Here is a 70,134-nt window from a genome sequence, read left to right on the forward strand (position 1 = left end):
GGTATGCAGTGGTATCTCACTGTGGCTTTAATTTGCATTTCCCTCATGACTAATGAGGTGGAGCATCTTTTCACATGCGTGTTTGCCAGCATTATGCCTGGCACATAATAATTGCTCCGTGCCAAGATTTCAGGTGGCTTCTACCCTCTTCTTTCCAAATGCATGATTTCAACAGAGGCCACAGAGAGACAAGATCTTACCTCCCCATTGGGGGTTTTAAGTAGCTGTCACGAGCTGTAGGAGGAAGGCATGGGGGCGCTAGGGAGACAAAGGGGTGTCCTTGGGAACTTCTCACACCACACCATGTAAGTGAACACAGACTTCTGGTAGTGAGAATTGTCCTAATTCTAAAAATGCTTTTCTTTTTTTTTTTTTTAAGATTTTATTTATTTACTTGACAGAGAGAGACACAGCAAGAGAGGGAACACAAGCAGGGAGAGTGGGAGAGGGAGAAGCAGGCTTCCCGCCGAGCAGGGAGCCCCATGCGGGGCTTGATCCCAGGACCCTGGGATCATGACCTGAGCCAAAGGTAGACTCTTAACGACTGAGCCACCAAGGCGCCCCTAAAAATGCTTTTCAATACTAAAAATTCTTTTCAATTCTAGCTTCTCGGGATTAAACACACACACACACACACACAGAGAGAGAGGCAGTTTTCTCTTTTTAATTAAACAGTTGTTTCCGTGAATTGTACCCTACAGGTAGACAGCTGGATTGGAAGGTGGCTGTAACCAGCCGCTGAAGAAGCTGCCCATGCCCTGGCTGGCTGCATTATTACAGTTATGATTCATATAAAATGAGATGAGAACATTTACTATCTTTACAGCCTCCCCTTCACACTCTGAAATCAAGTCTCTATAGTTCCTCATTTCTTTTGCTGCTTAACAAGAAAAAAAGCAACTTAATTCTTGAAGCCTGGAACCCGATTGCATTTTGACTCACTCAATATTTATTGAGTAGCTAAAACATGTAAAACTAGGCTAGACAATGGGGGGGGGATTTAATGAAATATGAGACATAATCTCAACCCCGGGAGGGCAATTTGTGGCCGTATACCTTGGGCTTATTTCAGGAAACAGCTGAAAATTCTGCTTGTAGTCCAGACTTGGCCCATGGGGCCTAGGCATGAGAGGCAAGGCTTCCTTAAAAAAAAAAAAAAAAGGTCTTTTTCTTTTTTGATGAACACAAAGTTTCCTTTAGTCCCCCACTCACTTCCTCTTTTTAACAGCATTCTCAGCTTGTGTTCAACTGTTTCCTGTTCACATTTTCCAAATGCCCTTTATTATTATCCGCCTTAGAAGAACTATAGAGAGACAGCATAAAATGTTATCTAAGCCTTAGTATGTATCCTTAGCCCAAGGAACCAACAAAAGTCAAAAGTGTGGGGAGAGGTGGGGCGAGAGATGTACAATAGTACAAATTATCAAATTACAGAGATGTGTATATATACGTAATAGAGAGCTGGATGATAGATAGATAGATGTTCTTGTTTAAGGAAGCTCTTCGCCTAATTGATAATTTAATGGGAGGAGGACAGGATTATATCTGGCAACAAACACTGGAAGGAAGTCCGTCCCTTTCAGCGAATAATTCTGTGCCTGCTTGTTTATTACCGAAGAGAATTTTATGTGAGCCAGGAAGGTTTGAATCACTTAACTACGCAGTCAATTCTTAATTATCCACGTTAAGAGAGAGAGAAGCAATTGCTCTGATAAGCTGAAACAACAGATAATAAAAAATTCTTCCCCTTAATTAGTCACCTGTCCTCCTACAGTCTGTCTCCCCCTCCGCCCACCAAACATTTGTTGTAAATTAGGGAAAATGTTTTCCCGAGGTAATCTCTCCCCCTACAGGCAACTAGCCTACCAAACCGGTGGATCGGTTCCCCAAGGGGAGGCTGCATCACCAGAGTGCCCTGGCACTCGTCTCGGGTGGGGTCTGGGGGTGGGGGGCAGGCGAGGACAGCCTCCTCTCCGCGAGTTGGCAATGTGCGTGTCCGCTAGCCAGAGTGCACACGCGCATCTCCTGCTTCCCGTCCTCGCGCATCCGGGAGGCCGAGCTGGCAGGGAGGAGGGGGTACAGGGTGGTGATCAAGGACTGAGCACGTCAGGGGGAGCTGCTGGGGCTCTGGGTACGCTGCTCTCTGAGCCTCAGCTTAAAATGAGGATCATAACAATTATTACCTCATTGGGCTGTTGTCAGATGTAAATGGGAGACAATGCAAAGCCTCTGACTCACAATGGATGCCCTTGGTGACGTCAGCCATTTTAGTCTTCTTATTATTAAAGATTGTTGATTGTGCAAAGAACTATTAGAGAGTAAGTGGATCCCCTCAACTGGGCACCGTGAGTTTGCTGCAAGTGATTCATTACAATCGCACTAAAAACTTTTGACTGCTTAAAATACATTCTAGCAGAGGCAGGTTAGCCTGCAAGAACCATTGCTTTCGTTCTCACTTCTGAGAACTCTTTCCGGGAGGCAGAGGGGAAAGCTAAGATTACACTTGGGGCCCTGGGGGCCCTGGGCACGCCCCCAAGGGTGGGAAATGTCTCTCCGGAAATTGAGATTCCCGGGCTGGGGGCCTCAGGGAGTCCCGGGGAGCACTTCCTTCAGCACCGAGCACCCCGTTGAGCTTAAAGCTCGGGTAAGCGAGGGCTCCTGGCGGGGGTGGGGGTGGGGCTTTCCGGCCTGACCACCCTCTCTTCACCACCGGAACTACTCAGGCTTTCTTTAAATATGTAAATATCATTGATTACATCTCCAAACCTTCCTCCAGGCCTCGGAGCTATTCTCTTGGGAAGGTGATTTTGCAAATAATTTAATCTCATCCATTTTGGGTGGATTTTATCAGACCACCTTCCGGAATTCTGGGACCAGTCTACTGTCACCGCTGCCTACGTTAACTACCTGTGTGACCTCGGTCAAAACACTCGTCCTCTGTACTATGAAATGGGTTGCCCTAGAAATTCTCTGAGGATGGTTCTTTCCTGCTCAAACCTAGGGTTCTAGGATTACAGGTGGGAGGGGGATATGGGAAACAGTATAGGCACATTTGAAGGAGGCCAGAGATGGGTTACGTGTACTTAATAATACCACCCAGAGAAGCTCTTCTCCTAACCTCATTTTATTTATTTGTTTTTAAAGCTAATCTTTTTTGAGAGATTGAGAAGGAGCAGAGGGAGAGGGAGAGAGAATCTTAAACAGGCTCCATGCCCAGCACGCAGCTGCTAGCGGGGCTCCATCACAGGACCCCAAGATCATGACCTGAGCCGAAATCAAGAGTTCGTGGCTTAACGGACTGAGCCACCCAGGCGCCCCTCTCCTAACCTCATTTTAGATAAAGGGAGAGATGGGCTTGCAGAAACACCGTAAGGTTTAACTGTGAAATCCCATAAGTTATCTGGTCAACTGAATGATTTCTGCTAGTTTTTCCCTAGGCCACCACAGAAGGACCAGACCTTGCCCGGAGGCCATGCTCCTTTTCCTCACTAGGTGGCAGCAACACTTAGCTTTGCCAAAGAGAAAAAGGGTCTATTGTCACTAGTATGAGGATCTCTATCATCTCATGTTTGATTTGGGAGCATTGCCATACTGTTTGTTTCTATTTCTATTTTTATTTTCCTGAACAACTAGTAATTGTAAATAATGATACAGGTTTCAGGGGGGAAAAAAGCCATAAAAGAACCAAAGCCAGAACGGAGTAGGAAGCTTCACCTTGTAGAGGATGAAACGGCTCCGGCCAAGGTCATACCGATGGGTGAAGTGGCAGAGTGGGAAGAGCTCCAGTCTCTTAACTCTGCATCCCAATCTCTTCCACTTTCCTTCTTTGGGGAGGTAAAAATGCCCAAAGGTTTCATTTAGCAACTGTGTGCCTTGAGGCAGATTAGTTAACCTCTCTGGGCCTGGAGTTCCTCATCTGTAATAAGGCCATAATGATAGTATCCACTTCCTAGGATTTTACAAGAATTAGAGACCAGGGGACCAGGGGCACCTGTCTGGCTCAGTCAGGGAAGCATGCGACTCTCGATCTCGGGGTCGTGAGTTTTGAAGCCACACACTGGGGGTAGAGATGACTTCAGGAAATTTAAAAAAAAAAAAAAAAGAGTTAGAGACCATGTGAGTAAGGGACAGAGAGGCACGTGACAGAGTCTGATACAACATACTACGTACACATGCATTTTTTAACAAAAGCAGTAAAGCCATCCTCAGGAAATCGGGAATGAGGAGAGGATATTCAAGGCCTCTTTCAAAGCTTAACAGTCTCCCAGCAGTCTCTGATTCGGTATGAAGGCAAACTGTGTCTAACTCCAGGTCTCTTCCTTAGGAAAACAAGTGAGAGACGGAGACGCCTCCCATTATTATCCCTTAACGTCATCACTCGCCCGCAGCAATAAGACCTGCGGTAGAGAGCCCAGCTTGCTCAGAAAATGAGTCACTGAGTACCACGTCCTGTCTAGTTCATTGAACTCTTTCCGAAACATGCAAAAGGACATCAAGAACAAGGACATCAAGAACAAGGACATCAAGAACAAAAACATCAATCCAGGTGAGTTTCATCTTCCATCTTCGTATAGATGGGTAGGTATTTTGTCAATGTCAGCCATTATTATCACTTGGATTTAAGTTAGCTGAGGTGACTCTGTAGGACTCTACACCAGGCCACATCACTTAGCGGGGCCCTAGGCTTCCTGGAGAGACTTGGTGGTTTCTATCCTAAGAACAATTTCTGTCAAGTGGGTCCCTGATTAGAGGAAGCACGAAGGCCTTCGAGTCAAACAGACCTGAGTTCATATCACAGCTCAGGCAGTTTCTAGCTATGTGACTCTGGGCAAGTTAAATCATCTTTCTAAGCTCGTATTTCCTCATCCATAAAATGGGGATGATAATAGTGTTCACTCCAAGGATGGTTGTGAGGATTAAATGAGATGCTGCATGGAGGCAAAGGGCCTTGACACTCAAAAATGTAACTTATTGTTATTAAATCAGTGACAATTTGTAAGTGACAGAAGTCAGAACAGGCACCCCCCAAGCCCAGTGGGCCGAATGTTTGAATTCAAGCCCACGGATACATAGAGCCACAGTTAGATTTTTCTTTCTGAAATGGCAGGCTTTTCTTCAAAACCCAAATTGCCATTTTGTTTGTGATGGAAATTCACAAGTAAATCTCCAGCATTTGATTTGGTGAAGCCCTTGGGATAGTCACACTCCATGTGAGGCTTTTGTTAGATTTTAGTACACAAACTGTTCATCCTGTTCTGTATTAGCACCGTCACTTCTGCTCCAAGACCCTGAGCAGGAGGAGGAAGTCAGAAAAAGGCCAGGAAAGCATGATCACTGCCAAGGGTACAGGGGTGGGGTGGGGGGGGGGGGGAAAGGAAGTTTCAGGCAAGAATCCCCAAGTTCCTCTTTTCTGTCCCGAGACAGAACAGTTAAACCACTTTTTTTTTTTTTTTGCAATAATATAGCCTCCCGTCACTGGTGACACACAAACACAGTAAACTGGTGGTATTTCTCTGGAGAGCAGTCTGGTTTGAGAGCTTTCTCTGTCTCATTCCATTTTTGAGAACATATTCCAAGGAAACAACCCCAAAAGGGGTACAGGGGTGGGAGGGCGGTAAGCTATGTAAGATTGTTCCAAGTCCCACTATTTATAATGGTGAAAAACTGAAAACAACCCAAATGTTCAATAATGGTAAAGTGTCTAAAAAAAGTGGAATCTACCGACCAGATGGACGTTCTTCAGACATCAAAATCGTAAGTATGCGGGCTGTGTTAAGTGTAAAAAGGAGATCACAATGTGGTAGAGACACAAACATTACAACCATGTAAACCTAAAATATATGTGGACGTGAATATAAAGGAAGGAAAATGTGTAGTGCCTAGAACACGCTCATTCAGTTTTGTGCAGCTACTATGCTCTCCGCTTTACAGACATTATCTCATTTAATATTCATGGCAACTAATCATCTTGTCAATTTCCACACACAAAAAGGCCCCCTGCTGGGATTGGATTGTGTATAACACAATTTTGAAAATGGGGCTTTAAAACATATGACTCTGCCATTTACTAGCCGTGTGACCTTGGACAAGTCGCTCCCTCTAAATTGTTTCCTTTGTAAAAAAGAGGAAGCTGACTAAGGTTTAAATCTCAAGCTCTCAAAATCGAGTGCCTTTGAGCTATAAAATAAGCCATCATTTAAGTTTTTCTCTCTCTGGTGCTTCTGAGGAATCTCAGCTCAGAATGCTCTCCCCAAAGTGTTCCTTAACTTGTTGTTTTGAAAAGTATGGCACAAAATGCCACCGGAGAAAAATATAACTGACTTTCCTATTTTAAAACAATACACAATTCCAAATATCGTATTACTGTCATTCATATTTCCACGACTTTCGGAGACCAGACTGAAAGCGCTTCCTTTCTCCCACACCCAGAGAATTGGCAGAGATTTGGGGGGGGGGGAGGGGGAAATGTACTCAGAAAAAATTTAGAACTATGCACCGATAGTGTAAGTGAAAAATGTTGAAATTCTGTGCTGTGACATCCCCAAGGCCAAAGGGAAATTTGAACCTGCTTTGGTTTCAGTTAGTATTAAAATAATCTTGTCATGAAAGAGACACCATGTGTCCCGCAAGTGCAAGCTGTCCTTCTGGGATGGGAGGAGGGGTGTGTTTAGTCATGTGACCTGGCTTAACCCCAACAGACCTGAGGTTCTTCAAGGCCCATGTGCTTCCCTCTTTGCCTTTCTCTTAAGAGAACTGCTCTTGCAAGATCTAATAAGACCGTGTCCATTGGGAAGACATGAGGGGAGTGCCAGCATCCTACTGGCTGCAAACTACATGTTTGGGCTCTATCTGCTCTTTCCTTGTGCCTTCCCCACGAGGAGATGTACCTGCAGGTGGGGGACAGGGTCTGTGACTGCAAGCCACCTCAAGGGAATAGACCCGACCCTGTTCCCTTCTGAAAAAGGCCTCCCCTCCCCTACAGCAGAGGAAAGCAGAGAAGGAAGGAGGGTGAGGAGCAGTGACAAAAAGGGTAGTGACTCTTCTGGTTTATTATAAGATTTCAAGTGTGTGAATGATTCCCATGTTTGTTTCCCCCCAAACAAGCCTCTTTGTTAGTTGCACACAGTTATTATTCTTTTTGTGAAAACCTGACCACCTCTTGTCTCTGACTGCAAACCCCTCTTCCAGAATTTGAGCTCCAAAATGCTTGTTCTCTTGGTCTCCTGTCTTTACTATCCTATTGCCTTGTGAAACATCTCCAGCCCTCTAGCCGCAAGTGAAAACTCGGTAGCGGAAGGTGTGGGGGCGAATAGGCAGGATTAGAGAGTGTGGAATTATCTATTCCAATCTGAGTTGTGTGCTGTTTTGTCGTTATTAATGGTATTAGGCATTTTAGGGGGTAATTCTATTGGTCTCGTAACCTAATTGTCAAGAATAAGTGAGACAACATGAAAAAAGCACGTAACTCAGGCCTGGCACGTGATACGTGCCTCCAAAATGTTAGCTGTTGTTACTACTACTATATTGAGCTCAAGTGGGGGGCGACGGTCAGAGGGAGAGGGAGAAACAGACTCCCCGCTGAGCAGGGAGCCCATCGCAGGCTCAATCCTAGGACCCCAGGATCATGACCTGAGCCGAAGGCAGACATTTACCCAACTGAGCCACCCAGGCGCCCTGTCAACAAAACCTTTTAAGCAACTGTTATTATCCTCATTTTACAGATGCAGAAACTTAGACTCAGGGTCAAATAGTCTTTAAGTGGCAGGACTGGGACCCAGGCCACCACACCGTAATGGGTAAAGGGCATGTTTGGGTACTTCACAAATTAGCCAATCTGTTACTCTCCTAGCCAGTCAGTTACTAAATTTTGAAAGCTTATATAATGACAGCATTTCTCCCAGAACCAATTTTCTTCAAATGTCATTTCCTCCTTCTATAAACAGACTGAACACATCCCTGACTCACATTTGAACAAATTCATTTCACATTTCGAATATTCTTTCCCCTGCAGTCAGCCCTATGGCAATTCCACAGGCCCAGGGCCAAATTCCAGCTCATAGTGGAGGATGTGTGAATACCATAGGCTAGGAAAATAGCATGAGACCAACTGACAGTGGTCCCCGAAGTGCTATCTTACCCAGCTATTGCCCAGCAGGCTGTGGATTAAGATATAAATGAAACATATGGAGATGGGAAAAAGCATATGTCAGGCCTGCTGTGGCCCGTGTTCCTGTCAAGCTCATGCACTGGGTCATTTTTAATCATGAAAACACCACCAAGCAGGCTTCCCAAATATTTCTACAAAACTAAAATTGAAATCAGTGCTGTATTTCTCACACCTTCCTTCTGAAGTCAGGCTCAGCTGCAGTGTCCCAGTGTACACACATCCAGAAGGAACCAGGATTTGGCACATACCCTCCTCCTCCCAGAGAAAGAACTAGTTAGTTCCTCCTGGGTGTGTTTCCGTTGAATTAATCCCCCCCAGGCATGATAATAAATATCATCAATAACAGCACAAACCCTCTACGGAACACCGTGCAGAGTTCTGAGGGTACCACATGTAAGAATTTACCATCCAATAAATAGCAACTATTTATACAGCCTTGGTTGTAAGAGCGACTTCTTCCGGGAAGCCTCTCAGGCTTCGCGGGTGCTTGGCCATCTCCCGCATTCCTGTGCCCACTCCCAGACTCAAAGAGTGATCCGATGTTGCTACTCTCTTTGCCCTTGGCATAGGCTGCCAGGCACTGTTTTTAGGGGCTCTCTCTTGCTCTGGCTCCTCCTACCTCTGGAAAGCTCGAGAACTCTGGCATCGGATTATCCTGAATCTGAATCGTACCTCTGCGAGGTGGGGGAAGAGTGAAGAGGCGCCCAAGAATCAAGGTGTTTGCCTGGTTCTGCTGTTGCAGAGAAGAGTTCCCGGGAGGAAGTAGTGAGAATTGAGTCCAGCACAGCAGACAGGGGCCAGCCCATTGGACCCCTCACAAAAATCATGGTGGCTCAACGTCCTTTTAAGCACGCCTTTGCCAACGTAGCCGTATCTCAATCTGTTTCCCTCCCATGTCCCTTTTCTGTTTCATTGGGAGGATATGGGGCAAATTCCAGCTGGATTACATAATGGTTCCCAGCACCAGATCAGCAATTCTCACTTTTTTTTCTTCCAAAAGATTATCTAGACAGCCTTTCACGTGTGCACAGGGAACAGCGCCTTCGCTAGGGTTCCAGCTATGGGGGCTGGAGTCGAAGTGAAGGACTAAACTTCATGGCCTTGCCGGTCGTCCCTAGCTCTCACCTTTTGTGGCTGTCTCGACAGTAATATCTAGAAACTACAGAAAAGCAAAATCAAGGGTGTGTGTCTTTCATGAGAGCAGAAAACGATGGTCTGTGTACCCATTGGCCTCAGAGATAACCTGCACTTTCTTTTTTTTTTTTTTAAAGATTTTATTTATTTATTTGACAGAGAGAGACACAGCGAGAGAGGGAACACAAGCAGGGGGAGTGGGAGAGGGAGAAGCAGGCTTCCCGCAGAGCAGGGAGCCCGATGTGGGGCTCGATCCCAGGACCCTGGGATCATGACCTGAGCCAAAGGTAGACGCTTAACGACTGAGCCACTCAGGTGCCCCTAACCTGCACTTTCTCTTCTCCACCTCATCCACCCCGAGAGTCTTCTCTGAAAACACTCCTTGGGCCTCGAGGGGCTGGCTGTTGGGCGACTCTGACCCTGAGTTTTGCTCTGTGTTGCTGAGTCCTTCACCCCAGCCGCACACATGGATGAGAACCCATTGGTGAAACTTGCCTGGGCTCTTGGCTGGCCAAGTGTGCATTCTGCTAGACCCACGTGGCCTGAGGAGTGTGCACACAAGGTTCCCTTGTACTCTCAGGCCCGTTTTTTTTTTTTTTTTCCTGAAAGTACACATTCTCTAAATAGATCTGCAAGTTGGCCCTCAAGAAACAATGGGCTTTACAGTGTAGGCTTTCCACTACCACTGTATCAGCCCGTTGACAAACAATTGAGTTTCGCAAAGGGGAAATTTTTTAAAGATTATTTTTATTTTTAAGTAATTTCTACACCCAATGTTGGGCTCGAACCCATATCCCCAAGATCAAGAGTTGCATGCTCGAGACTGGGAGAGCCAGCCCCCCCCGCCCCCCCGACTGCCACAAAGGGACATTCTTAAGAAGAGCCAGAATAAGGATGGAATTTTTTTTTAGAGGGAGAGAGAGGAGGGGGAGAGGGAGAGAGAGAATCTTAAACAGGTTCCACACCCAGTGAGGAGCCCAACACGGGGCTTGATCTCACGACCCTGAGATCATGACCTGAGCCAAAATCAAGAGTCGGACACTTAACCGACTGACAAAAACTGACAATGGTTTTATTAATTCTTTTTTAAGTAAACTCTACCCCCAAAGTGAGGCTTGAACTCACAACTCTGAGATTGAGAGTCACATGGTCTACAGACTGGGCCAGTCAGGTGCCCTGAGTCTCAAAGTCTTAAAGACCTAAGGAGTTTTTATTTTTTAAAGATTTTATTTATTTGACAGAGAGAGAGAGACAGCGAGAGAGGGAACACAAGCAGGGGGAGTGGGAGAGGAAGAAGCAGGCTTTCCGGCGAGCAGGGAGCCCAATGCAGGGCTCTATCCCAGGACCCCAGGATCATGACCTGAGCCAAAGGCAGACGCCCCAGCCTAAGGAGTTTTTAGAACAGTCTGCAGTCCCAGATAAAACTTGATGATTAATGAAGTGCAGTATATAAATATGGATGAGATTCCTTCTATCCACATAACTTTCAAACTTCTAGATCAAACCCAAAGCAACAAACCATTCCCTCTGCTGCAGAGGCATGAGTTTACTGCATGATAAACTAGGGGCTGAGTGTAGTGGGTAAAGGGACAGAATCTACCCTAAATCTGACCAGAGTTCCCTGGGAAATGTCTCTCTGTTTCTCTGTCAGTCTCTCTCTCCAGGAGAGGAGTTTCTTTTGCATTTCACTTCCTCTGTGTGATCTGGGTGTTTCTCCCCTCGGTCATCCAGCCAGCTCCTTTTAAAATGTAGGTGCATATGTGCGTACACTGTGCTGTGGGGTGGAGGGAAAGAGAAGGAAAACCGAGTGTGTTGTGTTGTATCAGAGACTGGCATAGGGAACTGTGGTACAAAATGTCCTCCGACATCCCGGCCACGCCTCCCTGTGTGTGGTGCCCCTCCCTCCACTGTGATGCTCTTCCCTGTGTGACGCTTCCAGGCGTTGCCATGACAATACCTTGGCTTTCAGTGCACTCTAGGGCAAAGCATCTGCCTGCCCTCAGTCTAAAAAAAAAAGGTTAAGTATTAGGAACTAGGAGACACTAGGTCTGTATTAGAATTTTTCAGATTTATCATCATCAAAGCGAAATACCATTAAGTACTCAGGTGTACTTGACATCACACTAGACATTATTTGATGTATTTCCTTAGAGGTATATGTTATACAACTAATAACACTTAAAGAATCAGAAACTCGGGGAAGGAGGCTCAGCAATCTGCGTTTTAACAAACTATCCCAACTCCTCTTTTCTTATTTTCTCCCATCTGGATTTCACCGATTTTTAGCTCTGTTAGAAATTCCGAGGTGCCTGTAAAGGGCATTCCTTGATATTTTATGCTTTTTGGCATCCTCTGAAGCTTCCTTTATATTACAGGCCCATATTTAGAATGAGAAGGCCCAGCCCGTGTTTGCTCTACTTTATTTCAAGTTAAGGGGGGAAAAAATGAGGACATTTTCTTGCCCTTTAATAATTTTAAGTCTAGACCTTTTCAACCCCCTGGTGGCCATCCAAAATATTTTCATTTCTTCCTCCAGTACTGTAGAGGCTTTTAGTACTCGCTCTCATTCATTCAACCAACATTCATTGCAGGATAGACTACAATAGATGGGGCACCTTTCCCTTTACACGTGCATTTTTTTTAACACGTGCATTTTGAATCCAGTCCTGAGTACTCAGCATTCATTTATTGACTCTGTTGAGCCTTTCTAGAAGAAAGCTGTTTAAGATTCCTATTGATTTCCACTACAAGACCTATATTAAACACCCATTTACAATGGTTTCTTATTCAAGAGCTTGAGTCAAAATTTTTTAATGATTTATTTATTTTAGAGAGAGAGCACGTGGCAGGGAGGGGCAGAGGGAGAGGGAGAGAGAAACTCAAGCAGGCTCTGCGTGCTGGGCACGGAGGCTGGCACCCGACAGGGGCGGGGCTTGATCACAGGACCCCAAGATCACAACCTGAGCTGAAACCAAGAGTCAGAGGCCTAACCAACTCTGCTGTCCAGGCACCCCGCGTCAATTCCATTAAAGGCTTAAGAGACAGCTACAGACACTTGGGTTCAAAGATGTAGTTGTAGGAAGACTGCCAACTATAGAAAGTGCAGCTTTGAAAAGGCTCAGGTGCCTGAGTGGGGGGACTGGATCAATGGCAAAGCAGAAGACATGGGTTAGGAGTTAAGAGTGGACTGGTGATCATCACCTAGTAAACTGGGAGACACAGCAGAAGGCTTACTAGACGTACGTGGGCTTGAGTCCTGGCTCTGCGCCTTGCTGGCTATACTAACCATGGATAGGCGGGGTAGTCAACGTCCCCGTGCCTTTCTTCATCTGTAAAATGAGGATGAGAATAGAAGCTATCTCATAAAATTACGGTGAGGATTATGTGAAGGGATCCATGCAAAGCCTTCAGCACTACGCCTGCCATTGGGTAGGCACTGGATAAATGACAGCTCTTACTATCTACCCTAAGTGTCCAAGACTCACCTACTGCTCCAAGCAGAGGGCCACCACTGCCACCACACGCTTTCCCCTCTGAGGTTTGTCTGAATTGCCAGTTTGGAGGGAAATACCCTCCAAACTGGCGGTGGTGGCCTCTTCTTCCTCGGAAGCTCACTGCCCCCACCCTGGTGAGCTCAGGCCATGATGATCAATCAGCCCCCCAGACCACCCCAGGAAGGGCCAGGGACTCCCTAAGAAGGAGAGGGTATGGAGAGCAAGGCCACCCTCGTTCTCCAGGCAAAGAGAAAGGGGGATGGGGGGGGATGGCTGTGAAGGGTCATGGCATGGGTGGGGGGAGGGTGCTGCTGAGGTGGGAATTCCAGAGCTGGGAAAGCTTTGAGAAATGACCAGAGCCTGAGGTAAGCCTGTAACTTAGGAGGGAAGAAAAGTGCAGATTTGAGGAAAGAAAGGAAAATGTGAGTAGATTTGGCAAGAGATGAGCCCAGAATGAAACCTCACTCTCCCCCCCCCCCCATCCCCTCAGTGTCATGGCCAAGCTGTAACAGATGGGAGGTAAGAGTCAGAAATGAGAGGCCAAGGAACTCAAAACCAGATCCCTGCCTCCACTGTGTGCCTTATGGATGAATCTGACAGGTAGTTCAGGGATGGAGAGGAGAGCCATCTCATGGCTGTGGAGCTTTAAAATCACGGTACAGTGCTGTGGTGGTGGTAGTTTCTATGCAAATTTGTTAGACTCGGTCACTCCACCGAGTGTTTATAACACGTGAATTCCACTTTTAAAAACGTCACCATTTGATAGAAAAAAAGTGATAAATCCTAGACCTATTGTGCCTGTGGTTTCTGAATGTTCTTCCTGCTGGTGTCAGGTTTAAGGGAAAAAAATAACCAAGTGGGGAAAAAAGTGAGCAGGATTCCAGTTCTTTTTTGCTTACTGGGGAACATATGCTTTCCAAACACAGGAGGAGAGGAGCCGCCTGGGTTCCTTCCCAGCTGAGTCTGGCTTGGCTCCAGAACAGACTCACTCTACCCAAGCTGACAGCCTTCAGTTCCAATATTTTTCTGAGAAATATACAGTGTCATGGGTGCTCCTTAGGGAGCTGCCCTAGTCCCAAGGAAATCTCTAAGGCGGGGCCCTGACGTCTAATAATCAGCATAGAATCAATGGAGGGCGGGGCTCCCTCCCTGTCTCTCAGGTACCTACCAGTTTGAGTGACTCCACCTATGGAATGAACAAATGAATGCTAAACTTCAGGTTATCTGTAGATTAAAAGAGACTTAAAAGGCATATCGATGCCGGGTATGGACCTTGTTCGGGTTTTTAGTCAAACATAGAAAAGGAGACAGGAAAGTTGACCACTGATGAGATATCCGACCATTTTATTTGCCTTGCGACGTGTTTTCCAAAACTTTTAACGTTGTCATCATTTTTACAATAAGAGATTTCACATTAAAATCCAGATTTCCAGCTTATTTTGGAAAAATGGGAAGATCTGGCCACAGATAGGCCCATCTCCTCACTCAGCTCCCACGGGCTGGGATGAAGAAGTGATTGTTCTCTTTTGGTCTTCAGGTCCAGAAATAAGTGCCAATTCTTCATGAAGGCTTCTCTGAACACCCCAACCAGAAGTGATTTTTCATCCCTCTGAGCTCTTGGAACACATTTTAATTACTCACCCAGCTCCCAGCAAACACTGCCCATACTTGTTTTTTTGTAAACCTCTTACTACCCCTCCTCCCCACTCCCCTTACACCTGGGCGGGATTAAGGCCTTTATTTATTTATTTTTTAAGATTTTATTTATTTATTTGACAGAGACACAGTGAGAGGGGGAACACAAGCAGGGGGAGTGGGAGAGGGAGAAGCAGGCTTCCCGCGGAGCAGGGAGCCCGATGCGGGGCTTGATCCCAGGACCCTGGGACCATGACCTGAGCCGAAGGCAGATGCTTAACGACTGAGCCATCCAGGCGCCCGGGATTAAGGCCTTTAAAGGCTCTAAATGCTGAAAAGATCATGGAGGGCGCTTCCCCGTATGTACTTTCAAATCAATTTTATTTTATTCAAAGTGGTGGTGTTTACAGGTCAGCTGAAGCCACACTTTCTAGATTAATAAAAATTCTCCAACTTCTGATTTTGAAAAATTTCAAACCCACAGAAGAGTTGAAAGAATAGTAAAACAAACATCTAGATAATTCACCGATTTTTAACATTTTGTCATACTTGCTGTTTTTTCCCTCTGAACTGCTTGACAGTTTCAGACATTAAAATACTTTGCCCCTAAACTCTTCAGCATTGATTTCTTAAGAGAAAGGACATTTTCCACAGTATCATTCTCATGCCCAAGAAATTTGACCTTGATACAATATTATTTAATACATGGTTCATATTCACATTTTCCCCGTAGCCCCAAAAATCAATGCTCTTTAAAGCTGTTTCTTAAATCTAGTTTCTTTTTTTTTTTTAAGATTTTATTTATTTGAGAGAGAGAGAGCACAAGCAGGGGGAGTAGCAGGCAGAGGGAGAAGCAGGCCCTTTAATCTAGTTTCTAATCAAGGACCATGCTTCACACTTGGTCTCTTTAGTCTCCTCTGATCCAGAACACTCTGATGTTTTTAATCTTTCATGACATTAACATTTTGAAGCATCCAGGCCAGTTGTTTCATAGAATATGCCACAGTCTGGATTTGTCTGAATTTTCCTCATTATTAGATGGGCTCAACATCTCACAATGGGTTCAACATTTTGAACATTTTTGCAAGAAACCATAAAGGTGGGGCACCTGGGTAGCTCAGTGAGTTAAGCATCTGCCTTTGGCTCAGGTCATGATCTCTGGGTCCTGCGATCAAGCCCAGAGTTGGGCTCCCTGCTCAGTGGGGAGCCTGCCGCTCCCTCTCCCTCTGCTGCTCCCCCTGCTTGTACGCTCTCCCTCTCTCTCTCAGGTAAATAAATAAAATCTAAAAAAAAAAAAAGAAAGAAACCATAAAGGTGATGTTGCATTTTTCTAGATTGTCCGTTTGTGAAGTTCCAGATAAATTCATCAAAGCTGAATTTATGTAGATCTGCTTTGCTGGCGCCTTAATCACATGTGTGTCATATTAATAATCATGGCTACCATCATGTGCATCATGCAAAACATTGGTCTCTGCATACACATAGGAGCAGGGCTTTGGGTACTTTATAATGCCAAACTTCCTTCTCCCCACTCCCACCTCACTCCCACTCTACACTCCCCCTCCCGAGTCCCACCGAACCCCCCCACTCCCCCACCTCCACCCCCAGTATTTTTTTTCCTCCATCCCCAGTATTAATCTACAACCTCACCAACACTTACTGTCCACTCATCAAATTTGCTAAATCTGTAGGTGTAACATGGTATCTTGTGGGTTTCGTTTGTATTCTCTCAACCGCTAAAGAGTTTGAGCATTTTTTCTTATGTTTATTGGTCATTCGTGATTTTTCTCCCGTGGGAGACCTGTTTATGCCTTTTGCTCACTTCTTGGAGGTTGTCTTTTCCTTATGTATTTTTAGATCTTTATGCATTCTGGATGCTAATCATTTATGAACTATATATATATGAATCTCCAACTTTCATGAAACAGTATCGCTTGAGGCTAAGCACATGGAGACTACTGGTCAGATATTTTGGGTTCAAATTCCAGTTCTGATAGTAACTGTGTGACTGAATAATTTAACTTCTCTCGGCTTTAATTTCCTTATCTATGAGATGGGAGTGATAATTGTGCCTACTTTGGCAGGTAGTAGGGGGATTAAAAGAATGAATATAGGTAATGCAGTTCGAACAGTGCCTGGCACATAGTAAGAGTCAATAAATGTTTGCTGTTATTAGCTTCTTCCATTTTACAGCTCCCATGTAATTTTGAGATACAGAGGGCTCATCAAAGTGCGTGTCCCACAAGTGGCCTCCTGCCCCATACCTACAGCCCCACCATAAACTGCTTCCCTGTGCCACACCACACTAATAACAGGGGTGACTTGACCTTTTACAGGCGAGCACCCAGGAAGTGATGTCTGCCCCTCAAACGTGCATCAGGCAAATTAAGTTTTTCCTTGTGAATGGGAAAAACATTCTGCAATCTTGAAGGGCCTCCTCCAAAACCTAGAGAGATTAATGTCAGTAAGCCCTCTCCTTAAAAAAAATCTTTAAAAAAAAGTAAGCCCTCTCCTTCACTGTAAAGACCCACAAACACCCTAGAGATAATTCATGCAACTTTGAGATCCAGCAGTGTCATGATTTATTTTGCAACACTTTATTTTTTTAAAAAGATTTTATTAATTTATCTGACAGAGAAACACAGTGAGAGAAGGAACACAAGCAGGGGGAGTGGGAGAGGGAGGAGCAGGCTTCCCGCCGAGCAGGGAGCCCGATGCGGGGCTGGATCCCAGGACCCTGGGATCGTGACCTGAGCCGAAGGCAGACACTCAACGACTGAGCCACCCAGGCGCCCCTATTTTGCAACACTTTAAAGAAAGGCTCTACTCTTGATTGAGCCCCTAGCACCTCACAGGAACCTCTCCCCGCCCCCAGCCTGTCTTTGGGCCTCTTCCCCCTAACTTGGGCCATTCTGTACTGTCTCAAAGACTAGCAAACTCCGGATACAAGCGCACCCAGCAGGCACTCAGTATAATGCTCCCTAAGGGAACGAAGGAACAAATGAAGAAAGGAAGGAATGTTAACTGCGTTGCTATGCAGACGGGATGAAAGGAAAAAAGGAATGTTGGAGGGCCAAGCCGGCTGATGATTGGCTGGCTCCCCGCACAGGGTTGCGAGGAGAGCATGGAACGTACGAGAGGGTTTCTTTAGACCAGGAGGTCCCTACCCAGCAGGTCAGGACGTGGTGCGCAGGGAGCAGCACGGCAGAGTTTGCTGGTCCCAGGCGGGCGCGGCGGCTCTGCGGGCCCCGCCCCGCCCCGCCCCGCCCCTCGGCGCCGCGGCCAAAGCCGGCCAGACGGCCGCGCCGGAGCCTGCGCACTGGGCCTCCAGCGCCACCAGCGGTTGCAGACGCGGCTGCTCGGAAGATGGCGGAGCGTGCCGGCGCCGGCGGCAGCACATCCCTAAGGGGGATGCGCGAACGGATGGGTGAGCGGCCTGGCGGCTCCCGGGGGAACTCGGGCCCGCGCGGGAGGCGGGCTTCTCGAGGCCCCGGGGACCGTTGGAGCGGCGCGGAGGGCGCCAGAAAACTTTACTCCGGGGTGGCCTCGCGCCGTCCGGTCCTCTCCTCACCCGCCCCGGAGTTCCCCTGGACGGGAGAGAGAACCGTTGTGGGACGGGGGTGGGGGGAACGGCCGGCCGGCACCACCGACGGCCGAAGTCCGCCGCCACCGGCGGAACCCCGCGGGCGGGGCGCGAGGGAACTAACGGGCGCTGTGGGCGCGGGGGGGGGTGGGGGGGTGGTGGAAGGGCCTGGGACCCCGGACCCCGCGGACGGTCCCGAGCTCCGCCTGCCGTTGGGGGGCGGTGGACGCCCGCGCAGCCGCCGAACGGACGCGCCACAGCCCGGGATGTGCGGGCGCCCGCCCAGAGCCCGCGCGCCGGGGCAGCCCTTGCAGGCTCCGAGAGCCGGGAGTTTTCCCTCTGCGCGGGGCGCGCGCGCTCGCATCCTCTCCCACGGTCGCAGTCCTTGCCTCTCCCAAGGGCTTAATCTGCCGCACCCTCCCGGTCAGCGTCGGGTGAGGACGGAGCCCTGGGGGGCTGTTGCTTTGAAAGTTGGAGGAAACTTGCCTCTCCGCTGCTCCTGATTTGCCTGCCTGTAGCACATGACTTCGCCAAGATGTCACCTTCCGTGGGACATCTTGCAGACCCTAGGCTTCAGTGAACGGGAAGCAGCACTTCAGTGTGCTTTCTTCTAAACTGGTCCCAACGCCAAAATGTTTTCCCCCCTAAAATCGTTAATTTTATAAAATTTGGCAGCGCATTGCTTAGCCCAGGAGACTGCTCCGCTAGCTGAGGGAAATGGTATTTCTCGCTTTTGGGAGATTACTTGCTGTTCTCAGGCTAGTTTCCTATTACTATGAACTTGAGAATAAGACGATCTTAAGTGATTTTATTGAAATCCTTAGGGATTTTTTCATTTGCAGTTGAAAAATTGGCTGCGAACGGGGAGGCTTTGTGTCACTTCAGATTACTTCGAATCAACTTCCCAACGTATCAGAAGCAGATACACTTTCCTCTTTACCTTGAGAATCAGAGTTTGCAGTAAATTCGGATTGTTTTATTGTTGACACCTAAGGCTCTCTGCCGTTGGTTTATTTCAGTGATTTAAAGTAACCAACATTCTGGATAACCCGCCTCCCAAGCATTTTTGGGTATTGAATGTTGTGAAGTATTTTAAAATCTTGTATGAGACCGTTGATTGGATTCACAGTATTTCAAGCCAAAAACTTAGTCATGCAAAAAGGGCTTAACCCAGAACCCTAATTGACTCCTTACTGCCCATTTCCTATTAGGAATTGAAAACATCACATGCTATATGTTAGACTTTTCACAGAGTACCAGCTTTAACTAGATTTGCCCTCATGGTCTCAGCATTTTCCTGAAGGGGACAAGGAGTCATTGAAATGTTTTGCCACTTTGTGGCAAATGAAATGCCTCTGTGACAGTTGCTTTTTATTCTGTTATCCAAATAACCGTGAGTAGCCCTGGCTCTGTTAATCTGGTCAATTTTATTTCCTGCTGGGAGCCTGGCTCCAAGAGTTAAAACATTGTCCCTGAACAAATAACTTCTCAGGTGCAAGAATTATGTACATTCATTGAATTATGTTTTCTGTGCATAGCACTGTGCTAAGATTGTAGCATACTGAAGAAATACACTTTTTAGAAATTTTTATTTACTTGAAAGGGGGAGGGTGGGAGCATGAGGGGGGGGAGGGGGGTGGGTGCTGAGCAGAGGGAGTGGGAGAAGTGACTCCCCGCTGAGCAGGGAGCCTGATGTGGGGCTCGTTCCCAGGACCCTGAGATCATGACCTGAGCGGAAGGCAGACACTTAACTGACTGAGCCACCCAGGTGTCCCAAAATACACTTCTTTTAACAAAACATGTGTTTTATATTTTTATATATGATTAAGATAATTTATGTGAATGTTTCAACCTGATGAGCGTAAGAAACTTTGCCACTGACTTGTTACCTTTTTTGTTTTTCTAAATTCACAAGTAATTTCTAAGTTTAGGGTAAGTTACTCAGAATACTTTAAACAAATACAGAAAAAGCTACTAAGATTGAGTCAGATCATTATAGAATTTTAGAGCTGGAGAAACCTTAAGGTTCTCAAGTCCAGCACCCAGAGTCCTAGCTATAAAATCCTGGGCAGCTTCTACAACTTGAATGTGTATTCGAATAGCTTAACAGTTTTCCAAGTAGCCATTCCACTGTAGATAGCTCTGAATGGTAGGAAACTGTCTGTAATTTACTTTAAGACATGCTGTCTTTGAGGAGTTTTTTGTTTTGTCTTAAATTTATTTTTTAGTGATCTCTCTACCCACTATGGGGCTCAAACACAGGACCCGGAGATTAAGAGTCTCATGCTCTTCTGACTGAGCCAGCCAGGTGCCCCAAGACATGCTATCTTTGGATTGGATCTAGGGATCTTTAGGAAATCTCAGCCCTATGACTTTGTTGCTGTTTTAGACAAAACTACTTGAATCTGCCTTATTTTTGTGTGCCCCTAATTGCAGATATCTTTGATTTCCTTTTTTTTTTTTTTTTTTTTAAATATTTTCCCACCCTCTTCCTTGCCTAATGACTGTCCTAATGCCATGAGGAGAGATCCTTGGTATGGGTGGAATGGATCTGCCGGGACTATGCCACTCTCAACTGCTCAGCTTTGAATGAGAGTGGATCTAGGACAGAGGCAGCAGCTGTGGGAAGAGGGGTCAGGTATTGAGCTGCTGGAACAGTCTACTGCTAGACCCCCCCAGTGCACTATATCCAGCAGGAGCCCATGATAGGAGTTTGTGGCTATTGCAGCTGCTTATTCTGTTTTCCGAATAACAGTGAGTAGCACTAAATCTGTTAATCTGTAACAATTAGTTTCATAGTGTAGTGGTTCTCTGCCACAATCATAGCCATTCTATTAAAAAAAACAAACCTTTCAGTCATTTTTTGCGATCTACGCCCTTTGCTACCTAATAAAAATACTAGTTTATGTGATCTAATATTTCTAATGAGTACAGAAGAAAGGATCTTGGGGAAGAAAGGTCATGGTGAAGTGGGGCTACAGATGTTATGTTGAATTCTGAGTGATATCAAGAGCAACAGCTGTGGCAGACAACAGAATTGCTGAATAAATATTGGGATGAGTATTTATCATTGGCATCTCATGGGATTAAGCATTTTGAAGTGATTGTGCAGCTTTAGGAAGATTATTACCGTACTTGAACTAGTTGCCACGGAAAAGTGTTCTTCCTTTGTTGTGTTTAACTTGCCCTGGTGACACAGATCCAGTGTGTATTGGGGGGGGGTTGTGTGTGGCAGAGAGAAGCAGAAATTTCCAGTATATTGAAGTTGCTAATGAGCTAAGATGCTTTATCTCCAAAAGAAGCCTCAAAATTTCAATGACCTCTTTTTAAAAAATCTATTAAATGTAAAGCATTCTTTAACTTTGGCATCTTTAATGGTGCCTATTTTTGGTTCATTTCATTCTGAGGCTTTTATTGGGCTAGATATCCAGGATGATTGAGTTTTTAATTAATTTTCCCCTCCTAGGAGGAGAATGGTTTACTTGCATTGTCTTTCACATGTTTTTTTCTAAATTTAGGCCTTTCTTAGTCACAGCATATAGTGCTTTATTTTAAAATATTTGCATTGCTGTATTTTCAAAGTCTGTTTTAAACCAAAACACCTATATTTCATTTACTTATTGTTGAGTCAACATTTAGATCTTAATTCCTTCTTTGTGATGTTTTAAACAGAAGTAACTTTAGAAGTAGCAGAGGTGGGAATAAAGAACTAAGTCGTATAAAGGTTAATGTGGGTTTTGTACAGTCTGGTCCTTGATAAGAAGTAAAGTTTTTTCTTAATCTACAATTGAATCAAGGTCTGGCTTCACCAGTTACTACCTGTGTGATCTGGGAAAGTAATGTTTAGCTTCAGTTTTTCTTATCTATAAAAAATATAGGATTGTTAGAATTTAATGAAGTCATACAAATGAAAAGAATTTCGTAAATGGTGAGGTGATATACATTATTTGTTATAGCAATTTTTAGGAAAGTACCATAAATATAGATTAAGGTTCATATTTCCGTTTTAGTAATAAACTCTATGCATTTTCTTAACTTCCAGGCAAAAGGTAACTTTTTTCTTTAAGATTTTATTTATTAGAGAGAGAGAGAACATGACTGGGGGGGTACAGAGGCAGAGGGAGGGGGAGAAGCAGACTCCCCGCTGAGCAGGGAGCGGGATGGAGAATGGATGCAGGGCTCCATCCCAGGACCCTGAGATCATGACCTGAGCCACCCAGGCGCCCTGCAAAAGGTAACTTTTAACTTTAATTTGGGATTCAGAATTAGTATAGGAACTACAGAAATAACTGTAGTATACTTAAACTGTACCTTACTGTAGCTTTAAAATGAATGGTAAGTGAATTCCTTCATTCAACGGAGTTGAATAAAATACTCTGTTCAAAGTTCAGACATAAAGCCTTTCTCTCATTGCCTGGACATTTTAAATAACTTCTAGAGCCTGTCCTTTTGGTGAATATATTTCTTGCCAGTGGGAATTTGGATATGAAGTTCTATGAAGTTCTAAAAATCAGACTTGAGGGTGCCTGGGTGGCTCAGTTGGTTAAGCGACTGCCTTTGGCTCAGGTCATGATCCTGGAGTCCCTGGATCGAGTCCCGCATCGGGCTCCCTGCTCGGCGGGGAGTCTGCTTCTCCCTCTGACCCTCCCCCTTCTCATGTACTCGCTCTCTCTCAAATAAATAAATAAAATCTTTAAAAAAATAAATAAATAAATAAATAAATAAAAATCAGACTTGATATTATTACCACATTAACCTTTAAATTATTTAGTTCATTATTCCTACCACAGCTAATTCTGAGGTTACTGCTGTTTAATAAGATCTTTAAATATGGTAAAATTGTACCTTTCGAGAGAAATTGTCCTTATGGTCAGGTAATTTGTGCCAAAATAGGAACTTTCTTTGGGATTTCTAAGCAGGAAAACGGAATGTGCAAAACCAACTGTTGTTTTTTCTGTGCTCACATAGAGATGTCACAAGTGGGAGAGAGTGTAGGAGGGTTTAATTAATTTATAGACTATGTTTAAGAATTGTTCCTAACATACTAGTATGCAAATTCAGAGGATAATCTGTGGTCCACAAAATTGCTGGTAGTTGAAGTAAGCTGAGAAGAGTCTAATCTTCAAATTTAGCTAAATCATGGATTATCTGAGTTGTTAGGTCTCTGGGGTAAAAAAAAAAATTCCTTTTTCCCTTTGGAAATAGTGGTCCCTATGGCAGCAATTATGATGTCACTTTCAAGGTAAAATGACTGTAAAATGACTCCCAGATATCTTTCCTCAGTGGCAAGGAACATCTCAGAGTCCTTTCATTCTTTAAGGACAATGACAGCTACTCTGTTCCTTTAATTATTTTAACTGCCCATCTTCAACTGTTATATTTTTTCCTGATATATAGAAAACAGAATTGTGTGCAGTATCACAGGGGCATATTTCCTGTGCTTTCACAAAGGTAGAGGAGAGTTTTCAGTGTTAATCTCCAGATCTTCCTGAAGATGCCCAGCATTGTGGGGCATTTTGGATACAGCCATAAATGGAATTAAAGGGCTCAGGAATCCCCTATAATAATTGGTGTGTGTATCATCCTGGCATTTGTTTTTCTTACTCTCCCTCAAATTGTGCTCCCCTCATCTTGTATTTCACCTTTATTGAAGTTATTTACCACTTTTGGGCCTGTTTTACAAGGCATGTGTAAATTTATCTTTGTTTGCCTGACATTTTTCTACCTAGAATAATACTCTCTCAATGGAAATTCCTTGAGTGCTTCTCCACTTTCCCTGCATTAGAATAGAGCTTTTAGCAACTGGAAATGCCTGGGCCTCCATCCCAGAGACTGGGGGTGGGGAAAGGCAGGCATTGCTCATATCTTTAAAGCAACGTAGGTGAAGAAAACCCCACATCTAGGTAATTTATAAATGTACTTTTTAATATTGGGCCCAATCTCTGAGGATCTCACTGTTGACACTTCTGCTTCCAAATTCAGATCCGTAAGCACCAAGTCTTTTCTAAATTCTCAGTTTATGGTAAAACAGTTTTTCCAATTCTGTCCCGGTTCAGTTTTTCTAGTACTTGGTGTAATGTCTTGTCTGAGGCATTTTTGAAAGCTATTAATCATTAGCTCCTACTCATCCACAAGCTTGTGCTGCCACTCCCACTAACAGCTCTCTTTAAGTCCACAGATAGGCTGGCACATCCACAAGAAACAGCTTTGATTTTTTCTTCAACTGTTGTTGAACATCACAGGAACTCAATATGGCTTTGTTGTTGACCTGGATTAATCTGTCATGATTTTGTCTTCTAGATGAGAGATGCTATCCTCTATCATCAAGGATGATTGCTGGAGCTTTGTCTCCCCTTGTATTAGCTGTTTGTATTCATAGTATCTAGTCCCTTCCCTTTATCTCCCTGTATTCTAGTTGCTGCTGCGCACGCCATTGCTGAAGAAAGACGGAGTCAGAGTGGTTTCTGCCCCCTTCCATCTCAGTCTGCAAATATAAGATCAGCTTTTAAACCAGGTGTAATTTCTAGAATGTTTTTTGATAGATGTCAGAGTGTCATGTCATTAAAATCGGATCTATTAATGCCTTACTATATTTCCTTTTTTGTTTTTAGTAATCGATGGATCCGTGCTTAAGAGTGTTGTGAAGCAGAAGCTGGCAAAAGAACGTAGAGAAGAGAGGACCAGACAGCAAGAAGGTATATTTTAGACTTTTTTAAAAAATCGGAATGAATAAGTTTTCTGTCAAGGTTACGTATTTTCAAAGTGATTTTATCTACTTTTCCTGATCCGTTTATATCATAGATTACATTTTTTCTAGGATGTATTATATTGGATTCAATAATTATACTAAGGCAGATAAAGAAGGCCTATGAAAAATATTTGATTAATTTTTGAAGTAGTAGTTTCTGTTATCTCTAATTTTCTGAACACTAAGGTCTGAACATTTCAACATTTGTAGAAACAAGCAGAATGGGGTTTCAATAAAAATGATTCTCAAAAGGAAAATGAAGTTGCTAATAATCCTAACATAGGCTTCTCAAGTGTAAATTAGGATCTAAAAGAATAATCTTTTTACACCTCAAGAGAATGCTTTTCTCAACTACTACCCATTTTTCTCTAGCCTTTGAAATCCCTTGACAAAACTTGTGCTCAGCTTTATTCAAATGGATATCATTTGTCTTTGTTTTGGTGAGGAGTTATTTCTTCCTGGAGCTCTTAAGGAGAGTATTTTAGAACTGCATAGATGCTCTCCAGGCTTTAGTGAGGGGAAATCTGACACAGGAAAACATCATGCTGTTCCAAGTGTGGTGTCGAACTCCGTGAATGTAAAACTGGCATGCTTAAATACGGTCTGCATAGCTGAGGCCTTTGAAAGAAGTTTCCTAGTAGAAGGAGAAAAAGAACATTCTGGCCATGTGTTTTCTTTTTAATTCTCATTTTAATGTATTTAGCATGTTAATCTGGTGGGGTTTAACTTCAGCTCAAATCAGCAGAAATATCACATGAAAAAATATTTGTTTTTAATTTGGAATTTTCGTTTGGACAGGATATGAGGGTCATCTAAGCCATCTCTGTTCTCTGGAGTTAAATGAACACCCAGTGCAAATGCTTCTTTAGTGGCCATTCTCGTTCACTTATATAATGTAATAGTTTGTTATTAGCGTAGGTCATGTTATTTTTAAGAAAGAGAAGGCGATATATTAACTTTGTGGATTGTGGAAAACTTAAATATTTTCTTGGCTCTTACACCTCGAAAATGTATTTGGAATATTTCAGCTAATAAGGAAACACAACTGCTTGAAAAAGAAAGAAAGTCCAGGATCCAGTATGAAAAACAGTTGGAAGAGAAGCAACGAAAACTGAAAGAACAAAAAGAAAAGGATGAGCAGCGGAGAATATCTGCAGAAGAAAAAAGGAAACAAAAATTACAGGAAGAAAGGGTACAGTACATGTTTCCTAGCCTGTTAGTCAGATGCCACACGGTGTAGCCTGGCACTGGAATACTTTTTTCTTAGCCTTTCACTGCCTTTCCTGCCCCCCCGCCTTCCCGCCAAAGGACCCAGCCCCAGTTCTCTCTTCTTCCCTTCAGCAGTAGAGCCTCTTGTCCCTGTCCTCTCAGATCCCTGAGTGTCGACCTGCTAGCTGAGGTAAAGAGGAGCCTCACAGGCCCAGGAAGAGAGCCCTTCCACCCTCCGGGATGTGGCCCACTGGTGTCGAGGCCCAGGGTTTGCTCTGAGCTCTGTACCAGCGCTCTCGTGTTCACAGACCCGTCGATAGGCCCCCATCTTACTTCTCACAGGGTCTCCTCGGACTTGAGCGCGGGCCAGTCAGATGACGGTGCTTGCTCTCCCATCTGGCTTCCCCTGCCTTTCTGCCCCGCGCGCTCTTCCTCCCTGCCGTGCTGGGGCCCTGCGTCTCTCTTTACCTTCCTGGACTCTTGGTGTCTGGCACTCTGTTGGTATGAGTCACTGCCTTCATGATGCCCTCTCTTTCCCCTTCTGTTCCTCTTCAGTCAGTTTGTCTTTTAGTGTCCGTACTTGGGCATTTAAAGGCTGTCTTGTTCTGACGCTCTCTGACACCAGAGTTTTCTCCTGTAGGTCATTCCACTACTTTACTCTGAGGATCCTTGGCTCCTTGTGAATCTGCCATGGTCTCTGGGACACCATTCTCTTTCTTCCTGGCATTCTCTCTTTTGCTTTATTCCAGTGATTCTCAAGGGTCCCTAAGTCTTTGTCTTCTGGTACTCCGGCTGACTGTGACCTTTTTCAGCCTGAGGCGCCTTATTTTTCCTTCCTCTTTGTCTTAGGTTTTTTCTCTCTCTCTCTCTCCACCCCCCCCATCTTTGGGCTTTCTGCCTATTCTCTCAGTATGTGTGTTTTTATCTCTCCCTCTTTTCTTCTGTTGCTCTTATTTTTTTTTTTTTTAAGATTCACTTATTTGAGAGAGAGCGTGCGCAAGAGAGCAAGCAGCACGAGTTGGGGGAGGGGCAGAGGGAGAGACTCTCCAAGCAGATTCCCTGCCAAGCGTGGAGCCCAGTACAGGGCTGGATCTCAGGATCCATGAGGTCATGACCTAAGCTGAAACCAAGAGTCAGACACTTAAAACTGGCTGAGCCACCCAGGTGCCCCTGTTGCTCTAATTTTAAATTTTCTTTTTCTGTCCTTTCTTTTTGGTTTCATTTGTCCCCATGAGGCTTCTTCTCTGCGGGGCTCACTCTTTCTCCTTGTGCACACAGTTGCTCTCAACACACCTCACCCCCAGCCCCTGCCCCATCTGTGGCTCTTCCTTATTCTAGGACTGTTCCCATGCCATTTCTTCCCCACCCATGGTCCACTATCCCTTCTCTCTCTTTCTGTACCTTTTTCTATGGTGGTTTATGCTGTTTTTTTCATATTCCAGTATTTTCGTTCAGAATTTCTATCACTTGCCATCTTCCTCTGTGAAAGAGCTCCTTAATTTACTTCCGTGGTGAAGAGAATGAAGGCCACAGATAGAGAGATTTGAACTAAGAGACTGAAAGAATGTAAAACAGAACACTGCACAGTGTCCCTGGAGGAGAGAGACTCCCAGGGACCGAGAGAAAAAAGACAATCTTAGCGAAAGAGGAACCTGAGAGAGATCCCAGAGAAAATGTGATAAAACGGCACTGCAGAGGAGGAGGGAGCCAGAGGTGTGGTGGGAGAAAAGAGGCAGAGGGACAAGGAGAAAAGGGGCAAAAGAGAATCAGCCTCACAAAACTAGTGTGGTGGAGGGAGGGTGGTCCCCGACAGAGCAGGAAGGGTCCATGGGACACTGTGACCAGCTTGCACATAGAGAGAGAATGATTCCTTAGAGCAGGGGTGGTGCCGAGGAGGGGGGAGTGTGGACAGGAGACCTGTAGGAACCACAGATGCTAGAGGAACCTGAGAGCACAGAGGGCCAGTGCATTTGGAAGCAGGGGCATAGGGTTCTTAGGAATCAGAAATGTTTCAATAACACAAGACGAATCACTGTTTTCAGTCTTTATTATACTTTCTGGGTTTTCAGTAATTTGAGCAACTTACTTTCTGTTAAAAAATATAATTGTAAAATATTGCCATTAGATACATTTTACTTTAAGAATTGCAGTTGCTTTTCTCCTCAGAGAATATGGATGACTCTCCATTTTCCTAGTATGTTTATCTTTTCCCTCAGAGAAATGGTGGGGGCATTGTAAGGATGATGTTGCTATGAAACGGTCCTTGTCAGGGAAGAATAGAAAGCCTCCTGGCCCTGCAGTTGATTTGCTTACCTGAGTATAGTCCACGGTCTGTTACAGCACAAGGACTTGAAATATCAGAAAGGAAAACCAGGCATGCCTCTTTCTGGCAGTGGGGTTGTTTTGCCACAGTGTGGTGTTTACAGTTGAATAGCTATTATCCTGAGCCCTTGCAATTAAAGTTGAGGTCAAGGGGCACCTGGCTGGCTCAGTCAGAAGAGCCAGCTTGACACTCTTGATCTTCTGAGTTGGAGTCCCACGTTGGGTGCAGACATGACTTAAATAAAGAAAACTTAAAAAAAATGAAGTTGAGGTCAAGACAGACACATCGATTATCTTTCTTTTAAACTTTATTATCACTAGAATTTAAGATGTTACAAACATGGGTATTATAGATGATTCTGGCATAGATTTCACTTATGTGTGTGTTAGTTGATTTTTTTCCCTGCCTGATTCTACAAAGAATTTGAGGTGTATTTTATTTTATTTTATAAGGATTTTATTTATTTAGAGAGTGAGCAGGGGGAGGGGCAGAGAGAGAGGGAGACAGAATCCCAAACAGACTCCATGTAGAGCGCAGAGCCCAGTGTGGGGCTCCATCCCATGATCCTGAGATCATGACCTGAGGCAAGATCAAGAGTTGGACGCTTAAGTGACTGCACCACCCAGGCGCCCCTTAAGGTGTATTTTAAAAAACATACCACAGGGGCACCTGGGTGGCTCTGTTGGTTAAGCATCTGCTTGGCTCTGGTCGTGATCCCAGGGTCCTGGGATTGAGGCTCGCATCGGGCTCCCTGCTTCTCCTTCTCCCTCTGCCTGCCACTCCCCTTGCTTGTGTGCATTCTCTCTCTCTGTCAGATAAATTAATGAATGAATGAATTAATTAATTTCCTAATGATATAAGCAGAGGGAAGCACAGTCTGTTCCTCAATTCATATCCACAGGATTAAAACCTGTTATTTAAGAGAAGCATTGACATTGATTGATACCAGAAATATGGTCTTCAATTATTTATTTTTTTTGGTCTTCATTTTTAACTATTACCTGATGCCCCCCCCCCAAATTTTGCTTGATACAAAAATTTGGTAATGGGTTGGTTTTCTAATCCACAGATCTAAATTATACTAACCACTATAATGAATGTGTAAAAATTTGTTGGCATTTATTTTAAATAGGAGAAATTTAAAGCTATTCTCTATCGGACATCAGAACGGAGCAATCGTGTTGATCATCGTCAAAAAAGATGGTCATGGGAAGGCTCTACATCCATGAACCCAGAAACCAAAACTGGTAATTAATAACCACTGTTTAAGTTCATTCATGTTCATATTTAGATATTGGCTATTGCTGCAAGGTTGCATTTACAACAAGGTTTTGAGCTTTGTATCTTAAGTGAAAATGCTGCCATGTGTGTGGTGTGCACAGTAAATTTATGTTTAAATTTATGTCATGTGAAACTGCAGAAGAAATTTTATTATCATTTTATCCAGTATATCCAAAATCTTACCATTTAAATTTGTAATCTCTGTAAAAATGATTAAGCTTTATGCAGCTTTATCCAGTGCATATTTTAAAAATAAGTCTGCCCCATTTACTATTGAGGGTACTCTAAATTTTCCTATAAATGGACAGAATTCTACAGTATCATAAAACCCAAATTTATATTATTTGTAAGGAATGACAGTGAACATTGTGCACCTAATTAATGCACATACTCCATAGAATTACATCATGAACATACTTTGTTTCAGCTAAGGATGCTTTAAGTATGAGTACAGTAAATATTACATCTTTTCTCAGCTAATACACGTTCTGTATCAACTGAAAAACTTGAACAAGAGACTTCTGGTTTACACAAACAAACGTCTGTGTCATCTGCAGGTCTTCAAAATTCTGTTGCAAAGAGTAAGTAGTTATTTCATGTATTCTGAATTTTAAGCCAATGAAATAAATTCTTTATATCTTTTCACAGTACCACTTATCCTTTAGATTGTGGAACATTTAGATGTATTTCAGAAGAGCACCACCTTGTTTTATAGTAGATAGAGATGATCATTACTATTTTGTATTTTCATCAGTATTAATCCTTGTTTCATAATTTGCATATGAATCATCAGAGGGGTTTGTTGAGTTCAGGTAGCCCAAACTGAAACATATTTTGACCAAAAGACATTGCCATTACCTGGCACAATAACTTCTTAAAAAAGTGATTCATAGTGTACCTAACCAGTAAATGAAATCCTTTTTCCTAGAGAGTAGCTAGACTGGTCATTCAGTTTCCATTAAGTTTCACGAATATCACCTCATTTAAGGGAAACGTTAGCATATGTACAGCAGTGGACAGGTTGATCTGCTTCACATGTGTCATACTTGTTTATTCATGACAACCTTGTAGAGGTGACAGGCAAGTGTAATTACCTTCCTGGCTTTAGAGTTAAGACCTCAAGAAATTCAGTGCTCTTTACTCTGTCATGCTTATGGTTTATATTTTGGTCATTTGATAGATGGATCATGATGTTGAAATTGCACATTTCAATAATAAGCCTGTGTTTTCCTCCAAAGCAAATAAAGTGGTACCCATGTTTAATGAGCAAAGCATTGCTAACCTCTACTTTACAACTCTTCGTAGTGCTAATGTGGTGGTGTTTTTTTGTTTTTTTTTTTAAGATTTTATTTATTTGACAGAGACACACACACAGAAGGAACACAAGCAGGGGGAGTGGGAGAGGGAGAAGCAGGCCCCCCGCCGAGCAGGGAGCCCGATGTGGGGCTCGATCCCAGGACCCTGGGATCATGACCTGAGCCGAAGGCAGGCGCTTAACGACTGAGCCAACCAGGCGCCCCGCTAATGTGGTGTTCTTGAAAAGACAAAGAGATTATCTACTATGACTACCTCAGATAACCTTTTGCTTCTGGTGTTTGCCCTTTTAATTAGTGTTCTTTTTTAAAAAAAAATCCTTCACCTGACTGTCAGTGACCATTTCTGGCTTGTTGTGCATGGTGCTTCCCACTGATAATTGAAATGGATTAGGCAACCATACCCATCAATGAATTAAAAAAAAATCCTTTCCAGAGGCAAAAACAGAAGTGATCTTGGCAGGAGGAAGACACGGCAAACATATTCCACATCATTCCCACTTTAGTGCCTTATGAATTGAAAACAAAAGGACATAATTACGATTTGAATTTAAAAATATTTCTTTAAAGATTTTATTTATTTGAGAGCAAGCGAGAGGGTGATAGGGCACAAGTGGGGGGAGGGGCAAAGGGAGAGGGAGAAGCAGACTCCCCACTGAGCAGGGAGCCCCCCATCTGGGGTTATCACATTTTTCTTTTAATGGTCTAGCAAAAGTTGATCCACTTATCACCCTAACCCTCGATAGGCTTTCCCAGAGCACTTATGTGTAGCCTGGGTTCATTTGTAGGTTAATGTGGGAAGGTTTTCTCTAGCACCTTCCTTGTCATATAATGAAATTAATTTATTATTCACCAGTTCAATCCTTTAGAAAAATTAGATAGCATTCATTGTAATGTTGTATTTATATACTTTCATTTTATATATGTATATACATTCATTTTGATATATATTATTTGTTTCACAAGCATTCACTCTGTTTCACTATCTAATTGCTTTGAGGAGTTAGCAAATATTTCTTCCACAGACGTGTATGACGTTTTTAATATAATGAGCAAATGCTAGTATGCTTTTATTAATAGGTCTCATGCTGTATTAATGAGACTTGTAAAGAGGAGGAACAGGTGATTACTTTTAGGATAATTAGTTAAGTTACACTGAAAGAGCAATTCCAAGTAACTTTTTAAATGATTTTTTTACTAGTTTTTAATACGAGAAGGTATGTGTGGAAGATACTTTGTGAAATAACTTACAGGTACAGTATATTGGACACTCTGAAACCGTGAATGTTGTAATTAATGATGTCAGGGAAAAGAAAATCCGTATTGGTGGTGGCTTACCTTTGTAAAATCTCTGCAAATTGAAATGAAACCTGTTTGATCCAGAGAGATGAACATTTCACACTCAAAGGAAGTTCATAATCTAATAACCTGTAATATTTTAAGTAGCCCTGTTTTAAAGCTTGGCTCATTCAAATTGTCTATTTTTCTTCTGCTCGTTGCTGACTCATAATAACTGTTCACACTATCTTGACATTACTTGCAGTATGAAAATAAAGGATGTGTGATTTAATCACATGATTGAATTGATTATACCTCTGGTTCATGCTGTTTAATCACATTATCAATTCAGGAATTTTCAAATGATGCTATGTTGTCAATATGTATAGGTCCCCAATTTAATTTATAGGTTCCCAAAAGAGAAGTTACTCTTTAAGTAGACACTCCTCAGTATCCTGAGCCAGAATATTTCAAGTGAAGTGGCAAAGTGTCTACACAAACTGGGTTTTTCATTAGTTTGCTAACATTATGCCACCTGTGCCAAAAGTTAAGGATCATTTTTGTTTAAAATAATCACCGTTATAACTAAAGTACACATTACTTTAGTAATAGATGTCATGGATTGTGTCCAAAATTAAAAGTTGTATATTCCCAATTTGGGAATGTTGATCTTGTCAGGTAGTATTAGACATTGTCCTCTTAATTTTTAACTGTTTTTTTCCTAATTAATTTTATTTTCCAGATAAAGAGTAAACTAGTTTTAAGTTTGGGGATGCAGAATCTCTACATAAGATTTGAAATTTAAATTTTTACAATCAAGAGTAGAGAAGATAAAAAATGTTTGAAAAGAGGAGTGACTCACTCCTGAAGTAATATATTTAAATAATTTGTAAAAAAATAATATTCCTCTGCCTTTGATCTCCAGGAAAAATAGAGAAGAAGAGAAGCTCATCCTTGAATAGAAGATCTAACAAACTGCAGACACCTGGAGAACCTGTACAAGTAGAAGAAAAACCAACTGGTTAGTTATTTCTAAGTACCAGTCTTAAATAGTGGTTTAAAAGAGATCTATTGGGGTGCCTGTGTAGCTCAGTCAGTTGAGTTCCGACTCCGATTTCGGCTCAGGTCATGATCTCAGGGTTGGGAGAGAGAGTCCCGAGTTGGGCTCCATGCTGAGCTTGGAGCTTGCTTAAGATTTTCTCTCCCTGCACCTCCCTACCCCCCGCGTTTTCTGTCTTTCTCTCTCTCAAAAAAAGGCAACATTTGGTTGCTTGAGAAGTCGTTCCTAAAATTCGAAGCCAGAATATCCCTTCTTTAGCTAAAAAATGTCCTTTGATGCCATACTTATTTGGCTGAAGCCAAGAGTCTGTCCTTAAATGAATTTATAATTCTGCTGTCATCTGAGCAAGAAGTCTGTAATGAAGCAGAGGGACTAGATCACAGAGTGTTGGTATATAGATAAAGATTTGTGCTGGAGGACTTGATTCTCTTCAAACATTTCATCAGTTAGTGTTTAGAAGGTCTTAAGTTATTGACCATAATTTGAACTTCAAAGCTTTGCTGTGTTGCTTCATAGCATTACCCACATCTAACCTTTGTGCATGTTTTCACTGCTGATTATTATACACAAAATTTCATACTTATTACTGAAGTACTTTTTTTTTTTTTTTTAAAGATTTTGTTTGTTTATTTGAGAGAGCGCACATGAGCAGGGGTGGAGGGGCAGAGGGAGAGGGAGAAGCAGACGCCCTGCTGATCAGGTAGCCCGACACGGGGCTCGATCCCAGGACTCAGATCATGACCTGAGCCGAAGGCAGATGCTTAACTGACTGAGCCACCCAGGCGCCCCTGAAGTACTTCTTTATTTAAAGTAGTTTCTTTCTAACACCATCCCCCCCACAACTTTTCTCTGCCAAACAGGACTGTTGCTTTTTGTTTTATACCAAACCATTCACTTACAGAATACTCTCCAGTTTGTTGATTCAGGTCAGATCCTATTATAACAAATGCCATTGTCACAGGGATCGTTAGGAACATAAAAACTTTTGGAGCAAGGTATTTACAAGATGCACTTTTTTTTTTTTTTTTTAAAGATTTTATTTATTTATTTGAGACAGAGAGAATGAGAGAGAGAGAGCACATGAGACGGGGGAGGGTCAGAGGGAGAAGCAGGCTCCCCGCCGAGCAGGGAGCCCGATGCGGGACTCGATCCAGGGACTCCAGGATCATGACCTGAGCCGAAGGCAGTCGCTTAACCAACTGAGCCACCCAGGCGCCCTACAAGATGCACTTTTAACAAAAGAATTCAGTCAGTCCCTTGGAGCTTTTGGTAATGAACTTGACCACTTTGACTGTGAGTGGCATATCTGTAGGAATCCACGCCAAAGTTGTTTTGTCACATACCACTTCTCTCTCCATACGTGAATTCCTCCGTAGAGACTATACATTGGATAGGGCTTCGTTAGATATGTTACCTAGATTTCTTCACTGGGGTTATTGTGTATGCCAGGGCCTTTGACCCTTACTTCAGGTGCTCTCTGCCCTAGCAAGGCAGTCTGATCCAGTGGCAGTGTCCAGTCCCATTATATATATGTTGCTTTCGTAGCTTCTACTTTTAGGCTGGGAAAGTTCTCATTTGCAGCAGTTCACATTGCTCTTTCTTGCTTTGCATTTATTTGTGAGACCTCAACTTGAATCTTTTTTGTTTGTTCTCCTCATTTAGCTCGTCACCCGTATACCAGTCTTCGGGAGAATGATTTAATCACTCGCCTGCTTGTCCCTACAAAAGCATCAATAGCCAGGAGCAAAAGTGCTGTTTCTTTGTCATTCCCCGGGAAAGATACTCCAGGTAACAGGCATAGGGCAGAAAGCCTGAAAGTGTTAGTATTTGCACTGAAAAAGCAGGTATGTCATTTGATTTGTTGCAGTAAGGCATAAAAATAATTTGAATCAGTAGTTTCCAGATGACTGATTTTACCCAACATTTTATGTTGCATATTTATTTTATGCCTTCTGGCATGGTAGATTAGTTATCTGGGTGATAGTTAATTGATAGGATGAGATAAGATAGTTGTGGTGTGGTGGTGGTTAAATTTTTAAATGAGTTTTTGAAAGACTTTTTTTAAGATTTTATTTATTTATTTGAGAGAGAGCACAAGGGAGTGGCAGAGGGAGAGGGAGAAGCAGGCTCCCCGTGGAGCAGGGAGCCCCACGCGGGACTCAATCCCAGGACCCTGAGATAATCACCTGAGCTGAAACCAAGAGTTGGATGCTCAACCGACTGAGCCACCCATGTGCCTCAGCCCTAAATGTTTAAAGATCGATGGGTTTCTTGACCTGTGCTTCAGTGTGCCATCCAGTAAAAGGTACTGGATGTTAAGAGTATCAAAAATTTTTATAATATCAAGGGAGAAAGTTTCCTACTCTACCCTCCTTTTTTCCCTAAAATGTGGAAGAATGACATTGAGCTGCTCTTCAGCTTTTTATTAATAGCTAGTAAAATAAAACCCATCTTCAGGCTTATGTGGATTTTCTCACTTATAGGTCACATAGAGTGTTAGACATGCCTGTGGGTAGTAAGAAGTCCTCGGTAGTGGAGAGCTCAAATGCACTATTCCCATCATTCTTTTATTTATTTATTTATTTATTTGAGAGAGAGAGAGAGAGCACATGAGAGGGGGGAGGGTCAGAGGGAGAAGCAGACTCCCCGCTGAGCAGGGAGCCCGATGCGGGACTGGATCCCAGGACTCCAGGATCATGACCTGAGCCGAAGGCAGCCGCCCAACCAACTGAGCCACCCAGGCACCCTATTCCCATCATTCTTTGTCTTTTTTCCTCCACTTTTTTCTTTCCAGAATTTATCCCACCACCTTTATTCTTTTATTTTTTCTTCTGTTCATATTCATATGATTAGTAAAATAAATTACAGTGCTATCACAGACTTTCTGGTAGTGCAGCTTTACTTGTTTTGGTTCAGATTCCTGACTTTGTTTTTGCCCTGTTATATGTATGTCAGATTATTTTCTGCCAGTCTTCCCCCAGTCTTCTGTAAGGTATTTCTTGTATTAACTTTCATTCTTGTTTAATAATCTGTTACTTCCATCAAAAATGTAATATTTTATCTTAAATTTCTATACCTATACTTAATATGTTTTTTGTAGCACAGATTGTCAGTGTTAAATAATGTGACTGTTTAGGTACGTATAGATATGTCAATAAAATACATTTTCCACCAAAAGTGGGGGACTAAAAAATAACATTTAAGTCAGTCAAATTGTTTATTCATGAGTAGTCAGTCTTTGGTAATTTGTTCTATTTTGATTATTTGATGAGATCATGTAAAAGTTTACCACTCAGATTTAAAGAGGAGGTGACAAATTTACCAAGTCTTACAAAAGCTACCACCAAATACTTCCTAAAAAATACTTACTTTTCTTTGTTATACAAGCAATAAATATTTAGTGTAGAAAAAATTTTAAATGTAACTTATTATCCCAGTAACTCACTGGTAACTGAATATTTTGTTTATATGTTTTCTTCACAAAATAGGATTGTAACCTGTTTTTGTTTTTTTGATCTGCTTTTGTCTAAATATATACCGTTTTTCTGGGGGCGCCTGGGTGGCTCAGTTGGTTAAGCATCTGACTTCGGCTCAGGTCATAATCTCTGGGTCCTGGGATCCAGCCCTGCGTTGGGTTCCCCACTCAGTGGGGATTCTCCTTGTCCCTCTCCCTCCGCCCCTCCCCTGTGTGTGCAGGCACTCTCTCAAATAAGTTCTTTTAAAAGTGTGTATATATATATATATATATATACCATTTTCTATGTCTAGTGGTATATATATATACCATTTTCTATGTCTAGAAATTGTATATTATTACTGTGAATGACTGCCTTAGTATTTTCTCAATTTCCTGTTGAATATTTGGATTATAGTTTTGTTTCAATATTATCAATAATGCTATAAGTAACCTTATTACATGTTTTCATGTCTGGTTTTTTCCTAAGAATAGATCTAGAAGTAAAATTGTGGGAACAAAAAATAGGTCCTTTTAATGGCTTTTGATGCCTTATTGCCCCAATCCCTCCTACCAGGAGCATACACAGATCCACACCCCACCAGCAGTGTGGGGCTGCCTGGTTCTCAACATTGGTACTATCACTTTCTTTCCTCCTCTGCTGGTACTAAGTGTTACCATTTTTATCCATTTATTAGGCAAAAAATATTTAGATTGTTAAAGATGGAAGAGACCTTGAAAATCTAGCCCATTCTGATTAATGTCTTATTATAGTTTTTAGTATGGGGGAGAAAGTGCTCTTTTTTTTTTTTTTTTATATTAAAATAGCCATATGTGGAGTTTCTTACATAATCACTTGAAATGGTAAGATCTCTGGCCCTGGTGAAGTTGTTCTAGATCACTTTTTAAAAGTATTGAATATCTTGTGTTATGAAAATCATTCAAAACCATAGTATGATTAAAAGAGAACTGGCTTATTGCAAACATCAACTTTGGAGAAGCATCCTCTTTTCATCTGTAGTGGATTGTTGCTTTCACAACACCTCTTAATGGTGGTGCTTCTGAAGTAACCAAGTTCGAGATGCTTCTGTCCCTTGTCTGGGTTCCTTTTCACTAAACACTTATGTGTTGTGGGTAATTCCTGCAACTTACTAATGAACATAGTCTCTCTTTTTTGTCTTCCTGTTCTTATACTGTTACGTGGTGCATTTCCGTCTTGTCCGGTTTCTGAGTGTATGCAATTTCATTCTGTCCTCATTCACCCACAGGCACCCACAGTACTTTAATCCAGTATATAAACATGCCCTTGCGTAGCCGTAGCAGTGACGAATTGAAGAATACCACAGTGCTTCGCAAGGCAGCCGTGGCAGGGCCTCCCCAGGAGAAGGTGGACACGGCCCCCCATGTGAGTGTGGAAGCAGCCCCTGAGGCAAGGGTGGAAGCGGCCCCCGAGGCGAGCGTGGAAGCGGCCCCCGAGGCGAGCGTGGAAGCGGCCCCGGAGGCGAGCGTGGAAGCGGCCCCCGAGGTGAGCGTGGAAGCGGCCCCCGAGGCGAGCGTGGAAGCGGCCCCCGAGGCGAGCGTGGAAGGGTTTTCTGAAGGGAACACGGAGGCATCACGTGAAGCAGGTATGGAAGCACTCCCTGAGAGAATGGAAACGTCACCTGAAGTGAGCGTGGACGTGTCGTCCCCCGAGGCGAGCGTGGACCCGTCCCCCAGGGTGAGCGCGGACCAGTCCCCTGAGGTGAGCCTGGACTCATCTCCTGAGGTGAGCATGGATGCATCCCCCGATGTGAGCATGGAAGCGTCATCTGAGGCCAGTGTGGAAGCCAGTGTGGAAGCGGCTCCCAAGGCTAGTGTGGGCCTGTCACCCGAGGCCACGGTGGAAGCATCGCCTGAGGCCAGTGTGAAGGCAATCCCCAAAGAGAGTGTGGGAGCGTCCTCCGAGGCATCCCCCAAGGTGGGCACGGAAACATCTTCCCAGGTGAAAGTGAGTGACTCTCCACAGGTTTGTCAAGTGCCCTTTATTGACAAATTTTCTATTAAAATCTGTATATTTAGTTGTATAGGTCATGATAGGTCAGGTTTCACAACATAAGCAACTTGTTAATATTTATAGCATTCTGTAATAAAATTAGTAAAATAGGATAACTTTATTTAAAATTCTCTGATATTTGTTGTATAGTTTCCCCTCAAAGCTGGAATATTAGTTCATTTTTAGTAGCAATTTGAACTGTTTCTAAACTGTGAAGAAAAGTTTTTTTGAGAAATATTGCAAACCTCTTAATCAGGATTTAGAAATAGAATTAGGTTTTGAAGTGAAAGATGTTTTACGGTAATTATTTCTGTGACCTTGAATTTTGTAATCTGAATGGTTAGTCGAGAAGAATATATTTGTACCTAATTCTCATGCTTGAAAAGAAAATGGGGAGTTTAAGGAGCTCTAATTGTATTATATTCAGGGTATTTTTGTCTAAAAAAAAAAAAGCCAGCTGCAGTAAGTAAATGCTCATTTCTTAATCTGATGATCTTGCTCTGCTCAGAAATCAGAGCCGGACAAACAGGCCTCAAAGCCTGCTACCAAGAAGCGCCCGGTGTCGCACATACCGTGTTATAAATGGCCGTCGTCTTCTGTGAGTGGGCGGCGCCCGCCTTCCCCCGTCACTGTTAAGTAAGTGGCTTATTTGCACCTGTTCCTCATAGGTATTTTACCAGGATAAATTTCACATCAGTGTTTCACAAATGAAATAATGTAGTATACATCACAATGTAAATATAAAGAGGAAAAAAACTTTAAAAATGGATTTACCCCATCCTAAAATAGTATTTCATAATATCAAGACGTGATATTTTATGAAATGGCACATTATAAACTTAATTAGCACATATCTATTACAAAACCATATCAGATTTCCCCCATTAACGGTTACTTTTTCCGGCAGGCAAATGCAAAAGAATCGTCCCCCATCTCCATCGCCCGTCATGTCAAAACAGTCACAGTCTCCTCTTTCCTATAAAGTAATCCCTGTTCACCGTAGCCTGGTGGCACCAAATGCATCAGGTACTGTTGGAAAGAAAAGAGAAGGAGTGCCTAAAACCGCGAACAGCTCCGAGGCCGTGAGCCGAAAGCAGATGGTCTGTGAAGGTAAGCTCCTTCACTAAGAAGTTTATTTTGGCAACATGGAAAATCTTAAGGTAGTTTGGGAATGGTCGCCTTTGTTTTACTCCCCAATTCTGAGGACTTCAGGGAGCGAGCCTTCTTTTGATAAAGAGAATTTAACCAATCATTGATACACTGTTTACTTCTTACTCACCCCCACCCCCTTGTTGTTTTGGGAAATCCATTTTTGGAACTGATGTTAAAAGTACTGGTTGGGGGGCACCTGGGTGGCACAGTCAGTTAAGCATCTGACTCTTGGTTTGGGCTCTGGTCGTGATCTCAGGGTCGTGAGATTGAGCCCCGCGTCAGGCTCTGCGCTCGGCATGGAGTTTGCTTGGGATTCTCTCTTTTCCCCTGCCCCCTCCCCTCAAATAAATAAACCTTAAAAAAAACAAAAAAGTACTGGTTGGATGAGCTCATTGCTCTAGGTGATCCCTGGGGTCCCTTCCAGCTCTGATAGTGGATAGTTCCATGAATGGCCCTAAGGTGTCGTCCATCCTTGGAGAGAGCACATCTGGCCATTTGTGGCTGAGCAGGTGTCCATTGAGAGCTGATGGTCATTTCCATACAAAGGCCATAACATTTTATTTATTTATTTATTTTTTAAAAAAGATTTTATTTATTTATTTGAGAGAGAGTGAGAACTAGAGAAAGAGAGAGCACACACACAGAGGGAGAAGGGGAGAGAGAAGCAGACTCCCCGTGGAGCAGGGAGCCCGATGCGGGGCTCGATCCTAGGACCCCGGGATCATGACCTGAGCCGAAGGCAGACGCCCAACCGACTGAGCCACCCAGGCGCCCCAAGGCCATAACATTTTAAATACACTAATAAATCTTTCTTTTTGAAGGATTTTCACAGTGATTTTTCTAATCACAGGAATAATCTTTTTCTTATAAATTATTCATTCCTGATGTCTTAAGATCCCTGTCATGTGATTTATTTAAAATAGTCATCATGTGGACTGAAATAATTACAGTCTGCCTCCATGTGGTCACCTTATTTTACTGAATGTCTTAGTTTCTTTGGTCATGTAGTTAGCCACTGTATGATCAATCAGATATAATATATCATTACCAGTGTTCATCTAAGTAGTAATTATTTAGTAAAAATTGTGCACAAATTTCAAAATGCATGCTGGATATATTTTTGTTTAGTCAGGTATTTGTATACTTCATATAGACTTTGTATACTTTCATATAGACTTTATGTATTTTATATACTTCTTATAGACTTTCTATACTTCATAAGTTTGTCTTCCTCTGTATTCAGTGTATCTTAATCCTTTTCCCCATAAGATCAGTTTAGTCAAATATCTCTCAAAACGGCTAAGCCAGAGTGGGAGTACATTATTTCATTTTGGAGCAAGTAGTTGTTAAAAAGAGACAAACTACTAATTCTGTTATTGGGAGTGGGGTTGGGGTTTTGAACCAAACCTGTTTTGTAATCACTTACTTCTAGATTGCTAGTTATTTGTAAATTATAGACCGTGTGCATATTGTTTGGGTTTTTAACGTTGTTGGTTGTCTTGCATCTCTTTATTGGACTTAAGGGTGTTAAGTTCCCTAAGCTAACTGTTTTCCGTGTTAATTTCAACTAGAGTCTAGTAATAAAAGCACACCAGGGACTATGAATGCCAAGGAGGCAACAAAAATTTTGGCAGAAAAACGACGGCTTGCTCGTGAACAAAGAGAAACTGAAGAAAGAATACAAAAGGAAAGGGGGCAAAGGTCAGCACAAACCCACTCTTCCTATACACTCAGTCTTGGCCGGGGCCCAGATTTTGAAAGTCAAAATGTACCTTCAGGTTAGATGTACCATAGATAATCGAAGAGTAACTGACTTTTTCTTCAGTGTGAATCAGAAATGACTCGTTGCCTTCGAAACAAATGGGGAAAGCATCTCCAGCAGAGAGGATGCTGGTCTGTAGAGAGAGGGTGTAGTCGTCTGCGGTAGCCATGCCTCGTGTGAAAAGATGCATAAGGAGGCCAGCACTTGGGTCAAGGTCCCATATCTCAGCAGGAACATCCGAGTGATCGCGCCAGGCCGTTTCTGTTGGCATTCACTGGGGTCAGCCCCTTTCTTTGTTTCAGAAGTCTTTTGTAACTTTAGAATTTGTAAACCTGGAAAGTGTACTTCCTCATGTTTTGCTAGGGGTGCTTTCCAGTGACTTTTGTGACACCTCAATCTCATCAGTCCTTCCCGGAAGGCTTTCCTGTGGGCAGCAAACCTCATGTACACTTGGGTTCATTCTAACTCTATCTCAAGGTTTCCTGACCCTCAGTCTTGAAGCTCACTTGATTTAGGGCCCTGGAATATAAACCTCTGTCCACTGCCTGCACCGAATAACTACAGTCCTGAGTTTGTTTTAAAGTATTAAGTGTTTGAAATGCAGTCACATGCTTTCAGTACACTTTATATGGGTTTGGAAGAAAGAAGGGATGTTGTGAATAGCAAAAACAACATGTTAACTTGAAGAACATCATTCATTGCTTCGTGTAAACAGCTCATTTAACATTTTATTTTATTTTATTTATTTGTTTATTTAAAGATTTTATTTATTTATTTGACAGAGACACAGCAAGAGAGGGAACACAAGCAGGGGGAGTGGGAGAGGGAGAAGCAGGCTTCCCGCCGAGCAGGGAGCCCGATGCGGGGCTCGATCCCAGGGTCCTGGGATCATGACCTGAGCTGAAGGCAGACGCTTAAGGACTGAGCCACCCAGGCGCCCCTCATTTAACATTTTAAAAGCCCTGCATACTGGTCATTGTGGATGGGCTTCCCTCTGGGCACTACTGGATCCTCCTTTAAATTATCATGTGTGAGATTGGGTGTGAACATGTGTATAATGAGGCCTTTTGGAGGGCCCCATGTGTTTAACAGTTAAGGAGTGCCATTTTTTCCTCTCTCCTTTTAAAATGCAGAGTAGTCCACTAATTGATAAAAATCTTTTTCTACTACCAAGAGCTAGTTTCCCCCATTTACAAAGGGTAACATTGGGGTACCTGGGTGGCTCAGTCGGTTGAGCGTCTGACTCCTGGTTTCAACTCGGGTCATGATCTCGGGGTCGTGGGATCAGGCCCTGCATCAAGCCCCGAGTTGAGCCCTGCTTCAGGCTCAGCGGGGAGTCTGCTTCTTTCCTTCTCCCTCTGCCTCCCACTGGCACAGGTGCGTGTGCACTCTAAAATCTTTATTTGAGAGGGAGAGTTAGCACGAGAGGGGAGAGGGTCAGAGGGAGAAGCAGACTCTGCTGAGCAGGGAGCCCGATGTGGGGCTCGACCCCAGGACTCCCTGATCATGACCTGGGCGCCCCTAAATAAATAAAATCTTAAAACAATAAATAAAAAGGTGAAATTGTGTAAATTCTGTACAGTAACATAGAAAATATAGTGAGTCTGGTGTAAGTATAAGTTGTGTTCCTATATATAAGCGGTTTCACTATAAAAATGCATGTACAGGGGCACCTGGGTGGCTCAGTTGGTTGAGCATCTGACTCTTGGTTTCAGCTCAGGTCAGATCTCAGCCTCGCGTTGGGCTTCGTGCTGAGCGTGGAGCCTGCTTGGGATTCTCTCTCTCTCCTTCTCCCTCTGTCCCTCCCCCCACTCATGTGCGCACGTGTGCGGTGCACTGTCTCTTTCTCTCTAAAATAAGTAAGTGAATCTCGCTCTCTCGCTCTGTCAAATAAATAAAAAGTCTTTTTAAAAAAATGCATGTACGGGGGCACCTGGCTGCCTCAGTTGGTGGAGCATGCAACTCTTGATCTTGGGGTTAGGAATTCGAGCCCCATGTTGGACGTAGAGATGACTTAAAAAAATGCACGTACTACTGCAAGCTGTATATGGTAGAGACTGAGACAAATACTAAGAGCTGTTTAAATGTGCTGTGTCGTTAGCAAAACGAAGGACGCAGCAGGGAAAGCTGTGGAAGGCCAACAAGAAGAATTCTTGAAACTGGAAGATGGGCAACAACAGAAGGAAATAAAGAAAGGATGTCCAGATCCAGAAGACCAGAAAGTGCTACTGCAGGTTTGCTGGCTCTCTACTTTATCAGGGGTTGAGAACCAGATTCTAAAATTCATTTGAAACCCAAGGCAAAAATCTGTTTCTCCAAGAAAGATGGTGAGCAGATGCAGCCTTCTCTGGCTGCAGTTTTCCATTATAGTCTAGCTGCTACCCAGTGCTGCTACAGGTCATGGCCAGCCACCCTCGGCAAAGTCCTAGAATATTTTCCAAGTGGAACAGAAGCAGAAAGCTGAGAATTATAAATTAGTAGTTTTTTATTTTGTCTATATAAACATTGCAGCTTGGTTTCAGGAAGTCCCATTGCTCGCACAGATTAAATGTCCTGTGTGAGTTTTCCCAATCCTGCGCTCTTTGGTGGCGCTCACAGCTGCAGTCCACATACCCCCCTGAACAGAGACGATAAAAATTACGATTGCCTTTAAAAGTTTAAAGTCCTCCAGTTCCTCAGTAAGAATGTCTCACCCATGCAAATTCAAATCATCTGGTAAATAAATCCACAAACTGAGCTCAGACTCCACTCAGCTTGAATTACTAACACAGCCTACTTAATATTCCAGTTTTAGTGTATCACTTAATAAAATCAGTTGTATGTCGCGTAAGTGGTTGTGTGCATTTGCATTCCTCGGGAAGCTACCTTTAAGGATCCTCCCAGTGCTTTTGAAAGGTGTAAGACTTTTGGCCCCTGTTGCTGTGTTAATGGATAGCTACATAATCACTGACTTTGGAACTGTAGTGGCCTGCTGACCCCTGTGCTGGAATGGTGACCCTGAGGTCCTGGAGGGGACTGACATGGCTTCTAAATCCTCAAGACGATGGTTAGCCTGGTTTTGTGCATTTTTAGCTAATGTTTTGAAAACTGAGAATTTACGAATGTCATGCGTATAGGTACCGTCAATCAGAAGGTTACATTCTTTTATGCTGGATAACCTTTATTTAACTTTTTCAGCTGCTGTTCTCAGTTATCACTCATATATTGAGAGTAAGTGGTATTTTTATGCAAATTTTCTAGAAAGGGGCCGCCAAAATAAAAGCTCAGGAGGAGGCTGAAAAACGCAAGAAGGAACAGGAGAGAATTATGTTACAGAATTTGCAGGAGAGATTAGAGAGAAAAAAGGTACTCTTTCTGTTTTGGGAGTTTGGTTCGTTTCGAATATAATGTTGGGCACATGATTTTAAAACGTGTTCTTCAAAGTCACAAGTAAGCGGTGTGCTAGCCTCTGGTAGTTTTCCCACTGCAACTCTCTTCTTCCTTATCCAAGGATCTCACCCTTCCTACGTAGAAGGGTCTCTCTTATTGACCTCACCTGTCCATCACGGACCACTGGTGACCGGTACAGTGACACCTCAATATCACAAACCCCTGGGAACAAAGCCCCTTTGAACAGAATCACTCCGGTCATGGGAGTGGTTGGTAGAAGTTAGTTTCTTCTGGACTGGGCTGGACATTGCAGCAACTGAGTGGGAGGGAGCAGCAGGTGCAGGCTTCTCTCAAAGGCCGAGGTGCAGGCCGTTTGTAAGGTGGGACCTCAGTTTGTGCAACTCATTTGGCTTGTCTGGGGTCAGAGGAGGCCCCAGTCCAGGCTGCAAGGCCTCTCTGTTGGGAGATAAGTCACCCTGAGGAGGCCAGGTGTGCACCAGGGAGAAAATTCTTTCCCTCCTGTGTGTGTACTCTTCGCAGCCACAGACTTCTGACAAGGTCACATCATTGGGGTGCATTCTTTCCATTAATATCTGCTTCAGTCATGGTCTGTTCAGACTAAAACGTTAAAAAGTCTTAACTGGTTTGCAATAGTATGTGCTTTTAAGTCATGAATTTCTAAGTCTACAAAATTAGGAGTGAAAGGTAATTGGCTTTCGGGGTTAAGATGGCTAGTATAGCTGCTGCCCCTCCAGATGTTTCCTGGATGGCTGACACTGGGGTTGGGAGGACCGCGGCAGCCGCCTCAAGGTCTCAAGGTGGTGAAATCCGTGGCTTGGGAGCAGTTCTGATGCATCTGCTTGTGGAAAATGGAAGTAATCAACTTCTTCAGGACCGTTGGGTTTTTTTTTAAATCTGTATTCATGTTTGAATTTTTATTTCCCTTTAAATAGAGAATTGAGGAAATTATGAAGCGGACGAGAAAGACAGATTCAAATGCCTCAAAGGTAGTCTATGTGTCCCCACCAGCAGTGCGTAAGAAATCCTGTCGCTTCACCTTCTTGCCGACTTTGCCATTTTTGCCAGTCTGGTGGTAACTCAAGCATCTCGCTCGCATGTCCCTGATTATGAAAGAGGTGGAGCACATTCTATCCTTAATTAGCTGTCCTGTTTTTTCTTGTGTGAGATGCTTGTTCGGGTCTGTGCCCAAAGCCTTTGGGTTGATACTTGTCTTTTTCTCACTCACTTGTGGTTCTTCAGCTGTTCTGGATGCTGCTACTTCCTTGCTTGTTTGTGCTGCATCTGTCTTCTGCCAGTTCGCAGCCTGTCTTCACGCGCGGTCCGCTGTTGCATAGAAGTTCTTACTTCGCACACTACCGAGTTGATCAGTGGTTTTTGATGATTGATGAACTCGAGTGCCTTGTCATCTGCTTTTTGGCCATTTGGAGATCTGCTTTGGTGAAGTGCCTTGTCAAGTCCTTCGTCCATGTTTCTGTTTGGTGGCTGGCCTCCTTTTTATTGATGTGTAGTTTTTCCCCCCTCTGCTTATGGGCCCTGTACATGTGTAATGGTATTGCTGTGGTTTGCCTCATACTCTCATATAATGCCTTTTGATGGACAGAAGTTCATTTTCATGAAATCAAATTGAGCAGTTTTTTCCTTTATGGTAAGTGCTTTTTGGGGTCGATCTCACAAGTATTTGCTTACCCCAGCATCCTGTCTTTTGAGGCATCGCATGCCTCTAAGGCCTTTTCCCTCCAAATTCTATGCCCTTTACCCTTTGTGCTACCAGACTGGTATTTTAGCTCTTTCCAGTTCCCCAGTGTGGTCATTCATATCATGACAATTTAGAATACAAATGTCATTTCTGGAAAATGCAGCGAGTCACCACCTGAAAGCTCATTTAGCCTGCTGGCCTGAGAAGTTTCCCTCAAGAGGCAGCCAAGAATTTTTTTTTTTTTTAAGCTGTTCCATCAGTTGGCCCTCCGTTGGCTTAGTTCGGACTCTGAGCAGGCAGAGGCCCCATGCCAACCATGGCTCCCACTCGGGGAAGTTTTTCATTCTTGGAGTGTCTTTCCCTAACTGAAAGACACAACTAGGGCCACTTGTTCTGTCCCCTGTAGTCTTGGGGCCCAAGAGGTTAGATTTTTTTACCTTTTAATTGAAATGATGAAAAATAGCCATCAATCAGTCCAGCATGAAGCCTGTTTTCTTTGAAATAGCCAAGTCAGGCTGACGGAATATTAGATGTAATCATGACTTCTTTTCTCATCCTAGGCTGCAGAACCATTTGTTGATAACACGTACGAGGAGGACGACGAGGCGGACGACGATAAAACGTATGAGGAGGACGACGAGTCGGACGACGATAAAACGTTCGATAAGGACGACGAGGCGGACGACGAGGACGAGTCGGAAAGTGACGACGATTCCTTTGATGACCTGCATCCATCAGGTTTGCTTGCCTTTTGAGTTCTGTTAGTCACCATGTAGGAGTTGGACTGTCTGGGTTCATCTAGGGGCTCCTCTGCTTCTGAGCTGTGTGGCTTTGGGCACCTTACTGAACCTCTCTGTACTCAGTTTCCCTACCTGAAAAAGGGGAAGCGAATGTGGTCCTCCTAGGGTAGCACGAGATTGCAATGGGGTGATGCACGTCGTGCTAAGAACAGTACCTGACGCATAGGCAACTCTCGGGAAAGCCCACTACGGTGGCGACCGTTATTCTTGTACAGCTTGTGCTGTTAGGCTGTAGGTAGTAGCTCTCACCCGGATGCGAGGCTTACGAGCACGTCCTGGCTCCCGGCCTTGTACGGCACCCGTGACCGACCACAGGCGGGCTGCCGCTTTCCAGCTCCCGGAGAGAACCGTCCCAGCTGTCTGAGATGCCTGGCCGAGTCCCTCCTGGGTAGGAACCGCTCTGTGCAGCAGTACGAGGCACTCTTTACCCCACAAACGGAAACGAACATGCAAGTCAGGCCCTCTACTGGGGCAGCAAGGACACAGAGGGGAGGGGACCTCGCCTCAAGGGAGCCCGTGGCGAAACGGAGGAGCACACGGTGACACGGCTGCCGGCTGGTTGGCCCAGATGCGGCGAGAACAGAGCAGGCGGAGCAGGGCCAGGTGCAGGCAGGAGGCAGCAACTAGAATCGAGGCTAGAAGAAGAGTCGGGAGGAGGGGTAAGCAGCCCGCTGCCCGCTGCCGTCTGGCCTGCCACTCTTGCCTGGCAGAGGAAGGAGGGCAGGTTCCTCAGAGGTGGCCCCTTCGTGCTTTGAGGCCGGAGCAGGCCCGTGCGCTGGGCGGCACCCTGCACCCCACCATCCCGCTGCATGGCCCTCCCTGCCTGTAGGCGGCCGCCGTGCCCTGGCCCACCACCATCACAGCCTTCGCCTTCTGTTGCCTTCGTTGTCAAAACTCCAGTTTTAATCTTCTTCCTTTTGTTTTCCAAGCCTTTATAAATGGCATGGATTCATCCACAAAACTCAAAACACATTTTAAAAACATGAAGAAGAACACTCCCAAGCTGGTGTTTTTAGACGCCACTTCTGGCCAAGTCCATAGAGAGACAAAAACATTTTTTAATGGCGACATGAAAAACTTCAGACAAAAAAGTGCGAAAGACCCTTTGGCTCAGGCGAAGGGTACCAGGTGAGTCACTCAGCGAGTTTATCAGAATAAACTTGGTGGGAGTCATACACCACATTATTGACTGAGCTCTTAGTTTGTACCAAGCACTGTGTCAAGTACTCCCAGAAATAAACTGATCCCCACAGCAGCCTTACTAGGTAAGGGCTATCATCTTCACTTTTACAGACGAGGAAACTGAGGCACGGAGAGATGACGGGCCTTATTTGCCCAGCATGCCATTGTGATAGGGCAGAGCCCACATTCAAACCAGATACATCCGGCTCTAAGCTGTGCTTTTGTGCCCACTGGTTAGCATTTGCTCATAAAACCTGGCGGGGGGGGAGGGCATTGAGTGACTGCTTCATACCCGGTGTTTGATGTTGCCTATTTTGATGCTCATTGCAGCCCTGACTTCAGTATGGATGTCATTTTACATACGGGGAAACTGAGGGTCAGAAGTTAGGTCGGAAGAGTGGGAATAGGTTCTTAGGAAGGCTCCCTGGGGGTTGCTTAAAAAGACATGAACCTCCAAGGCCCACGGGAACATGAGGGGCCGAGAGGCGCAGTGACGGGCTGGACCGAGCCCTGGAGCGGGGAGAGCCGTGTCCGTCCTCCCTCCACGGTTCTGCCCGAGTCCCGGATCTGTGTGAAGTGGGGACGGGGCTTCTGGAGCCCTGTGTGCTCAGCTGCTCCTGGCCTTGCTTAGTGTTTGCTGAACCCTGGAACTTGGCAGGACACAATTTGGAAACCAGTGTGGTCTGTGATCTCCAGGCTCCCTTCCCGCCTTCCCATGCTAGGATTCTGAAGGAGAAGTTCCTTATCCTTCGTTTAAGGATAAAGCTTCTTTCAGGACAAAACCTTGGTTTTGGGATAGTTGGGATTCTAACCCGGGCATCTCTTACCAGATCGTCCAGCAAAAGAATGACCAGCCGAGCAGCAAAAACCAGAAAGGCAAGTGAAACCTGTAACACCGTGGGACCCTCCAAGAGTTTATATCCAGAGGCACAGGAGTGGATCTGTGACAAAATTATTGACATCAGAAATGAGGCAGAGTCCCTTTTGTCCAGTATCCCTCCTGATAGCCGAAAATACCATCTGAAAGGTTCCATGACATTCCACCAGAGTCCCCCGTTGCCTTTACACAACAAGAAAAGCAAATCTGTTCCTGCTCCATCGGGTAAGGCCTCCTCCTGTTTTTACCTTGCTTGAAAGGCAGTTGGCCATGAACCCTCCTGCTTATGGCTCTTCCAGGGCCTTCTTGGCACCCTGTAACTTTGAGGCAAGTAGGGAGACGGTGGTGGGTCTGAAGGCTAGTTTGGTATCAAAGGGTCTTCCATTAAGTTGGTTTTGAGAGAGTAAATGACTTGATTCTAGTTTTGATGCCCTGCGTTTCCTACCAGATACACAAAGTAGGTTCTCGTCAGCCCCCCTGATCCACCAACTGCTTTCTAGCATGCAGATAATCATTTAGGGCACAGGGTTACTCAGCCCTTTGGACTTAGTCTCTCAGCCTGACTTTCCAAAACCAAAAGGCCTTTGCTTTTCTTTCTTTTAAGAAGCTTTCTTTGAAATTGAGAGGCAGCTTGGGCCTGTTTGGGGGTTGGGGTCCTGGGGGCACCAGTGTGTCAGCAACGTTGGGTCAGGGAGGGGGGGTGTTGCCGAAGGTCCCGGACCCACCACGAAGAGAGGCTGGGGCCCAGTGGCAGTAAGACCAGCATCTTCTCTACTGTTCTTTTTCTTTTTCCCTCCGGTCAGATATGTAAACTTCGCGCAGCCCAGAAGAGAATTCGTCATCTACTCTGGATCTCAACTTCCAGACCCCCTAAATTTTGTGCCTCTGACTACCAAAATGACCATCAAAAACAGGGAAAACATCAGACAGACACCTTAATGTCACCTTAATGCTCAGAAGCAGGTTATCATCTTGACTCTTGCCAACAGCAAGGGCTCTGAGTAAAGAGTCATTTTTGTTTTCCTGTAAAAACCTCCACTGTCTCGTTCTTGTTTTCCGGCCGGGGTGTGTGAGTGCAGCCAGAAGTGGTCACTCTTGAGTTTCTAAGCTGAGGGGGAATTTTCTCTCTTAAAATACTGCTTATTCCGTTTAACAGTTACATTACTTTAGCAATTCAGAACAGACGTTCGATCTCGTAGAGGCCGTAGGCGGTGTGCGAGGGACTCGGGATTGCTCCCAAGAGCTCTGCTGGCTTGTTGCTGATAAACAGGAGGTTGCAAAATGTAGTACGTCACATGTTACCATTACGTCTGTATGTTTTTAACTCTGCCGTCACCCGAGTGCACAGGCCCGGGCACCCCAAATGCTCCAGGTCCTAGAAAGTGTGCTCTCGGGACAGCGCTAGCACCTGCCGTGCTCATCAGTGTTACTTTTTTGAAGTGCACCTTGGGGGTTTATCTCCAAAACTGCGCAGTGTTTTTATTGTACCTAAAGCAGTATCTGGCTGCTGTCCGGCGGGGCACATGCCGTTCCCCTGGGTGTTGGCAGCAGGTCGTCTTTGGGGCCTTGTGCCCGCCGGGCCCAGAGCTGCTTGCCTTTCCCTGGCCGCTGGCTGCGAGTGAGCACAGAAGCAGTGCCATTCTTTGGTCCCTGTGATAGATCGGCGTGCACACACACGTGTACGCATGTATGCCCGTACATACACACCTGCGCGCACACAGGATAGGTTGCCTGAAATCCGTCAAATTCTGCTTAGACACACCATCGACTAAGATTTGAGTGCACAAACCCCTACCCCTAACGGGTTTTCTGGTGAATCACAACGAGTTCCAAGCAGGCCTATGTTCCTTCCTAGCCACCAGCCTGGGATTAGTGAAAGGAAGGAATTCTTTCTGATCCCTTGGTTCTTGCCCATTCAGAGGACTGTACCGCTGTTGTGGATTAGAGCTGGGTGCCTTAGAGTTGAAAACTGTTTTTATACACTAGCTCTTTCGTATAGAAGGCAGAGACAGTCATCCTGACAAATGAGTTTCTGGTATTTTTCTGCACAAATGTCACATGTTGGAACACTGTTACACCCGCATTTGTATGTGTGCTCTGTAAAATAAACTTTGCAGATAAAGCAAGTTTTCTTTTTCATTCTAATCACAAAACACGTACTGCTTACTGCTGGTGGTGTAAAGGGGACCCTAATAGGTAACCAGGCTTTGAACGGGGGCAAGTGGCAAGTTCCGTGGAAGGCGAGCAGATCCTCCGCTGCCCCCCTGCAGCTCCCGGTGACGTGGCAGAGCTGCACTCGCGGGGCGCCGAGGTGCGAGCCTTGGCATTCTGGGCCCGTCTCGGGGCTTGTTAGCCTTGCCGCCCGTGGCTCTTCACTTCTCCCTGAGGCCGGTGACTGTAAAGTCTTGTTCTGTTGGGCCGCCTGCGCGGCGCCGTCAGTGAAGCGTCTGCCTTTGGCTCAGGTCACGATTCTGGGGTCCTGGGATCGAGCCCCGTGTCCCCTCTGTCCCTCACCCCTGCTCATGTGTTCTAAGTAAATAAAAAAAAATCTTTGAGAAAACTTTTTTTAAAAGTATCTGTTAACTGTGGTGAAATTCATATTCACCACCTGTATCTGGTTCCAGAACATTTTCATCACCCTCAAAACACCCGTCCCCTTTAAGCAGTCACTCCCCACACCTCTCCCCAGCCCTTTTAGGGGCCTCACTCTTGGTGCCTGGCACGGAGGAGAAGTGTGCGCGTGCGCTCGGGCCGCGACGGGGCTGTGACCGTGCACATCTCTTCCGGACCTCCCCTGTCCCGTGCGTGGCTAACCCCATGTTCTGACCTACTGCAGGCGTTTAGTGTCCCACCCGGAGACCTGGGACACATGTTCTGTTCTGCTCGGTTTTGTTTTCGTCGGGCGAGGTCCCCGTTTATCCCGTCTTTGGCGTCTGGTGCCGAGGAGAGCAGCGGCACCCAGCCCCACTTGGCCTTCCACGTTGTGGGTCCAGCTGCCGCGGCTGCCCCCCGCAGGATGCCCCGGGGCGCGCACACCACCCGCAACGCGCCCACAGCTCCCAGGTGGTGCACGCTGGCCGAGCCCCCCTCCTCTCTCTGGGCCGGTGCCCTTGAACCTGGTGGGGGGGGGTACAGGACACCTTGGTTGCCTCACGTGTTCCTTCCTCTCTGGGCAGTTTCTCGGGGTCTCTGCCCCTGAGGGACAGGCCCCTAGCTTCTGCCAGTGGGTTCTGCGTGGGAGCCCGTTTCCCGCGCCTGCGTCATCTCGCGCAGGTACGAAGCCTTGGGACAGCCCTGCCCCCTGGCCGCCGCCGCCGGGCGCTATGCCAGACAGGGACTGCAAGTCCTGAGTCTTCGCTGAGGTGGCAGTGAGCTTGCTCTGGGACTTGGCTTGCGTTTTCTTTTTCTTTTTCTTTTTTTTAAGATTGATTTATTTGAGAGCAAGAGAGCACAAGCAGGGGGGACAGGCAGAGGCAGAGGGAGAAGCAGGCTTCCCCACGGAGCAGGGGGCCCGACGCGGGGCTCGATCCCAGGACCCCGAGATCATGACCTGAGCCGAAGGCAGACGCTTCACCGACTGGGCCACCCAGGCGCCCCTTGGCTTGCGTTCCCATGCAACTGTGCTATCATCTCGGAGTCCCCTTTTAGTCCCGAGGAATCCCTCCTTGTGGCGAGAGCCAGATCAGGAGGTGAGGCAGAAATCGGCCGCAGGAGCTTGTGCCCAGGGGCAAAAGCCTGGAGGCAGGCTGGCTGCCACATCCCATCAGGGGCCCATTCCCGGTGGCCCTTTGGGGCCCCCGCCCCCGCCCCCAGGGCCATGCAGGCCTGGTTTGTGGAAGCAGGCCCTGGAAGAGGCCGCCTTGCTGTTGCAGTGTTCCCGGATGGGTGTGTCCAGGGGCTCCCCAAGTCTCGCAATAACTATAGTTACATTTACACGTGCCATGTGCCAGGGACTATATTATTAGTCATCTTTTTAAGCCCTGTGAGGGTGGGTATTCATTTTTACCTAGGAGGACACAGATTGGTGCAGATTGGCGCTCGTTCAACCTCGTACAACTAGGAAGAGGCAGAGCTGATGCTCAAATTCAAGTCTGATCGTAAAGCCAACACCCCCTCTTGCTTCGCGAGTGGCAAGGGTCCTGTGGCTTGCATGGCAGCTAACAGACTGCCTTTGGTGCTGGAGGTACAAGTGAATTTGCCAACATTTATCGAGTGCTTTTCCTGGGTGACAGTCGCCCTGCTAAGCGCTCGTCGTACTATGTGATCTGCATGTGATTCTGGGAGGTCGGAATTCTGTCTCCTTTGACAGGCGAGGGAGGCAGCTGCGAGAGGTCAGGTAAGCCTGCCTGTGGCCTCGGGGGCCTACTGAGGGGCTGAGCAGCTGAGATTTGACCCCAGGCCGTCCGCTCCAGGACCCAGCCTGTGACCCACAGGTAGGGGTGTTCTTGATATTCTGATCCCCGTAATTACGGGAGAGCAGGGTTCTCTGATGCGAAGTTGCTAACTAGAAATCGCCCCTCCTTCCTCCTGTGTCTTAGTCACTCTGCAGACTGAGTACTGAGCAGGGACCGGATGGTTTCCTCATTGTGGCGCAGCCCCCACTGCCCCTGCCGCGGGGGGCTCACCATTCCTATGGCAATGCCTGGTCACAATGGCCCCCGGCAGACCTCTCGGACCTTCCGCATTCGCATCTGGAAAACGGGGCGGGAGCGCCATCAGCGGGGGCTGTGAGGGTTCGCTATCGAGCCAGAGCTGTTTCCCGGGCAGGAGCGGGGAGGCGGCGGCCTGCCAGGAGGCCAGGGCCAGGGGCGTGTGCTGGGCCGGGCCGGGCTTGTGCGGCGCCCGTGGCTGTGGTCGTGGTGCAGCATTTTCGCAGCAGACCCCGGGCCTGCCGTGGGCTGGAGTCTTGCAGGCCTAGTGGGATCGGAAGGCCGAAGGGTGGCACAGGATGGAGGACGAGTGTAGAATCCAGGGCAGATGGGGGCAGTTGGGGAAGGAAGGGGCTGGGAGCAGTCAGGGGACTGGGGGGGTGGGGGGGGCAAGTACCAGCTCAGTGAGGAGGAGGAGGAGGAGGCCTGAAGGAAGTCCCCACTCCATCCCAGGCTTGTCCCCTCTGGGCTCTGTCCCTTGCCGCCATCTCCGTAACCCAGCCAGCTCCCTTGGGAAGCAGAGGGGTGCCACCCCAACTCCCCACCCCGCCCCTGCTCCCTTGGGGCCCCAGATGACCACTTTTCGTGGTTTTAACTGCTCGTTTCTCTAGGGAGACAGACACAAGGGGATGTCACCTGGTCACAGAAATGCCCATGGTTTCTTGCTGACAGGTTTTGATTGCCTGCTAACACGGTCAGGTCCACGTTAGCACCAAAGGGTCCCTGCCTGTGGCCCCAATGCTCCTCAGACCGCCGCCCTCTCCCCGGGCCGGCCACCACGGGGAGCGAGTTTCTCCCGGCGACCCCAGGCCGGGGGGGGGGGGGGGGGGGTTGGCGCAGCGGTTGACAGCAGCGGATCCGCACTCCGGAGGGCACAGGGAAGGGGCGGCCGACCAAATGGGGCCTGTGATCCTCTGACACCCTCCAGCGGCCATTCCCTTCCCCCGGCCAAAGAAAACCGATGCCCTTTTTAAGGGATGTGAGCATCTGCCAAATGCTTATTTCGGGTCAGAGTGGGTTTTTGTTTTTAACTGGATCCAAGTGCGCTTACAGGTTTTATCTTGCTTAGAATTCCTCTGTTCTGTGCAACCGCACTGAACGGAGTCCGTGCTTGGAGGGAGGAAAACCGTCACTGGGGTTCTGGGATGAGTCGTGTCCCCTGAGGGCAACCCCGGCGGCAGAAGTGAAAGGCCAGGCGAGTTATTTATATGCTGCTTTATTTCTGTAAGGATACACTGAAACGTTAGAGGATAATAGCGAATGACACAATGTAGAAATGAGAGCACTCGTACGAGAACGTCCTACGCACTGGCGGTCCGGGTTTGCTCGTGATGCTGTCCCGTTACGCTACGGCCTAGAACAACGCCGATGAGAGTACGGGAGGGAGGGCAGCCTGCAGCTCAGGGAAGCACTACGTGGGGCTCCGGTTCCGCCCGTGAGGGTGGCCGCCGCTCCCCCAGAGGTCCAGCTGAGCTCTGAGGGACAGTCCTAAGAGTCACAAGAGGAGGGACTGGGCGGGCCTGTTCACCGACAGGGACCAGGAGCAGACAGCTCCCGCGTGACAAGGGATTCAGCTCGGCCCCGTTCGGAGACGTCCTAGCGTGGCCGTGGCCATGGCCGCCCTGGCACCTGCTCAGCTACCCCTCTCGAGTGTTCGTGGGATGAATTTCAAAACTGCAGGAACCTTTGAGGGCGTGAAAATATCGACATGCAAGTCTCCAAACCCATAAACTATGTTACTATTCGTTAAAACAAAATCGTTAAAAAAAAAAAAAAAAACAACAAAACAAAACAGAGAAAGGGCAGCTGGGTTAGTCTTGTTAAGCTTCCAGAAGGATTCGCTGTGACAACGTTCCTGTGAAACAGGCTCGTTCTCCCGGGTCCGCCTGCACGTTCCACGCTCGGAAGTAGGAACGTTCAGAAAACACGCCACACGGGGAAATGGAGGTTAGTACTGGGGCGGGGGGGGGGGGGGGGGGGGTGGGGGGGGGGTCAGTTTAGAGGGACTTACAGCTAAAGTTCAAATGTTAACTTTCTGGAAATTCGTGTTAGTCGTTTGAAAGCACAAAAGAACGGAAGGGAGATCCTGATGAGGAAGTTCAACCATGCATTTCGCTAAGCTCGCTGTCTGCTCACGGAAGTCATGGGCAGCCGCTGCAACTCTCGCGGGTCCCGGGGACGCGATGGTCCCCGGGAGAGGGGGGGACACGCGGCGGGACCCGGCTGAGCGGCGAGACGCAGCTCAGCGGGAGCCCCGCGCGGGGCGTCTCGCTCGCATCCCTAAGCAGCTAGACGGCGGGCGCCGGCCGGCGCCGGGACAAGCATGCGGAAGAGCGGCTCTAGCTCCGTGCGGGTGTCCTCACGGGGCACCGAAGCCGGTGGCTGCGGCCCAGTGCGGTCACTAGCGCGGTGACAGGCGCCCTCCGGGGAGGGACACCGTGAGAGGGGGGCAGCGGCAGCAGGAGCGCTGCGTGGGGGGGGGGGATGGGGAGGGCGCGGAGAACAGGACTCGGTTCCATCGTACAGGACAGGAGCCCCTGTCACTTTACAGCTTTTTGGCACAGTCGGGGCAGTACACCTGCTCCTCGTGGAAGACGAAGCGCTTGTTGGCCAGATTCACGGAGCACTTTTTGCAGTGGAAGCAGTAGTCGTGCCAGGATTGTCCTTCATAGGCCACCACACTGGAGCCTTTACCAAACCCTGCGGAGACAGCGAGAGCACACGGACGAGCCGGCTGAGCGGGCCGGGCGGGAGGCAGGCCGCCGCCGGGCCGCTCACGGAGCCGACAAGCGCGCGGGGCGGGGGGCGGGGGGCGGGGGGCCCGCGTCGGCCCGGCGCCGCCCCCCCCCCACCCCCCCCCCCCCGCCCCCCCCCCCCCCCCCCCCCCCCCCCCCCCCCCCCCCCCCGCCGCCGCCGCCACCCTGCTCCGGCTCTCCAGGACCCGAGAAGATGCCAGAGCTCGGCCCCGAGCCCGCACGCCCCTGCCACGGCTATCGCCCCTGTGACGCGCACCGACCTCCCAGCATAACCAGTTTCTTTGATTTAGGTCAGGGCCATGGCATCAAAGTGGCCACCAGGAGGCAAACTTGGGCTGTTCGTGGGGTGTGCACTTACCGGGCCTCGAGGAGCTGCTAAGCTTCGATTTTTTCTATAAAGAACCACCACCCACGAGGGACAAGTCCTCTCTCCACCCGGATGCCTGCCCCGGAGGTTGGCGCTGGGAAACAGGGTGAGAGGCAAGCGTTTCCCGTGGCACACTGGGGGCTTCCTAGCTTTAGAGACTGGGTGGCTCACTCTTGACACAGTCCTTTTCCCTGAGGATGGCAAAAGTCTTCTCAAATGTACATTTCAAGGCTCCCCGGGGAGATGGGAAAATTGGAGGCGGGGAAAGGGCCCGGGGCACGTGGATCGCGGCCGCGAGATGAGGAATGAAGTGATCAGCTCTGCTTCTGATCGCAGCTACCGCTGAGCTAGCCTGCCGCTCCTCCCCCAACCCCCCCCACCCCCCACCCCCCACCGTCCTCTCCCTGCCCCGCCGGACCCCGCCCCTCCCCACCGCTCCCCTCCCCGCGCGTGCGCGCGCGCGTGCGGTGCCTGCCTGCCCGCCCGTGGCCGTGGCCGTGGGTCTCAGGCTCGTGAACTCCGGCAGCGTCGTTAGTTAGCAGTAGTCAGGAGGTGTGCTGTATGGCAGAGGCTAAGCTGGCCTGAGGGAGAGTCCAAACTATCGGGGGCCCCGGGGGGCCTTCGGGACCACAATGGCAGGGGGAGAGGACATTCTCGGGGGCCTTTGTGGATGAAACCGACGACGTAGGAGAATGAGAGATGGTTACCATGCGCAAGACCTAGCCTGGCGGACTTAGCAAGGACTCTTCAGCCTACCAGTGATGGGGTTCTTGCAGCCAGCACACTTCTTGGCCACAAAGTTCTTGTAGCAATCCACGCAGTAGTACTGGTCCTCCACGGCGGTGAAGCGCTGCCCGGCCAGCTTCTTGGAGCACGTGACACACACAAAGCACTCGGCGTGCCAGGGCTGGTCCTGGTAAGTGATGCCTCCGGATGTGATGGCCTAGACCAGGGGGCGTAGCACCGGATTCAGAGTCAACCACCACTTCGCTGAAGGCCTACTGTGTGCCAGGCACCGGGCCGGGCGCTTTGGTATACGTTAGGTCATCTCATCGCCACAGCGGCCATGGGAGGCAGGGGCGACTAGCGGCCCCGAGTTACAGATGAAGACACCGGGGCCCGGAGAAGGCGAGCCCCCGCGTGAGGTCCCGCAGGGCAACTAGGCGGCGGCGGCGGGCCTCTAGCGCCCGTGCCCCCGGAGCGAGCGCGCCCCTGGACGGCCGCATGCGGCCCGGGCGCGGCTTTCTCCTGCCACGGTCTCCTCATCTGCAACCCGAGAACAGGAATTCCTACGTCGCAGGGCTGTCGGGAGGGCGGAACGGGACAGTGTGTGCGCGAGCGCTCTGCAAACCGTCCAACGCTTCCAGAGACAGCGGTCAGCGCCGAGCTGCCCTGCCAACGTACCTTGTTGCACTTCACGCAGTGCTTGGCGAATTTGGTCTCGTGGCAAGTGACGCAGTAGAAGTCCTCCCCTTTAGGGAAGAAGCTTCCAGTCCCGATGACCTGCTTGCAGTTGCTGCACGTGAAGCAGTCCTTGTGCCAGACGGTCTTCTTGTACTCCACGTTCTGGTCTCCTGCGGCGGGCGGGGGGGAAGCAGGACCGCTAGCCCCACTGACGGTGCCCTGCAGGGGGGGCTGCATCCCCTCCCCCCCGCCCGGGCCCTCCAGAGGGGAGGGAATGCAGGCCCTGCAGTTGTTGGCCTCACGCTTCCAAAGACCCTCCCCGCGGGGGGCCTCGCTCCACCGTCCTACTGGGGTGCTGCCGACCCGGCTGCTGTCAGGGGAGGGGACCCCGGCGGCGCTGTTCCGGGACTCGGTGCCTGAAGCCCCGCCCCGCCCCCCACGGCCTTGGCGGACCGGACCTGGCCCAGAATTCCCCCCTGAGGAGGTCGCATGCTTTGCTCACTCACTCTCCCCGAATGAGAAAGCGCTACATACTTTTCACTTCTTTCTCCTGCCACAGACCGCTCTCTCCAGTGTCCTTTAGCTGCCGCGTGTGTGCGTGTGTGCGAGCGTATATGCGTACGCAGATACACGGCTAGATACATGCGTGCGTATATACGCTAAGGCCTAAGCGCGGCTCGCAGCAGCAGCACGCCACCACCGCGAGCCCCCGGCACCCTCTCCGCCCGTGGGGCCTCCTCCCTGGCTGCCCGGGGGGGGCGGGGGAGAGGGGACACTACCTGCCACGATCGGCTTGAAGCACCCCTTGCACTTGGGGGAGTCCTCCCGGGTGGTGCACTTGTTGCACAGGATCTTGTTGTCCTTGGCCACAAAGGTCTCGTTGGCCAAGGGGTGAAGGCACTTGGCACAGCGGAAGCAGGTGTCATGCCAGTAGCGGTTCTTGTAGTGCACCTCCTGGAGACCAAGCGGAAGGGGACGGGCCGCTGGCAGAGCCGCTGCGGCGGGGGGGGGGGGGGGGGGGGGGGCGGACTGCCGCGAGCACCGGTCCCTTACACCTGGGACGCCGGGCGGGGAGCGGTCTTGTGAGTCACGTGAGCGGCGCCGAGGCGGGGCCCCGAGCAAGGGCCTCTGGAGACCCTCAGACTGGCGGGGGGCGGCCGGGGAGAGCCGGGGCCTAGCGGCGGGAGCCAGGGCCTCCCCCCCTCACCGCCGCACCCCTACCAGCCGCGTTACCTTGGAGTCCGCCCCGATGGGCTTCCGGCACTCCACACAGGTGTTGGCGCAGAACTTGTCGAAGCACTTCAGGCAGCAGTGGTGGCCATCCTTCTGCACGTACTTCTTGCCCTGCAGGGAGTCCCTGCAGTAGTGGCAGTCGAACTTCTCGGTCATATGGCAAGGGACGCAGGGCGCGGGCGGGGCGCCAGCGGCAGCTCCCGGAGCCAAGCTGCTCGGCGGCCGGGGAGGAGGGCAGCCCGGGGAGGAGGGCAGCCCGGGGAGGAGGGCAGCCGGGGAGGAGGGCAGCCGGGGAGGAGGGCAGCCCGGGGAGGAGGGCAGCCCGGGGAGGCGGCGGCGGCGCCTGGGGCCGCTGCTCGGCTCCCCGCGGCCCTGCCAGCCTCGGGCTCTTCCTCCCAGACCCCGCTCCCTCCTCTCTGCGGGCGTCAGCTCCCCGCACGGCCGAGAGGACGCGGGCCATGCGAGCAATCCTCACGGATCTGTTCAAAATGCCCGCATCTAATCCTGCAAATCCGGCAGAACACTTTTCAATCCCAAACGGATCCTAAAGAGTTCCGCCCAACACAGGTCCCGGACCCGAGGCCCGAGCCATCACCCCAGAGAGACCATCTCACGGCGGCATTCTCCGTCGGTACCGTGAACGCTTGTCACGGTGATGTGCCGTGATGTGCCGCTCTGTGACACACCAAAATCAAGGCCCCCCCCCCCCTTTGTTCGAGCAAGTGAGGCTCGAGAGTCAACGAAGTGTTACTAACTTCAGACATACGCGGTTTTAAAAATTGCAGCATGAAAGTACGATGGGGCGGGGAGAGAAAGGCTTTTAAAAAGCATTAAGCTGATCATTCCAAGAACCCCTTCCACTGTCTTCATATGGAACAACTTCCGTTGTCCCCGGGCCCCCCACACCCTCCCTGCCCCAGACCCCAGACCACACGACTGCAATCGCAAGCCCGGCTAAGGCACTCTGTCCCTCCTGCCACCAAAAAGGTACCCAATGTGAGTTTGCATCAGCTCCCAACTTCTGGACACATATGCTAACCTTCCCCGCTCCCCCCGGAAAAGAACCATACGTGGGTAAGTAGATAGCAATTATTTAATTTGCACAGGAAACACGAGAATGGAGAGAATTTTCTTCAACCACCCACAAACACGGTTATTGTGCTAGCAAATATCCCAGCTGAATCCAGAGGCAGAACGAGGGGAGACAAACGAGCAGCTGCCCAGTACTCACCGCGGCTCTTCCACTAGCTGAACGGTCCTAGACTCCCACTTTGGGTCCCATTCCCGGTTTTTTTTATACAAACACATGTCCGAGTTGTTTGGATCCCGTTGCCACAGACAACCAAATAGCAGAGAGTGAGCTAAGGAAACCACACCCTGCGTCTCGGAGCCCGCCTCGGCCAAGGCTGGTGAACTCTCACTCAGAACTGGGTACATTTCGGAAGCTGGCCTCCAAACAAAGCAGATCGCACCATGGACGGGCAGAATGTTCTGGGCCAGCTGCAGCCCCTGCTCAGGCCGGCCCTTGCACAGACCGCCTCATCCCCAGGGAGTGAACGACTGAAAGCGAGTGGGTGGCATTCCTGGGCAAAGACAGTTGCCTGAGACGGTTGTGCCAAGTCATCGAGACCAGAGAATTGGTCCTTAGTGGCACTTTCTCCCCAAAAACAAAACCGGGATGTTCCCTTACGTAATCGGGTTAGAGAGGAAAAGTAGAAACACAGTTGAGACCAAGGTCTATCTCCCTGAACGGCGCACTGTTTACCGAAGGCAGCTTTTAAAGAGCCATTAGCCTCTGTGCAGACAGAAAACAGTGCCTGTCACAGGGAGAGCAGCTGAAAATCACTCTCCTCCATTCATCCTTGCTGGTCTTTCACATGGCACATAAAATCCTCGTCTTATTAGCTTTTCCGTATGGAAATTGTGCCCTCAACAAAGATCTGCTTTCTTGTTAAGAGCGGAGTAGAGAAACCAACTAAATCTCCAGTAACAGTAAATGCCAGGAAATTCAATTATCGGTGGCTCCTAAAGGCCATTTGGCAGGAAATCAGCATTTGTAAGATTAGACAGCACTGGCTTCCTGCGTGGCGAGTCATCATGGCTGCCTGAGCCCTTCGGAGACTATCTTCCTGGACCACACGGGCACATCCCTCCTCCTCCCTCACCAAAGTCTCTATTTAGAATCGAACTTGGAGCCTTACTCCTTTTCCTATCACTCTTTTGACGTCTTCCAAGAGGAAATGGCCTCCAAATGTCTCTACGCGGAAGCACCATGCAGAGCTCCGCCCGACGGGGGTCCCGTCTCGTGCTCTGTGGGAGTCCCGGCTTTATGGCCCGAAGGCAGGTTCACTGTCGAACCACCACCAGCAAGAAAGCACAGGGCGGTGCGCTCAGGCATTCGGAGCTTCGGGGAGAAGGAAAACCACTACGGGTTCACGGTACCAGAGAGATCGCACCTGCCAAGCCCTTCGCACTTTAAAACCTCATACTTTGAAACCATCCCTGTACCAATGCCAAGTTCTTCCCTGGTTACTTTCATGGTTCTAGAACACGACTCGCTCGCAGTTTCTACGCGTCCAGCTGGTGAAATAATCCACGGCTCACCAGCTGAACACGCCAGCCCCAGAGTGTGTCACAAATGGAGTCCTGTCAATGCTGCTGCTCACCACGCTCTGGTCCCTTTAGGACAGGGTCCTGAACCGAGCCAAAGGAAGCTTTAACAAGTCACCCCGAATTAATGGTGCCGCTGTGGAGAGTCCTACGTCTTAGAGTTTTCGAGTCCTGGCTTTTAGGCATCATTACTTTTTCTTTCTGTAGCATGAAAACCCAGGGTCATCTTCTCTCCCCCTGCACTGCACACTTAAACCCAGAGTCTGCACCCACATGGCCAGATTTCAAAGGGCATATCCTCTTAGAGCTGGTTTCCACGGTTGACTCAAGCCTTTTTCGTGTGTGTGTGTGTGTGTGTGTGTGTGGAAACACGTATTTGTCAAGATAAAACAGGCACTTCTAGGAACGTTGGCTTTTATTGCCTAATAAGTAAACAGGCTGCAAACACTGAAAGCATGTTAACAATGCCGATGTCAAATTCATGAACTTTAGTACCTTTTTTTTTTTTTTTTTTTTTGCAACGATTCCAATGAAGTCGAGCTCCAGGGTAACCTGAATTGGCTTACCTCATGTTTTTCTAAACTTAGGATTCCTGGGTCCCCAACGGTTTCGAGCCTTCACGGCAGCGTGTGCTCAGGAGGAAGCTGCCGTGGAACATTCCTGCTGATGAGACCGCTCCCGTGTCAGAACTCGGCGGGAAGCATGAACGGGTACGAGGGCGAGACATCCTGCTCCCGCTCATCTTCAGAGCCGCTAACGACTCTGAGAAAGCAGCCCCCGGTGACACTGCTGGCACGCACAGAGGCTCCTCAAAGCCAAAGCCAGCGCTCTGGTGGGGGGGCTCCAGGAAAACGAGCCACAGGGACACTCGGACTCCACCAGAGAGAAACGCTTGGTGCCTCCCTTTGTTTCCCCTTTGTTAGAAATCACAGCACGGACAGAAATGAAGATACCCTTCTACCTCTTCTTCGGGGCTCTCCTTAATCTTACTGAATTAGCATATACTTAAGGCGTTTCTCTCTTAGGGGATACTTTTTTTTTTTTTTCCTTATCCCCTTACCCAGTTCTAAGGATGTGAAATCTGAAGCCTTCTAACCTCCCCAAACTTCCAGATCTGCCTCCCCCGACCTGCTGTCGTTATCTGGGAAAGGGCGCCTCATCAGTCATCACACGGGCACAGGATACAAAGCGACTTCCCTCCCTGCAGCCCTCTGCCCGCCCCTGCCCTCCGGCAGCTCCGGGACTAATCTTAGCCTCCGAGGTGTGACCCGCATCCGGAGGCAGGAATGAGGTTTCTCTAGCACAGAAGAAGTTTGCAAATACCCCAGGAGTCCAGGGCGGGGGGGGGGGGGGGGGGGGGGGCGGGCCCGGGCCCCCTGGCCCCCCCCTAGGGCGGGGGATGGACAGAGGGGGGGGGGAGGTAAGTCACCGCCACTAAGCTCCTAAAACCTCTTTCGTTCAAAGCATTTTATAACAAATATTTGTTTTTAAAAACCGGGGCACAGCTCCTGCCACCCTAAGGGACCGATGTCTGACCCTCAGTCCTTTAGAGACGTAGTGGGTTCAAATGTGACTGGCTGATCGCATTTGAGAGATGGATTCCAAGATGGTAGACTGCCTTTCTTGCCGTGTTTGCTTCAAAAGACACATCATTCCTCACTTAGTAAGTAAGCTTCCTCTTTCAGAAAATTCCTGGACTACATCCAACATGCTAAGAGGTGCCCACATAAACCTCAGTATCTCAAAAAGAAGTTTTGGCTTTGATGTCATCACGTACACATTGGAGAAATGTCTCATTAGAGAAGATTCAATTTGTACTCAATAACCTTGCTTGTGTTTTTATATGGATTTTCTCACGTAGTTCTTGCTAATGTCCATCTCCCCCCCTCATGCCCGAGAGGCTCAAAATTGGAAGATTTAAGGAAACAGTGAATATTAGGGCAAAGGAACATTCTTCGACGTGCCTTCCCTGCGTGGCATAACGTACCGTGTAAACGATGAACTGCCACCCAGAGGGGGGGAAAATCGGGTTATTTCTGGTCTGTTAATTGCTAAGTCCAACATACCAGTCCGTTAGTCAGCCCATGTATAAATACTGGCTTCCAAAGAAAGGGTATATTGCTTTCCTGAGAACATTCAACACGTGGAGCGAGGCCGTCGCCGATGAATAGGACACTTGTGCGGCAGACGTACCAGGGCACCTGAGGGTGTCGTCAGACATTTGAGGATAAATACCTAACTTGCTGCGACGAGACGGAGTTCGTGAGTCATGGCTGAAAAGGAGTCTTTCAGAGAATTTCACAGAAAATCAGAAAGTGGTTTTTTTCCCTTAAAAACAGAACATGTACGAAATGATTCAATGCTATTTGCAACTTCGCTTGTACATTTAGAGAAAAACCCATTAATGTCTTTTGGGTCACGGATATGCAGGTTTAGATTCTATGTGGCAACAGGAGGGTGGGACAGAGATTATTCAACAAACAGTTATGTGCCGCTGAACTTCCACCAGGCCGGGTTCTAATCCCAGTCCTACTTCGTCCAGACGCGAAGCTTTTCTTGAGGTTGCGCGTATTAGGTGAGCACCTTCCATCTTTCTCCCGGGCAAACGAGGCAGCCCCAGAACACAGGTTCTTAGTTTCCCTAGTTGTGGAACAGTTGTTGGCGGCCGTTGGGTGGTCACTAGAAGTACACAGCGCTCACGTTTCACGCCTGACCAAATCTTCTGACTGCCATTTTTCGGTTGTTTTAAGAACCCAACCCGGTTTGATTACTCGCTCACCCCACCATGTCATTTTCTATCCCTAACCCCCCCAAAAAGACTGCTGGGTGTGTGTGAGCCACTGGGCAGTGGCAGGCGAAGGGAACTTAATGGCTATAATAACAGGCCAAATGGTCTTACTTCCCTCCCCACCCACACCCCCAGCCTGGGCCTCCACTTGCAAGGCCAAGGGTAAAGGAACCGAATCTACATAATTTTGCAGACTGAAAATGTTCAATAACAAAAGTATAAATTCTTGTCCTTGAAATATCCTCTCGGTCTAGGGATGGCCACTAAAAATGGATCCGGATCCAATGATCTGAACCTCTAATGAGTCCATACAAAACCCATTTCAGGGCAACGTGCATTTTTCTTCTTGTGAGGACTTCTCTCTCGTCTGCTTTCACAGACCTATAAGCTTAATGCAATACAAAATGATAGCCCCTGGTTTTAAAAATCATCTAAAAGGTGTCAATAATCTAATTTAGTCATGGTTATGGTCTCCAGATTTATATAAGCAAGAATCACGTCTGGATTTGGTGCAAAGTAAAACCAGAGGTTGGGTATGTTGTAAACAGGTCACCTTTTAAATGTATTTCCCTAATCTGTCACTTCATTAGTGAACAAAATGGGGAGTTACTCTACCAGTTAACACATGTTCAAGGTCCACTGGAACAACTGGTACAGCTGAACAGTTCGCCTGCACCCGGAGAACGTGTATGTTGACTGATTATCACAATCTCAGGCATGTGCTACCAGGTTTGTAAAATGGCTCCTGGGGGGGGGGGGGGGGGACAGACCACTCTTCCAACATTTGGGGACAAGAAAAACACTGCATATTAATTCATTAAAGCACGGAATGCACTGCAGTGCATTTGTTTTAAAACACCTGAGGAGAAATTTCCCAAAGTATTCTCATTATTTAGATTTTGATGGGAGGGGCGCCTGGGTGGCTCGGTCGGTTAAGTGGTTAAGCGTCTGCCTTCGGCTCAGGTCGGGATCCCGGGGCCGTGGAATAGAGTCCCCACATCAGGCTCCCTGCTCAGAGGAGAGCCTGCTTCTCCCTCTTCCTCTGTGCTCTCTCTCTCTCGTCAATAAATAAAATCTTTAAAAAATAAAATAAAATAAATTTTGATGGGCAATTACAAGTTTTCGAAAATCACTCTTCTAAAAGACTGCCACCAAAAATTACTTTGTCCCGTAATCTGAAAGCCAGGAGACAGGACAAAGTGCCTGTTTCTGAGAGAGGGGACCGTTACTCAGGCAGAGGGCGAAAAGAGCCAGAGAGACATTGCTGGCTTTGGAGGAGAGACAGGCAAGCAGGGTGACTTCAGAGCGCCGGGCTTTCTGGGGAGGATGGCCTGTCCTTCAGTCCCTTCGGCCCTGTTCCGCGGCTGTCCGTCCACAGCCAAAGGGCTGCCTTCACACCAGGTTACAAAACAAGAAGACGACTCTCATGGTCATGACGGTCTGGAGATTCTGAAATGTTGGCCCCTTTTCTGGTAAGAACAATCCCTAACCTGCCACATCGAGAGGATCATAGCTGCCTCTCGGCGGCAGGACTGACCACATCGCTCAGGAAGGGGAAGATGTGGGGAGTCCTTACGGCCTTTCTCCCTCCGGCTCCCCATTCAGCTGCCCTTGCCTACACACCTTAAATTCGACTTAAAGCAGTCAAGATCAACATTCGTTATCTTACAAATAACAAGGAACTGCTACCCCCCCAGCCCCGCAAAATCTTTCCTCGCACAATCTCTTGCAATTTCACAGGATGTCCTGAAAAATGTAAACTACAGTCGTTAAGTTTAGATTAAAAAAAAAAAAACCACCACAAAACAACAACAACAACAAGCCCCCCACGCTGACTTCTGTCTCTGCAACAGCACTTCTGTGGAAAGCCAGGACAGAGCAGAGATGAGCTAGGACTGACTGACTCTCTAGACAAGCCTAAAATCATCTCATCAAAAAGTACCTTTTAGTCGAGTGACAGATTCACTGCCCCAACAAAACTGTGCTCGACAGAAGATAAAGAATCGGAAGCTTTACCTGAGTGTCTGTGGGAAGCCATGGCTCAGAGACCCAGTTCGGGAGCAGCACCTAGACCCGTCTTCCCTCGACCCCAGCCGATAAGGCTGTGGCTCATTTGTGAACATACATTTAAGGGGAAGCGGCTAACACAAAAATAACCGAGAGCAGATGGCCCACCCCTCCCCAGAGATCACAACCTTAATCCTGCTAGAAAATTCTTAACCATTTTAGGTGATCCAAGGGAGAAGAATAGGACCCAGTAAAAATACCAAACACTACATATAAATACCTGTGGAGCTACTCAGCCTCCAAATTAGCTCCAGAGCCAGAGAGGCCACAGAGAAAGTCATCCCTGTACCGGAATAAAATTTGGACTCAGCTCTGGCATAGCTTAACGCTGAGCCACCCTTATTAATCCACTTTGTATGCCTCAACAGCTTGCACCGGGCCCTCATTTTGGGGCTGCTAATGATAGAAAGAACTGTAAGAGACAGACTTATGTTAACCGGTGTAATTAGAAGGCATTAGACGCCAGGAACACAGAGATCAGGGGCATTATCTACGTCCTCCTTGGTATGTCCCAGACACCAGCACGACAGTGACAGAGCGATTCTAGCCACACAGACGAGAGACAGACGCGTGTGTACCCGCCACGTACACAAGGAAGATACTTTGTCCCACAAGTGAAATCTCCTGCTTTTCAGTGTCAGGGACGACAAAAGTAAAAATACGGAGGAAAACGAAGAGGGTAACCTCACATGTTGTAACCGCTGGAGGATGGCCTGGAAGTCCCTCCAGGACCCCATGCTGGTTCCTCCTCTGCCCTTATCCCCGCCCCCCTCGCGCCCTTCACTCCGGCCTCACCCTGGCCTCCCTGCGGGCCTCTGCACCCTCCAGACACGCCCCACCTCGGGCCCCAACACCCGTCCCCCCAGCATGGAGCCTCCCACGGGTGCTCCTCTACTTCCTTCCAGGCTTTGCTCCAAGTCACTTTCAGGGACGTCTCACTGGACCACCCTATTTAAAACTGCAACCATGCTCCCCGTCCCCACTCTCTATCCGCTTTCCCCAGTGTATTCCCCACACTAACTGTTGAAAAACGAATTAAAAGCAGCAAAAAGTGTTCAGCAAGCCTCATATAAAGCCAAAACACAGTCCCACCTGGAACCCAGAAAGTGTCTTTGACCACTGAACGTCAAGGAAGGCATCCGACCTTCACTCACGGACAGGCCCTGGGCTCGGTACCTTATAGACGCTGCCTTGTCTAGTGCATGTCACCGGTTTCAGCGCAATTCTGTGCCTCCCCTAGCAGGCTGGGGGCCGGGCTGGGCTTTACTGTCTTCCTCTTCCCAGCCTACAGCAGCCGAGCCAGAAATGCTTCATGGATACGTGAATGAATGAGTTTTACGATTCTTATGCTCTTCAAGTGTTTAATGAAAAGGTTATTCTTGAGGCGCCTGGGTGGCGCAGCCGGTTAAGCGACCGACTCTTGGTTTCGGCGCAGGTTGTGATCTCAGGGTCGTGAGATCGGGCCCCGCGGTGGGCTCTGCACTCAGCAGGGAGTCTGCTGTGTCTTTTTCGGTCTCTCTCCCTCTGTCTCTCCCTCTGCTCCTCCCCTCGCTCATAGTCTCTTTCTCTCAAATAAATAAATAAATCTTTAAAAAAAAAAGAGAGAGAGCACATGAGCAGGGGGAGGGACATGGGGAGAGGGAGAAAGAGAGTCTCAAGCAGCCTCCCCGCTGAGCCCAGAGCCCGACATGGGGCTCGATCTGAAGACCCTGAGATCAGCACCTGAGCCAAAACCAAGAGTCAGACGCTTAACCGACTGAGCCACCCAGGCGGCCCCTGAAAAAGTTATTCTAAAAGACAGCTGAAGCTGTAAGTCCCAGTTAGCTGGAAAATGCCAGAACGACAAAAGCTGGGAGGTGGCAGGCAAATTTATCATGTGTTGTGTCCAGGAATCAGCCTGGGAGAAGGGGGGTGGCCCTGTGCCCCCCAACGCGCCGTGGCCCCTTTCTCAGAGGCCCGACGAAACGCTGCAGGGAGACCGGCCGCTTGGGACAATGTGGCGCCCCGATATAAAGGGCCACGTGTCGCCTGGCGGACATGCGCGTGTCGTAGCACATGATTAACCTCTACGAGCGGGAAACTCAAGTCGCAACTACAGCTTCCGCGGAACCAAAACCGAAAAGGCCCTTCCTCGGTGAGGCGACGAACAGCTCGTCCTAAGGACGGCTGGTGACTCTGCCCGGCCTGGCGCCGGGGCTTCGCAGACCTTGGCGGTCACTGAGCTGGCTCCAGAACAGTCGCTGCTTCCGTTAGCGTCCGAGGCGACTTCGTGACACACGAACAGTGTGATGTTTGATAATTTGCTCAGTAATCACCGTGGTGTTTACCAAGCGCCTTCACTTACTGCCGCTGGGGCTGGGGGCCGTCCGATGAGCAGCCCTCCTTACGTCCGAAGGCCACGGCCCGGCCCTCTAGGCCCCGACGGCCCGGCGGCCGGCAGACGGCAGTTCGGGGAGCGGCAGGCCGCAGACCCCGAAGCCGCCTCTCGCACGCGATCCCCGGAGAGCCCCTCACTTCAGAGACTGGCTGGCTGGCTGTCCGCTTTTGTCCTCCGACTACTCCGCAGTGAAGCTGGGGCCCCTGCACTGGGGGCTACCTGCAGGTAACACCAGCCCCTCCCCGCAGGTCCTTTGTACGGCAAACACCCAGCAGACGTCCTACTATGTGGTGCAAGCGCACGAGGCAGTCCT

At 47.5% G+C, this 70,134-nt stretch overlaps 2 protein-coding genes across 10 annotated transcripts; one reads left to right on the top strand and one right to left on the bottom strand.

Moving 5' to 3' along the window:
• The first annotated feature begins 17,747 nt into the window (after positions 1–17,747).
• Positions 17,748–51,690, top strand: MAP7D3 (MAP7 domain containing 3). 8 transcript variants are annotated; one of them, XM_032428314.1, is made up of 19 exons: positions 17,748–17,857; positions 24,429–24,527; positions 24,625–24,708; positions 25,790–25,953; positions 29,426–29,540; positions 30,051–30,155; positions 33,091–33,186; positions 34,888–35,013; positions 37,948–38,684; positions 39,220–39,347; positions 39,619–39,821; positions 41,435–41,564; positions 43,727–43,859; positions 44,866–44,970; positions 45,948–46,001; positions 47,272–47,449; positions 48,441–48,639; positions 49,524–49,795; positions 50,374–51,690. In XM_032428314.1, the coding sequence occupies exons 1-19, from the start codon at positions 17,797–17,799 to the stop codon at positions 50,379–50,381; spliced, it is 2,997 nt and encodes a 998-aa protein (XP_032284205.1). In that variant the 5' UTR covers positions 17,748–17,796; the 3' UTR covers positions 50,382–51,690. The 8 variants fall into 8 exon arrangements, 7 of the variants coding, with proteins under 7 accessions (XP_032284205.1, XP_032284207.1, XP_032284206.1 ...); XM_032428316.1 differs by having other exon boundaries at positions 49,524–49,569; XM_032428315.1 differs by having other exon boundaries at positions 37,948–38,666.
• Positions 51,691–56,189: 4,499 nt separating this feature from the next.
• Positions 56,190–60,143, bottom strand: FHL1 (four and a half LIM domains 1). 2 transcript variants are annotated; one of them, XM_032428350.1, is made up of 6 exons: positions 59,980–60,143; positions 59,526–59,700; positions 58,747–58,916; positions 58,099–58,285; positions 57,334–57,533; positions 56,746–56,919 (listed from the first exon to the last, which is right to left on the bottom strand). In XM_032428350.1, exons 1-6 carry the CDS (start codon positions 60,133–60,135, stop codon positions 56,836–56,838), a joined length of 972 nt encoding a protein of 323 aa, XP_032284241.1. In that variant the 5' UTR covers positions 60,136–60,143; the 3' UTR covers positions 56,746–56,835. The 2 variants fall into 2 exon arrangements, with proteins under 2 accessions (XP_032284242.1, XP_032284241.1); XM_032428351.1 differs by lacking the exon at positions 57,334–57,533 and having other exon boundaries at positions 56,190–56,919.
• Positions 60,144–70,134: the final 9,991 nt, after the last annotated feature.

This window comes from Phoca vitulina, unplaced genomic scaffold (genome assembly GCF_004348235.1).
Source record: "Phoca vitulina isolate PV1807 unplaced genomic scaffold, GSC_HSeal_1.0 scaffold39, whole genome shotgun sequence".
In the NCBI taxonomy this organism is placed as follows: domain Eukaryota; kingdom Metazoa; phylum Chordata; class Mammalia; order Carnivora; family Phocidae; genus Phoca; species Phoca vitulina.

Coding starts and splice junctions, on each gene's coding strand:
- MAP7D3 (XM_032428314.1), top strand. CDS start 17,797: ATGGCGGAGCGTGCCGGCGCCGGCGGCAGCACATCCCTAAGGGGGATG. Junction 17,858..24,428: donor GGGGATGCGCGAACGGATGG/GTGAGCGGCCTG, acceptor CCTGTATTCTAG/TTGCTGCTGCGCACGCCATT. Junction 41,565..43,726: donor CAAAAGGAAAGGGGGCAAAG/GTCAGCACAAAC, acceptor CTGTGTCGTTAG/CAAAACGAAGGACGCAGCAG.
- FHL1 (XM_032428350.1), bottom strand. CDS start 60,135: ATGACCGAGAAGTTCGACTGCCACTACTGCAGGGACTCCCTGCAGGGC. Junction 58,917..59,525: donor CTTCAAGCCGATCGTGGCAG/GTAGTGTCCCCT, acceptor CGCCCGCCGCAG/GAGACCAGAACGTGGAGTAC. Junction 58,286..58,746: donor ACTGCGTGAAGTGCAACAAG/GTACGTTGGCAG, acceptor CCCCTGGTCTAG/GCCATCACATCCGGAGGCAT.